Consider the following 59,989-nt stretch of genomic DNA (forward strand, 5'->3'; position numbering starts at 1 on the left):
TGCCACCATAAAAGTAGATCGCATTGAATAGGGCGGGAGAGAAATAAAAAAAGCCACCTACTTTTGTTTATCAATAATAAATTTACGAGTAAATTCTAAAAATAGTCTTTTTTGTTTACCTCAAATTACATTTTAGTCATTTATGTTTGAAATGTTACGTTTTAGTCACTTGCGTTATCGTTTTGTTACGAAGTGGTCACTCTACCGCTAAACTCTGTTACCTCTCTAACGGCGGTCCTACGTGGCAGTCCAAATGAGTTTTAAATGCCAACTTGGATGTCCTATGTGGTAGTCCAAATTAAATTTATTTAATTAAAAACCTATTTTCATCCCAGTAACTAGTCATCCAAGTTGGCATTTAAAGCGTAAGTGACTAAAACGTAATCAGAGGCAAACAAAAGTGACTATTTTTTTGTAGTTTACCCTAAATTTAATTCAGCATATTTTAGCTTTAATTTTTTTACGAAAAAATTTATTGACATAATTTATTTAGCCCTTTAATTTTATAAAAAATTATTTTAGTCATTTATTAAAATTTTCATCTTTTTAGTCTTTGAACTTGTATTGTTTGTTTTAAATCACCCAAAATGAATGAAAAATCAACGTATGTTAATTTTGCTTGATGTGTCAATCCATGAGTATGTCACATTGATAATTAATTAATTTTACAAATTAAAATATTTTAAAATTATATTTTATATTTTAAAATGATTTTCATTTTAAATATATTTTATATTTTTTGAATTTTTAAAATTTTAAAAGTAATTACTTGTCCATGTGACAATCCACATCAACAAATTTAACAAACATGAACTTTTTGATCCATTTTGGGGTGATTTGATAAATAACGCAAGTTTAAAAGCTAAAATCGGTAAAATAATTAAATCGAGGGCTGAAATAATTTTTTTTGTAAAATTGGAAGGCCAAATAATTCATTATGCCAAACTAATTTGACTCTTAAAATTTTAATGACACTAACTACATGTAACTTATTAAAAAGCTAGAAAAATATATAATAATGTAAACAAATAAAAATTCATAAGTGTTTTTAAAAAATATCTACCTTAACAATAAAGTACATGTGAATTTGCAAATTGCTACATCAAAACCATTAAAATTTAAACAATCTAGCTCGTATTATGTAAAAAAAAAGACAATTTAATTAAAATTTAAATGTTGAGAAATAAAGTGATTAAAAATGGTAAAATAAATAAATATTTAATAAAATTAAAATGCACAAAAATAAATCAAAATGAAGCATTCACTACAATGGTAAAGTTGAGATGGGGTAGAGATTCAAATTATATTATTTACAATTTTTCAATGGTTTTATTTAATATGTAAAAAGACAAAATTACCCTTAAAAGAATATAAGTCATTTCAAATATGTGAGAGTAGATTAGTAATTTTCTCAATTAAGTTAGTGTCTAGTTGACTTTAAACACCAAATTTATCAAGGGTTTTATATAATAGTATAGACATACAAACAATGTAGGTGAAATTGCAACGTAAAAAAAAGTCAAAATAAAGCTTTAGTTGAAGTGGTAAAGAAAAGATTTTATAAATAATGGAGGAATGGATTTAAATCTCAACATTTGCAATTTTTATTATTTTTAAAATGAAAAGAAAAAAACTTATAATAATACAACTTATTTAAAATATTTAAGGTCATCTGAGTAATTTCATTAATTGAGTTGGTGTTGAGTTAACTCGTTACACCAACTCACTCACACATTTGAATAATAGTATAGATATACAAACAATATGTAATAACAATGTATAAAAAATTAGTATAATTCTTTTTGAAATGGTAAAGAAAGAATTTTATAATGTTGGTGGCATAGGTTTAAACCTCACCATATGTAATTTTTTACCGACTTTATTAAAAATATAAAAAGATAAAAGTACATTTACAATAATATAATTTATTTATACATGAAAGGTATTTTCATAATTTCCTTAAACGAGTTAGAAACCAGTTGAGGTAACACTAAATTAAGGGTTTAAATAATCATATGATATACTAGTTTTAAAATTATATGTTACCCGCGTGATATTATCAAATTACAATATGGTAATTTAATTCAATATTTTTATTACAATATATTAAAATAAAATTTTAAATTTAAATCCAAAATATAAATAAAACATAACATAAGATTTAAATCTTAATATCAATACAAGATTATAATTTTTTATATGTTAATGTTTTATCTTTAATTATACATAAATTATTTAAAACGTGAATATTATATTATTTTATTAATTAAATTTGGTATGAACAGAAATCGTTTTCATATTAAAACTGATTGATATTTATAATATATATTCTACTTAATTAATAAGTTATATAAATTGCTACAATTACAATTATAATTTTTTATTATCTTCTGTTATTGATTATTCAGTTTTATATTATATACCATTTACTATAGTTTTGTCTATAATACTTTTTACTCGTGTATTATAAATTACTTATTACTATTAGTATGAAGTGTTTGCCCAAATTGATTAAAAATTTTGTAATTTACTGCTATCTTAAACATCACATTCTATTAATTTATAATTACTTATCTTTAAAATTATTAGTGTTGAGACAAACGCCTTGATTTGATTGTTAAAGTGCCAACAGTAGTGGTCGCTACAACTAATAGTGCATCAGACTTTATTATTTGCCATGTTTAAAGATGGAAATTTTTGAAATAAAATCTTTGGAGTTTGATTAATGTTGATGTTGTGAAAGTATGCAAACCCGACTATGAAGTTCGATCCATTTAGAGAAACTTATCTTGAATATTGGATTGGATCAAGCAATCAGATCTCTTGGATTGTGGATTCTGGACCAGGATGATATTGAAGACACATCTCTAACAGTGCACTTTAAATTAGTCTTTATTATTATATTGTATCTTGTTATTCTAGTTGTTGTTTAATAAGGGAATTGATTGTAATTAATCTCTGGTATGCTAGTAAGTCTCGAAACTCTTATATCTTTAAGATACTTGTATAGGTTTTGTATAGAATATTGAAAGAAATTATCTATTAATTGTGGAACGTATTTTTGAGAGTGCAATTGAGAAAGTAAACACAATTTGTTTACTGTTTAAGTTCTTAGAGGAAGAACTTAAAGGTGAGTGATCTAGATCTTTTAAGTACAAAGAGATGCTGTTATAATGGGGTGTGATAAAACTTGAATCACTTGTTGTATTGAGTCAAAAGGTAATGAATTTAATCACTTCGAGTTAGGTTCTGCAGATGTAGAAAAACCGAACTATATAAATAATTTTGTATGCTTTATTTTTGTTGTGTTTATCGCAGTTCCATCTTCATTGGCAGCTGTAGCCATCACTTTCATTTAAGAAGTCTATTTTTCTTAGTAATTAACAACTGTCTATTTCAATAATTGATATCAAAGCCTCTCACTTGACATGAAAGGATCTTCAGTTGATTATCCACTATGTTGGAATGTTCTAACTAAGCTTATTAGAAAGCGAGAATGAAAGCTTTCATCAAGTCCCACTGATAAGAAGGCATGACACATTGTTTTCACTGGATCGCAACCATATATGGTTGAGATAGAAGTAGGGAAAACTCCAAAGTCTAAATTAGCTTGGTATGCTATCTTTTGTGGAGTAGATGCAGAAGAGTGTAAGAGGACTTTGAAGTGTATAATTGCTAAGGAGGCATGAGACATCCCTGAAAATGCTCATGAAGAAACCAACATAGCAAGTTAATCTAGGATGCAAATGTTAACCACTAAATTTGAGACCCTGAGAAAGTAGGATTCAAAAACTATTAGTGAATTATATGCAAAACTTTGTGATATGTTGAATTAGGTATTTTCTTTTGGAGAAGAATATTCCAACTCCAAGTTGGTCGGGAAGGTGTTGAGATTGTTCCCTGAGAGTTTTGCTATCAAAGTCATTGTCATCAATGAGACAAAATATCTAAGCAATCTAAGGATTGATGAATTAATTGGATCATTGCAAACCTTTGAAATGAACCTAGATAAAGCCAAACAAAACAAAGCCAAAGGAAAAAAAAAGGAGTATTTCTTTCAAGTAATGGATGTAGTGACTATTGTTGACTGCACTACAATTAAAGTGCTGGAAAAAATTTGGTTCAAAAATGATTTTCTTACATAGCGAAAAATAAAAATTTTGAAAACCGAGTTGGTTTGTGATATTTATAGCAATAAACCCTTTACTGAAATCACACCTATGTTTTCGATTGGATGGATCCTTATCATTCCTGGCTTTCAACTGAACGACCTTCTTTGCTATCCTCATTTCACAAACTACTTCAAGCATGGGCTCGAACGATTCGAATCAAGCATAGAATCAGAAATAGTTTTCTTTACTTTTAATGTGAAAGCAAAAATTCTCTTTTTAATAGAAACCAGTAGAATTGTTATTTCAGAAAATAAAATTTATATTTAGAGAATAAAACTCTCATTATTTTTGGGCAGAATAACAATATCTTAGGACTTCTGTATTTAGCCCTACCAGTACCATCTATTTATAGGGAAAAGAAGTGAACTTGTTGAATTGTAGAAGTTTATTTCAAATAGAAAAACGAACTCCTAGTTTAACTAGAAGTATATGGGGTGACAACCCTAGTTAAAACTAGGGTTTGTCGTCCCTCTCATTAAACATGAGGGCTTTTGGGCCTCTTCCATATGGAGTCCAATTACAAGTACTTATTAGACTTTTAACCCAATATTTTATAATTCGATCCAACCCAATATTAGTTTTCTATTTCCCAAAATAAACATCTCAAATTAATTTTCTAGTTAAATAATTTCCTCAACCCAATTCTAATTCCATTAAAATCATGATGACTTTACCATAAAAGAATCTATGAGAAAATATATTTAATATTTCTACATTCAACGGATTCACTATGACCAAATGATTTATTTCTATTTTCGAACTTCATTTAATTTGAAAACCATAAATTCATTTCTAGACAATTTCATTTTGGAGAAAACCACATTAATTTCCAAATGTTTCTTATTTATCCATTTTTAATACTTCTATCCATTTATGTTCATTTGATTCAAAATGCAATTCATTTTTTTGTTTAAACGAGCTAGCGGAGGGACCGATTGAACATAATTAACTTCCAGGTTTTCACCTATTAATTATAAACTCATTTAGTTATGAAATCATTCCATTGTAGTATCGTGACTGAGCTATCCCTAACGACATACCATTCACAAGCAACTCAATCAGTTTTCATCCAATGACTTTGTCATAAGTGTGTTACCCTCATAAGATATCATTAATCTCTTTGGGATAAATATGTTCTCCCAATATGATCCTATTTTATCTCATGGTAACCATTACATTTTCCTTCATGAAAACTCAATTACTATAAAGTAATAATCAAGTCATCCATCACAAAGAAAAACGACCGTGGCCACATTTACTTTTCATCAACCATGTAATGCCAATGAGAAGATATCATTGACCCATTTTTTTTGGGATATGGATTCCACTGTTGTGAATGGCGCTACATAATTCAAAAGTCGTATACCCAACACACCAATTTTTGGTTCCTTATCTATTTGAACTTAGGCTTTTACTTACATCAAAGTATATGCGTCATGCATACATAGTTTGTTATCCACTCAAGATTTAGGTATACCACACTATGAACATCATAAGTGAATAAATCCATAAAAGGATTCGGTATCTATTCTTTTTAGGTTCAGTCCGATATATTGTCAGTCTAGTCAGTCACATCTATGTCTCTCTCTTTTGGGAGTTATCCGCTTCGGTGCTTAAGACAAGACATCTCCTCAATTGGACTTGATAGACGACATATTAGTCTTCCAATCGGTTTGCTCATTTCCAATTAGACCAAGGACATGTTTAGGTCCGTCTACCAATATAAGTTGTCTTTCAGTATTACGATCCGACCACGTAATACTGCTTAGTATTAGTTTAAATATTAGACAACCAGTGAACCAATATTTGCTTCTATTTTACTTTACATGCAAAAACCACATGAGGACAATTATACAAGGTATGTTAATGTAATCCATGAATTGTTTTATTAGCTGATTTGTTCAAAAAATTATAAGTTTACAAACTAATATACTACACTCTGGGCATCAAATCTAATATAAAGACCTTCAAGAACAATTTGCTTTGCTTTGCTTTTATCTACATTGATCTAACATTAGAAGATGATAAAATTTAGACTTAAATTCATTTTCCATTATTGTGGTGTGCTTGGTCATATTAGACCATGATGTTTCAGATTGTTGGATGATCTAAGATGGAAAAGTGCAGTGACCACTTTACCTAGCACATTGCATGTGAAGAAGCGTAGTTTATTTGGAAAAGAATGATGTAATGTTCTTGCTGGTAGCACATCAATCCTTAAAATCTACAATGGATGATGTTTGGTATTTTGATAGTAGCTACTCTCACCCCATGATAGACAACTAATTATACTTGATTTTGAAGAACAATATCCTAGCCGAGTCACTTTCAATAATGAGAAGAAGGGTCATATTCTTGGAAAAGGAACTCTTAATGTTCCTAAAATGCTTTTTTCTTATTGATGGCCTGAAAGCTAATTTGGTAAGTATTAGCCACCTATGTGACCAAACATGTTTTTTAATTTTAACAAAGAAAAGTGCTTAGTTTCATCAAAATCAAATGAGAAGATCACGGAAGGGGCTCAAAATGTTGATAACTGTTATAAAGTAGTTCAATCCATCACTTTTAACAAGTGTCAGAATAGGAGTTGTGGCATGAAAAGCTCAGCCACATTCATTACAAAGCTTGTAGTGGATGATTAAAAGAGAAGTAACACAATGAGAGTCATCAACAATTGTCAAATATCCAAACCATTGCACCACTTGAGCTATTCCATATGGATCTTATTGGACCTATGCAAGTTGAGAGCATTGGTGGAAAACGTTATGTCTCTGTGTGTGTGTGTGTGTGTGTGTGTGTGTGTGTGTGTGTGTGTGTGTGTGTGTGTGTGTGTGTGTGTGTGCAGATGACTTCTCAAGGTACACATGGGTAAGGTTTCTCAAAGAAAAGTCAGATACATTTGAAGAATTCAAAAAACTATGTAGGAGATGTATAAATGAAAAGCACCAAATCATTGGGATGATTAGAAGAACCAAAAGTGATCATAGATACGAGTTCAAGAATGAAGGCTTGTCCAATTTCTACGATGAGGAAGGATTCAAACATGAGTTCTTTGTTGTCAAGACACCACAATAGATTAGAGTTGTAGAACACAAGAATCACACCATACAAGAGATGACGCAAGTGATGTTCAACAACGAAAAAGTTGCTCAAACGTTTTGAGCTAAGGCAGTGAACATGCAACCCATATGATCAACAGGGTTCTTATTATGAGATGCAGAAGGAGTGGAACCCAAATGTTAAGTATTTTCATGTCCTTGGAAGAACCTACTACATCTTGAAGGATCGAGAATATCAGGGCAAGTTTGATTCAAAGATTGATGAAGAAATCTTTCTAGGATATTCAAGTATTAGCAGGGCCTTTCGAGCGTATAATAAAAGTACTCAAAATGTTATGGAATCATTCAATGTGGTGGTGAATGATGATGGAACAGGAGAAGACAAAAAAGATGAAGTTGTTGAATTGTCACCTGCCTAGCTCGTTGAAGTGGTCGTTGCATCTAGCATTGAGAATGTTCTTGATAAGCATGTCGCTAAAACACATAAAGTTGAAATTGTGAATCTTGTAGATGATAGCAATGAAGATGTTGAGCTACCTCAACCTTCTTCTAGGGTTGAAAGAATCATTTAGTTGATGACATCATTAGGGCTATTAATGGTGGGTTTCGAACTAGAGGATGACCAAGGCAAAATTATTGAGATATGGTAAGATGTGCTTGCTATACCTCTCAAATTGAGCCTAAACGTGTTAAAGATGTCTTGAAGAGAATTACGATCATTAATATTTTTAGGTAATAAAATAGAGATCTTCAATGGCTCGAGATTATATCTAGAAGAGAAGGATTAGGAATGGTTGGAAGTTGACTTCAGAATGCTTTAATGCTAAAGTAAATGAAACATTAGAATCTATTGAAATTTGACCTTTGGAACTCGTTTTAATGTTGAAGTAAATGAAATATTAGAATCTATTGAAAATTTGACTTTTGGAACTCGTTTTAATGCTAAAGTTAATCTCCGAATGAGAAGAGAAAGTGTGTTGAATGCATACGCTTGGTCAACTCCAGTTGGAACTTTTTTACTTGTTTTGATAGTTGGCAAACTGCCTCATGGATGGTAAGATATAAAGGCAGTCTCACATGATGTTAAATGTTTAAAAATTCATATAATATATAAGAAAATTATTTGATGAGTAGATTGCTTTATTCATTTCCTCTCTGCATTTGCATGGATATTAAAAACATCCACGTCTATAAATGTCAGTTACATCTATAATTGTTGCACATGGTTTCACTTCACTTTATTACTAATTTTAAATTTAATATTATAAGAATATATACAAAGATGGGCCTGGGATTTCGAGACTTGCGTTAAAAACACCTCTTATCTTGTTTACATAATAATTATTTAAATTAAAATATAAAATTTAAATTTAAAAATCTTTTATTAAATAAAATTAAAATGAAAACAATGATATTATTTATTATATATTTTAATCTATAAATAAAAAGATAATATCTTTCAGTGTACTCAAACTCATATCTACTTATATTAACATCAACGCCCATAACAACCGAACTAAAACTCAATCAACTAATTTCCTTTATTTTTAATTACAAAATAATGAAAAATTCGTAACCTTAAAATATAATTGACTTAAGATTTAAGTATTTTCACGATTGATAAAACATTATTAAATTAAGCCAATAATGTATAAGCCAACAACTCAAAAAAGCAACCGATGGAAACTTACACTGAAACTTCAAGGTTCAAAGTTTCTTCTCTTCCTCCCAGTTGGCTACCCATGCCGTCATCAGCCAGCCTTTACCGCCAGATCTCATATTCTCCAACGAAGGTGGGCTTCTCCCCCTCTTTGTCTTCTTTCTCTCTCATCTATTTTCTCCTTCACCATCACCTCTTCAGCCAGCTACCTGCTGGTTACTGACCACAGGCTTTAGGGTGGTGGCAGCTTACTTGCCAGTTCCAAATGGTAACGGCAATTTCAGCACACCACGCAAATAAAAATGGATCTGATCTGGAACTAAAACTAACTACAAAAGCACACCAAGGCCATCCAAGTATGCTAAAGGAATAACGCAGTCACACACTGCATTGATTTTATTTTGCCCAATAATGGGTACCACTGATAATACGATCAATAACACCATATCATGGTATTTAACTATTGGTATCTAGTTCAGATGCTTTAGTTTGACGCATCATAACTGTACAATAAATCAGACACAACAGCTTTGCCCCAGTATTGAAAGAGAAGATAACATACATAACTTCACCTCCATCTTGCCAAGAAGGGCACGGAAGAATTGCGATGGTGCTACATTTGAACTACAAATTTTGTATGGCTATTTAAGCTTTGTCACGATCCGGTTTCCTTGTACAGGACTATATTTTAAATTTCAGGCCTCAACTTTCACCGCTGTGTCTATGGCATCCATGGAACTATTTTGCTGTGACCACAGCTGCGCATATCTTCCTGCCTTCCCCAAGAGAATGTCATGTGGTCCCTGTTCAACAACCTTGCCATTCTCCAGAACTATTATCTGAAAATAAAATAAAATAGAAACCCAGAAAAACTTGAGCACCATATAAACCTAGAAAATATATAACTGGCTTAGTTCAGGGATTAGTTTAAATGAGGATTAGGTTGGTTGAAAGTGATAATATTTGAGGAACCAAGTCAGATTGAGTAATTACAATGTTCAGTTCAACCCAAATATCTCACAGATTGTGACCAATTAACACAAAGCTTCATAATTCAGTGAAAAACCAATTTGTGTTTGTTTCTCTGCTGAAGAAAGCAACTTTATTGTTTTGAAATAAGTTAATACCAAAGCACCAAGAACAAGATGAATTTAGGGCTCAATAGGTATTATAATATAAATAAAGACAGTTTTCACAGATGCTGCCAAATTACTAATTTGGTAACTACCCTGGAAATTGCTGAAACTATTTCAATGGCTCGCTACAGTTTACCTATAATTTTATATAAATACATATATGTTTCTGAACTAATCAACATAGTTGCCACAGAATCTGTCTATTGGGCACGGATAAGAAGGCATGAGGAAACAATAGAAACACTGGTTTGACGGGCTAAAGTCTGAGAAATTTTAAATGTTTTAGCCCAAAGGATGTAAGCAAATGGTAAAAACACATCATTCATGCAAATAATAAAAACATCCATACCTCATCGCACTGCATTGCTGTTGTAAGCCTGTGAGCAATGAAGATTGAAGTTCTATTATTTGCTAGTGACTTCAATGCATTCAATATCTCTGCTTCAGTTGTACTGTCAAGGGCACTAGTAGCTTCATCACACAACCTGCGAAAAGAAATGAACAGAAAATAATGTTCTGTATATTACAGAAAAAGGAAATAGGCTTTCCAAATTTTTTCTTTTTTTGTTGGCCTATATCCCACATCACAAGTAGGTTCTTGGGAAAGGATTAAAAAAGATTATATCTTTCAACTAACTGAGAATGACAGGACATGATCTTTCTATCCAGTGCAACCTTAATTCTCTTTGTTGGGTCAAATCCATCCGCATATGTAACAAACTCAAAATATGGGAATCAAACATTGTAAACCAATTATTTATCTATAATATATATAAAAGCGCGAGTTTTAAAAAACTTTTTAACTGACCAATATAACCTTTGTTTTTTTGTTTAATTACTGATTGTCATTTTAAATATATATTATTATTTACAGAAGTAGAGTAGTCAAGATATGCGTGCATAATATGTTATATCAAGGAGGAATGCTTACAAAATGGCTGGAGCTTTCAGGAATGCACGAGCAAGAGCCACGCGTTGTTTCTCACCACCACTTAACTGGAAACGAAAATCATCTAATTAGATAGAATTTCCAGAGAGTACCAAAAGGCAATATATGGAAATGACTCTCTCCCATTAGAGTTCTTTGGAGAGGAATTTATCGTCAATATTGATTTATTGAATAGTGCATTTGATATAAAGATGGCAAAAAACCTGTACACAACAAGTTCCGACTCAATCCAATATTCAGGTTTCTTTTTTGAAATCGGCTTTGGGTTGGAACAGGCAAATTTTTAGTAATGGTCTGGAGCAGATTTAGGGAAAACTCGTCCTGCCCCAGGATAATTACAAAATTACCGTTACATATAATATACAAATATTCAATAAGGTTTTAACGTAAGTCTTCCTCTTTTCCTTTCTTATGCAGCCTCTGTCTCCTTCTCTCCCCAACCATAAGTTTCTTTACTTATTCCTTTTTAATTTATTTTCCTTTCTTAATTAACCCAGAGATTATGTGCATGTGGTGCTTGAGGATTTTGAAGCTAAGAATTCTTTCAAAAGTGTTTTATTTGATTTCCCAGTCTCCCCCAACAGAAGTTTAGTTTTTATTTCAGACTTTCATATTTTCCCTAATATTGCAGATTGATCTTGTGAGTTCCTCAAATGAGAACAATTCCAAAATTTGCTTTCAGTTTACAACTGACTTGTCATATTAGTTTGGTTATTGTTATAAATTTTAACATATTTGATATAAACTTGTATTTACAATAGCATACAGCACCAAAATTGTATAAAAATTTTGAAAATTGTCAAAAATTAATTGTATAAAAAAATTAAAAATTGTGTATGTCGGGTTGGAAGCACTTAATTTTTTGGATTGGGTATAGATGGTTAATTTTATTTTTTATGTTAGGGTCGGGTCAGGTTCAAGGCATGTGAGGACTACATCAGGTCGGGGCAGAGGCAGGCAAAAAACTTCCCCACCCCATTGCCATCTCTAGTCAAGTAAAATTCCAAGCATTACACCCAAGAAGCCCTAATTAGGCATAATACCACTATTATGTGTCAAAACAATCATTAAGAGAGCCTCTTACCTTAAGCCCTCGTTCCCCAACAACAGTTGAATATTTTTCAGGGAAGTTCATGATAGTCTCATGAATTGCAGCCCGTTTAGCAGCCTCGTAAACCTATATAGAAATGACTTTTAGACTGTAAACAGAAGAAAAGAACAATGCAGTGAAATATGAGATTAACCTCTTCTTTTTTCGCTGAAAGACGACCATAATGTATATTGTGAAATATTGTATCATTGAAGAGTACCTGCCCATAGAGTACAATGGTGTTCCACATTGGTTTGTGCATAAATTATCAAAGAAAAAAAAACACAAAAATTGCCAGTTGAACTAACAGTATCTTGTGGCACAACACCAATAGACTGTCGAAGACTATCTAGTGTTACATCTCGAATGTCTTGACCATCAATCCTGATCTGTACAGAGAACTAACCAGTGAGTCAAACTGGAAAAGGAAAATGCTAAATATCTTAGACCAAATAAATAATTTCAGGTCTTAAATGAAATGGCATGCAAGCTGTCACCAGCATGCAAAAAGAAAAGCTTTCCCAATGAGTAACAATTTGGAGTTTATATATGATTCAAATTTGTATACTCATTGTGAAGACTGTTAAGGTCATTAACTAATAATTCCCAAAACCGGAAAGACGCATTAGTAACTTATAATACAACTCAAAAAAAGTACTTGTTATTACACTTCCTGAATGAGCATCAAAGAACCTGAAGAGCAATCGCAGAATGGTTGACTTGCCTGAAAGTAAATTTAAAATTGATTAAATCAATGGTTAAACTATAATATAATACAAGAGCTTCAATAACAAAAGCATAATTAGCTAGAAGTCCCTTAGATATGGTTGCTGTAATTAGCGACTGATAATCAAAATTAAAGGCAAGTAGGAAAAAGACAAATGCTTTATATTGAAATTTCATGAACCACATAACCGACCAAATAATTGAAGCTCCGTACACTTTTCATACACCCGAAGTAGAAATAGTTTCCTCAAGTTATGCATGTATTGAGTCTTGGGAGTTTGAGCATTGAACAGATGATTGTTATGTTCCATATTGTTAATTTTAGATGGGTATCCAACTTAGAATCAATCAACAATAGGTTATGTGCCCAGGTTAGCCAATCTAATATAGGAAAGATTTCTTTTATCTCCACTCAGATTGGCATGAGTTAAAGGAAAAGGGTAACACCTGACCTAATACCATGCTAAAGGTAGAGAATTGAAGAAAAAGTTAAGTCTGGCAATATGGTAGTCTCCTATGTATTTATATAGAATCGAAGTGTCTTGCACAAAATGTATATATGTGTTTGTGTGTATACTGAAACATCAAGTACAAAGGACTTAATATACCCTTAACCCAAATACTTGACACACCAAAGCAAATACCAAGTGTGTGTTTCCATTTGAAGCCTTACCACTTCCACTAGTTCCAACAATAGCCACACTTTTCCCAGCTGGTACAATAAAAGATATCCCATCCAGAATCTTTCTTTCTGCCAGGTAACTGTTACAATTAGAAAAAAAAGGGGGGAGGGCAATTAAACACATCTAGTAAAAACCAACTCATGCTGAATGTTAAACTGAACTACTAAATGATGGAAAAGACTAAAAATTATGCAGAGAAACCAAGTGCGTATAGGTTAGTCAAACTTCAATGACCTTTCTTAACAGTTGAAGTTCATGATTTTTGTTTAGATTACCATAATGTATAAATATGAAATTGATTAATTTAACAAGTAATGATGAACTCAATCCTAATTATGATAATATATTACTTGCCAACATGTTAAGAAATCTAATAGGGTCACACATAATAGAACATAACTTGTGCAAGATTAAACTTAGCATAATTAAATTTGACTTAGGCCTTGTTTGATAAGGCATTGAAAAATTTCAGTGCATTTAAAATGAACTTATATTTCCAATGTGTTTGATAATGGATTTTAAAACGACTTATTTGAATTTTTCAACAAAAACAGCTGAAAAAGTTGAATAGATAATGACTTGCTTATCACTTAATGCAGAAAAATGAATAAATTTTTATTTTATTTTTGAACTACATTTTCCTAAAAAGTTATTTTTCAAAGTTGAAGATGACGGGCTCAAAAATGTTATAAAGGTAAAAATATGAAGTTTTGATATCCAACATTTATTATTATCAAACAATATTTTAAATTCAACACTTAATTTTCAGTAAAAATATCAAACAGTTTTTATAATTTATATTCAGTACTTATCAATTCCAGTATTAAAAGCTCAATACTTACTTTTTAAGACAAATAGTCAAAAGCACGAGTCATATTAAGAATTTAGTCTATCAAACAGTATCTTATTTAAAAAGTTTAAGACAAATAGTCAAAAGCACGAGTCATATTAAGAATAAGGCTAGGTCATATCCAATAAAAGGAAGGCTCTGGCACCCCTCTTTAATAAATTGACTCATCTTTTTATTTAAGCTCTACTTGGTATGAAGGATGGAAAGGAGTGAGATGGAAAATTTGTTAATCTAATGGTTAAACTATAAAGTAAGAAAGTAATTATGAATCTTAACCATTTGATTAACAAATTTTCCATTCTTACTCCTTTCCATCCTTCATACCAAACAAAGCTTTAATGTTTGAGAATTCTCTAAAGAGCAATTTGCATAACACTACTAGCATAGTGTTTTGACAAGCTTCCTCTCATCATCATTGAAGGTTCTTTTTTGTTGGTACGGGCACGATCACTAGAAGCTGGATACTTCAACAGCTGATCGTTCACTACAACCTAGCTTGGTGTTTCACGAACAAAGCAACCTGTTGCATTCTTTCATATATGCAATTAGCCTCGTATAATTGTATACCTTATCAATGTGACCTTTTATCTCTGATTATATTTATGAACAATTCCCGATGCAGTACTGAGTTGATTTTTCAGTTCTAGCCCACAAAATGTTGATAATAATTTTATCAATATAGGCAAAATAGTAAAACAACATAATGACAAATCTTTTCCTTTTCTCCTTTTATGTTAGAAATATATAGACAAAGGAAAGCTAACATCTCTCCATTCCCCTTATTTTCCTTTCCTAGCCCCTCTCTCATTCATACATAGGGTAACATCTAAACCACTAGATCCTAGCTCTAGTACAAGTACAACTACAGGCAGCTTGCCCAACATAATGCCTATCGACTAAACGCAAATGGTTACCTTTAGAACATGACTAACTGTAAAGATAACTGTTAATCACCTGAAATGCACATTGTCAAACAGAATGCTTCCCCCATTCAGCTTCAGAGGTTTTGCATCTTGCTTGTCACTAATCTCAGCCTTCTCCTGCAAAAGTTATCAAGTTGAATAATTTAGGTTAGGAGAGCAACATGATATGAGCCCTATATCATGTTGAATAAATTCTGAATTACTAAATTGAAATAATATGTGCTCTTGATATGGATCATGATCATAGGCACGATTACGGTTTATAAATAACCCAAACCCTCGGATTCTGATCTTACCCAATCCTATAGGGGTCCTTATTTTGAAAATTGGGTTGAAGGGCAAAGCTGTTATTTTATAAAAACTTTTGGGGTCAGGTTGAGACATTTTAGATAAAAATCCCCCCCACCCCAAGATAGTTGCTAAAATGCCTCTTTTAAATTTTCTATATACTAATTAGAATTTCTTAAGTATAAGATTTTATAACATGTATTTGGCTTAGTTTTGTAAAAATTAATATAATATAAAGCACTAGTAAAATTTTGAAGCGGGGCAATCAGAGTGGGAGGAAACTTTCCTCCTCAGGGTTAAGGTGGGGTTAAAATATTAAATAAAACTAGGTTCAGAGCAGGTTCAAATTTATACGTAAAAATAGGGTCAGGTTGCTTCAGCCCGCCTTGTTGCCATCTCTAGGCAAGATATCTAAAACAGAAAACAAAGCAAACAATTTTTTTTCCAGATTGTCTGCTTTTTAATTATTTTTTTAAAATGGTTTCATAAACTAAGATTTGTGATGTTGCTAAACTCAAGAATAGCACTCGAAAACCAAATGAAGTGACAAGCATCAAAGGCAATATATCAAGGAACTCTTAATCTGTAGGAACATCCTCAAGAAATACCTCAAGTAATTGAAACATGGATTTCATGTCAACAAGACTCTGTATGGTCTCACGATAAACACTACCAAGGAAATTGAGTGGGAGAGAGAGCTGGAAAAGTAGCCCATTCACCATAACCTGTATATTCATATTTAAAAACAGCACGCATCACATTATTCGACAACTTGACTAAATTCAATTTCTTTTGAAAATTTCAGAAAAGAAACTTATGGGACAAGCACGGGCCAACAAGACAATAAAAGGTTTTACCAAATCACCAACTGTCATTTGGCCATTCATAATTCCATGTGAGCACAACACCATAGCGGTAGATAAAGCTGAGCTAAATATCACATTTTGGCCAAAATTCAGAAAAGCAAGACTCCGTTGTGTTTTCAAGGCAGCATCTTCATACCCTAGAAAAAGAGTAAAAAAGAAACAAGAGTAATAGAAGCAATATCAGACAGTGTGAAGAATGAAAACATAAATAGACCAACTTCACTTCCATTTTGTCTAACCCTATTTGTAAAGTCACTTAAAGGTTCTCTAGTAAATGAATAAAAGAGTCCTGCAGAGCTTGAAGAACCACACTACAAAAATTTATTTCACATAATAGTTTAGATAATGCCAAAAGCAGCCATCCTCTCAGCCAGATTTTCCATTCTTAATATCAGGTTTTACAGGTTAATGGTTCTACTATTTCCAGTTTGAGAGGAACTTGCACTTAAAAGTATTACAGTCAGCCTAAAATACTTACTCTTTAAGAACTCATCATACTTTTCAGCTTCAAAAGCTTCATTGTTGAAATATTTAACTGTCTGAAAGATAGGGCCAAAGACAAACAAGAAAACAGGTATTAAGGAACAATAAAATTAAAATCTTCATAGACGAGAATAAAGCCTCACCTCATAATTGATAAGTGAATCAATGGCCCTTGTACTTGCATCATTATCAGCTTTATTCATAGCTTTCCTAAATTTGGTTCTCCACTGAAAATTGCAAGAGAAGCTTATGCAAGTAAAAAGTTTCAGTCCTCAAACTACATTAAGGATCCCGAAAAAGGTATTGGTAAGAATCACAGTACCTGAGTCACACTCAAAGTAAATGCAATATATGCAGCAACAGAGAGAGAAGTTATCCATGCAAAAGGTGCTCCAAATTTGTATGCCAGTATACCTGATACCATAGATATCTGGAAGGATATATGTTAACTCAGTTGTATTTGTTAAGAAACTGCATAAGATCTAATGTACTAACGTTTAATCCTAACACTCTGACAAAGATATTGAAAAATGTTTAATATAGTGAATGGCAGCAAAAGTTCAGGTATTCATGGTGGGTAGGAGCATGTGAAAGCAGAAATTAACATCGTTAAATAGTAGATAGCTTATCAGAAGTTGAACCAAAATCAAACCTCTAAAATGGTGGGAACAACATTGAACACCATAGATGAAAGAATAAAATTGATTGCGCGGCTACCACGATCAATTATTCTATTTAGAGCACCGGTTTCTCGACTGAAAATAAGGTGAACAAAAAGAATCAGAAGCAGGAGTACAAAATTAATCACATAAGGTAAACTACATTGTAGGAGAGACTGTTATAATGGAAGTGAGCATAGATAAACAAGCTATTTAGAAGGGCGAAAGGAAACAATGAAGTAAAGGTTAAAAGTCATTGTAGTGCATCTGAGATTGAAGGCAATACCTAAGATGGTACTGAAGATCAAGATCATGCAAATGTGAAAAGACCTGCAAAAAGAAAAAGAACATTCGCAAACTGTAATTGACTGAAACATGCAAAAGATGCAATCTTTTATAAGATGAGCAGTGTAATTACTAGAAATTCCACATACCTTCCTGGAAACAGAGCGGATTGTTCGTAATGCTACTTTTGAAAATACAGCAGTACGCAGTTCTGCCCAAATGTATAAAAAGAAAACAATGAAATAAAACACTCAACACTACAAGACAAAACAATAAAAATGACTTAATAGGAAAATCCTTTACATAAATAATGAACAAATGTATCACTGAACAAGATACCTTTTCTTAAGAGTTGCTTTTACAATGAAAGAATTGTGTCTTCAAAGGACAGCTTTTACAATGCAAGAGTTGTGTCTTCAACCTTTGAATTTTCTAGACAGTGTGAGATTTAGTTGGCCACCATTATTATGAACTAATAATCCTCTAGTAGTTTGTACTATACGTTAATAATTTATTAAGTAGCCTTTCATCTAAGCAACTAAAATTATTACAATAAGGTATTCTCTTGATTTGAATCATCAATTTGAACACCAACTCCTAGCATTAGTATTGAATATACTACTGTTTGATGTTCACTTTTAGCACTATTATGAGTATCTTATATTTTTTTTATCGAAACCAGGGTGTCCACCGCCAGTAGCAGTGACTAATCCCCTCGCCGAGAGTGCTCTCCAAAGAGGTAAACGGGCTAGCCATGAAATGTGCTCCATTCCCATGGACGGGGATCGAACCCCCAACCCCATAGTTAAGGAATGAGGTGAGCAACCACCACACCACACCTCATGGTTAGTATTACTTATCTTGTTCATTATAAACATTTGCAAGATGACCCCCAAAATTTTCTTGTTGAAATGACACCATTTCTTATATTTACATGGTAGAGTTTCTATAATGTCCACAGTACTTTTTGACATTTAACAACAATAAACACCATTAAGAGTATAAACCCATCCTCAGTATGCAATAGACCACACTAGTCTGCAAACAATTTCCTTTGGAAAGAGTTTTACCAGAACAATGTAAACACATAATATTAACTTATTTTTATTCATTGAACTTTCAAAGTTAGTGGTTGCTAAATCATTCTACCCGTCTCTAACATATATTATGATATGATTATGTAAAGTACAATCCTCCAAATTTATAGACAACTTTTATAATGTATAATTGTCTCTTTACAGACGAAGTTTTAAAATACAAAATTGTATCTTTACCCTTTAACTTTCCTAGACAAAGTAGGATTTAGTTAACCACCAACATTAAACTACTCTACAAGTTAAATATTAATAAATTATATAAGAAGAGAAAAGCAGATACCGTTGAAAGCAGAAGCTCCGGTACGGGCAATGCCATAACCAATTAATACTGCAATAGGGGTAACAAAAATAGCCGCAAGAGTAGAGTCGGCAAGAGCAGTGGCATTGGGGGCGGTCAACCAGTCAACAGCAAGCTTGAAGAGGAAGGGAACCTGAACATTCAAAAGCTTAGCCCCAACAAGGAATCCCAGGGCAGTCATCACCCTTAAACGGAACTCCAAATTACCCTTCATCCACAAATAGCCCGCTAGAGTGCGTAGAATTTGCACGTCTGCAGCTTTTCTTTTCTCGGTACCAGATGATGCTTTATTTTGGAATTTGTCGTCATCGTTACTTGAGGCTGAAGATGAGAATGATAAGCGCCCGTTTGGTATCGAATCCTGTCACCCGAAATTTGAAGACCAAAAGTGTTACTAAAATTTTTTTTTTTAATTAAGGGGGAAAAGAAGCTTAGATCGGGCTCAAAATTGACAAACCGGCTGCTGGTAGGGCGTGGACAGGGGGAAAAAGGAAGAATTGTTAACGCAGGCGTTAACATTAGTATATCTCTTGACGAGATTCCATGAGCATGCATTTCTAGGGTTGCAGGTGATGAGAGTGGGACTTTTCCCAAAAAAAGAGCTGCTACCGCCGCCTGTTGGGGTTGGAACACGGTTAAAATGCAAAGCGCCGGAAAAAAAGAGGGGATTATGGTCAAGTGCATCTTGCCGCAACGTTAGTTGCCCTCGTGCTCTCAAGCACCTCGATGCACTCAACACTTTCCAGCTCCTCATCATTCAACTACTCGATCAATCGATACTACTCAAATACGCGATATTCAATATCTCACCACCACTATTGGATATTGGTGGTGAAAGTTGAGCTTCTGCGCCTTGGAATCTAAAATCTATCTAAACCTACTATAAAATTTGTTCCTGTTCTGAAGTTGAAGCAAAGTGGATGTAGGCTAAACTAACCCTTAGCCAACACTTTAAGCCACATACACCCGAGTCTTAAAGCCCTTCCACAATGGTTACATTATGAGCGTCAACCGTAAAAAGGTTACAAAAATTAGAGGGAATAATAGCATGCATAAACTAGAGGGAATAGCAACAAGGTCACATAGCACCCTTTCTCGACTAAACTACAGCGAGTCAAAACAAAAAAATCCTTAACTTTAGGCGATAGGGAAGCAGTCCAAATTAACAGCCATTATCCTACAAGACTAAACTAACTTGAAAATTGTAGCAAACTAAAAGCAACCCGAGAAGCAAATTTAACAATGTATAGCCCCGATTTCTCAAAGTGCCAAAGTAACTTATCTGGAAATGGGTTAACCAACAAGCGTAAAATACACTAGCATCTATTGGAACAAGCAAACCCTTGATGAAATCCTTGTCCGAAGTCGTACCATTTGTATAAAGTATTCCACAAGCGCATAGGAACTCTATGTGTGGTAGAGGAGTGGACTCAATGAAAAAAGTAGTCATCGTCAAGCAATGGATCCATGTAGACACCAATAGAGCGACCATCCCAAACCTCCAATGAATACATCGCACCAACAAATCCTTGGCCACACAAATGCTATGCCATACAAATGAGAGATTAGTAGCCTCCTCGACATATAACAACTCATCTACACAAAGTATCTTGCTTTGAGAATATGATTAGGGGGAGAGTCCTTATTGGAGAGAATCCTCCAACATTGCTTGCCAACATTGCTTTTAGGCACCAAGAGCTCTCCTTCTGGCTTTAGAGGGATGGAGAAACCATCCATAATGATATCTCAAGCCGCAAGGTTGTTTGCCTGGTCGTTTGCTTGAATGAATAGCTTCATCCTAGTCTTCCAATATGAGTAGTTGGCTCTATTGAAGTATGGAGGCTTGGAGATAGAGTGAGATTCTCCAAAGAAAACTGACCCGAAAGTGGACGTCATTGTAGTAGAGAATGTTTGAGCTTCTTCATAGATTTTCTCTTGATTGTTAGACCATCTTTAGAAATTAGTTCTGATATTAATTGTTAGCTCGATCAATCAACCGAAATAGTCAAAATAGGGCTGAATTGGCCTTTTAAAAATTTTGTGGAAGCAAAAGAAAAGGTATAAAACATGAATACAATAATTTAGAGTGGTTCAACCCCAATTGCCTAATCCACTACCATAGCTTTCCACAATTAAGGATTTTTTCAAATTTACTAATTTGATAAACCTTACAACTCCATTTAAATTTCTACCCAAATCTTAAATACAAACCCTCTCAAAAAAAGCAAAAAAATAAGTTGTAACACCCCTCACCTATCCCCGTCACCGAATTAAGGTTACGAGATGCTACTATACAATACAGAACAGAATCATGCTATATCATATTAAAACATTTCCATACATTGGTTAAATTATTAAACACAAAATCAAAATCTTGTTAATCATATCCTTATAGTGTTAAATTTAGCATACTGAAGCTATAAAACAATTTAAAAATAATTTAGGGACTTATTTGAAACATTTGAGAAAAGTGAAATAAAAATATTAAATAGGGGTCACATGGCCGTGTGACAGCCTGATGTCATTTGAAGCCATTACACATGGCCGTGTTGACTAACCGTGTGTAGGGATTAAAGCCGTGTGGGAGGAGGTACACGGTTGTCTCTCTAGATCGTGTAACTAACTAATGTTGTGTGTGCCAACTAAAACTTAAATCACACAGACCACACGGTCGTGCCATAAACCTATGTATGGCACATGGCCGTGTGTCAGGCCATGTATCAGCCCATGTGTACCTAATTGTCCATTTTTCCAACAAGTCACCTAAACCAATTTCACTTAGGCCACAAGCAACATTATATCAACATTCAAACCAGTTCAAAACTCATTCAAACCAGTTCAAAACTCATCAAAACATACCAAAACCAACACATATTCATACATCCTAAGTGTCTAACCAGTATGCCACAATTGACACCGCAAATCAAGCATAAACAATTTCACATTCATCAAACACCAATCCATAAAGCATATGCGTATTATTTTAACCCTTGCATCTTATCACGTACCAAAATTAATCTTACAAAACATGATCAAAACCATTCATATATATATGTACATACTTGTTTACCAAAAGTACCAACTAAGCAAAATACACAACAATACCTACATAGCCAAAACACATCACAACTTGAATATACACATATGAAATTAAAATACCTACTACATGTCACTTATAACCTATACCAAAATGACCAAAATTCTACCGAGTCATTGAACGAATAGTATGAGCTCCAACTTTAACTTCCAACCGACCAAAACTTCCAATAATCTACAAGAAACAAACTCAACAGATGTAAGAAAATCGTTGTTTAGTAAGTTCATATGAAAAATAGCTCAAATTATTGATTATAATGTAACTTAAACATGGTACAATTAATTACACAATCAAAAACACAATTTCATTAATTGCCTATACACATCACAAATATCATAAAGTTAGTGAATTAACATATGAAACATATCACTTAATCATTCTCATAAAACATATACAAATAATCACACTTGATAATATACTTCAACCATCACATGTCCATTAGCATTTCATATTTATATTTCATGTGATCAATTCATATACTCCTTTTGTATATCCATTTCATATATCCTTTCTCACCATATGAACCATGGTGAAATAACATTGGATACACGGGAACAATGCTCCCACGGGCTGTAACGGTAAATGCTCACACGAGCTGTGAAATGTGCCTACTCACACGAGTTGTGAAGAATCTGCAATGAATGCGGGATCTTAGCCATCGGTAGGACATCCAAGACCAACACCTAAAACGGTAAAAACCCTAATGACATGTCATTTGTATCTTAGGTATTCACAAGGTTCATACGGGCCTTGATTCATTTCCATAACATTTAACTACTTATGCATTACTTTATCACATGAATTCAATTATATAATTTTTCATTTTCAATCAACCCTCAATTATAATATCATTACAAATTGATCCGTTCCACAACTTAATATTTACTATGCAAATAAATCCAATCACAAGCATACATAAATATTTATTAATTCACAAAAATAGAAACTAAATCAATTTTATTCACCATACGAACTTACCTAAAATGAATCTGCAACAAACACAATACCGAAGACTACTCAGCAATTTTTCCTTTTTCGCGTTAGTCTATCAATTGATCCGTTTCTTGATATGCACACCTAGAAGCTTGGCCAAACCTTAAACATGCTTAAAAATTGTGTAAAAGTGGTGGAAAAGAATGAAGAAGAAGATGACAATCTTTTTCTTTTGTTTATGTTAACATATTTACGTATTTACTAATTTACTAATTTACCCTTAAAATTAACCTTAAATTTAAACCAAATCATAACTTTAACCGTCCATTATAATGACTAGTGGTATAATTAACTAATAAGGCCATTCAATCATGTTTCTTTATCCATTCAACACATTTAAACTTTTTCAGCCTTTTATGATTTAGACCTTTTTTTTACCTAATTAACCAACCAAACATCAAAATTACTGAACCAAATTTAATATGACACTACAGTAGACTTGTAAATATTAAATAAATAATACTTATTGACTCACTAATCGAAATTGTGGTCTTGAAACTATCGTTTCTAACACCACTGAAAAACGAGTTGTTACATAAGCAAACAAAAAAACAATCTTTACAAGATTAAAATGCTTGTCAATTAAACACTAATACAAATAAAATACTTGAGCTAATAGAAAACAATAAATGCTCACCAATGTATACAAGTAAAATATAAAGATTTGAAATACAAAGGTTGATAGGATAGCTTTTTAATCTTTTAGCACTCTCTTTTTGTTTTTGAACATTTGAAAGTTGGTATTTACACTCCCAAATTGATTTCCAACCGTTGTGGTTGTTGCAGAATTGAATAGAGTCATTGGGGTGTAAAAATCAGTGCATTGATGTCACATGTAACAATAGGTATCAATACCTTTTGATGGGTATCGATACTTAAAGCATTTAATATTCAATTTAATGATCGTTGGCCCTTTTTCATTTTAATACTTGAAGAATTTTACCGATACTTGATTAAAGGTATCGATACTTTTTTATAGGTATCGATATTCGAACAATTTTTTATTTAATTTTTAAAGCATTGAACCTTAAAATGATATTGATACCAGGGGAGGGTATCGATAAATTGTTCATAGGTATTGATACTTAATTGCAAGTATCAATACTTAACGCTTTTGCTCAATTTTCCCTCAAAGTTAGAATGCTAATTTCGTATCGATACCAAGAAAATGTATCAATAAAAATATGACGGTATAAGTATCAATACTTTTTACTTTTGCTCAAAATTCTAGAATGCTAATTTTGTATCGATACCATGCATGGGTATCGATAAAAATGTCTAGGTATCGATATTTAATGAAAAGTATCGATACTTTTTATTTTAAACAGTTCTTCACTTGTTTTAAGTGGTTTGAAAGGTTTTTGAACTTATCCAAAATATTTTCTAAGTGTTCAAAGTAATTTTTCAAAGTGTTTGAAGATGGATTAGAGTTTAAAAAGATTTGAAATAAATTTTTACTTTGAACTTCATTCAGTTTTTGTTCAAAAACAATTTTTATTCAAAAGATTTTATCTTTGTTATATCAAAACATTTTATCAAATAAACTTAGTTTAACATAAAGTCTTACGGTGAAGTCATAGCACTAAAGAGGCTACTTAAGAGCCAGAAGAGATGATGAGATTGCAATATCTCGACCTCTTTTCAGGGATGAAATTTCTTAAATGAGGGGAAAATTGTAATGACCCGACTTTAGCTAGTGTCAAAAAATGTGGTTTTGGAACCCAATTCAATGAATCGAGTCTGTGGGATTATATTAGGAGGATTTTCAAAGTTAGTATGAAAATATATTAAAGAACGATTAAGTAATTAAATCCAGAAAATCATTACTTAAAGTTCATGGACTAAATTGTAAAAGTTCAATCGTTATTAAATTTTAAATTGAAAATAACTTGAGGGTCCAATCAATAATTAACCAAAGGACCAAATGGTTATTCAACCATTATTGTGAAATGATTTAGTGGATTTTGATGACATCCACTTGATTTTAATTAATTAAGTTAATTAGTTAAGTAAGAATAATTAAAGCTTAAAATTTAGATTAATTAAGCTAATTAAGGCCTTAATCATAGTATATATATTGAGTGAGTGGAGAGAAAGATCTTCACCTTTCTCATTGTGTTTGTTTGTCCAAAGCTAAGAAGAAGGAAAAACTTTTTTGTTGCCTTTTCCATTTTGATCCAAAATTAATCAAGTAATTAAGTTCTTTCCTTAAGATTTTTATGAATTTGAATCATGGGAGCTTGATGTAGCTAACACATGTATTAAATTCTTCAATTGTTAAATGTTTAGAAAGTTATCATTAAATTATAATTGATGAATTTAATCTTGAAATTGAAGAGATTGCTAGTTAGTAAGCTTGGATTATGGTAATGATTAAGTTAGAAGTTAAGTTAAGCTTTCTAGATAATTTTATGACATTAGGGACCAAATTGAATAAAAAATTATTATGGGATTAAGATTAAAAGTACAAGGTACTTAATGAAAGATATGAAATTAAATTTTGATTCGATGTTAGATACCGGAAAATATGAGTATTTTAGATATACGGGCTAAAATTAATAAAATGCAAACTATGTTTGATTATGTGATTTTCGTGTGAATAGGTGAAAACTAATATCGTTTCTATATGTGAATTATCGTACGTAGCTAAAGAAGACATTGGACCATCCCGAGAGAAAGGAAAAACGAGAGTTGTAGATGAGTAGCTAATATGGTTTGTACTTTCATTATTTGAATTCAATGTGTGTGTGTGTTTTGGTACAAATTAGCTTACTTGATGTATGAATCCTACTTGTCTCATTATTCATTTTTGTATATGATGATATGGTATGTTGTGAATTAAATTGATATGATTATGGTATAAATGAGTATTATATGAAACTATGATATTTGTTTGGAACATTGATTACCCTATTAACTGTCTTGGGCAGAGTCGGGTATAGTTGCATGCCATAGGATTAGTATACGGGATTATACTTCGGTTTATACCGATGAGGCACGGAGTGCATACTATATTTAGGACGTCCCCATGAGGTGCAGAGCACACTTTACTTCTATTTATACCGATGGGATGTGAAGCGCAAATTATACTTCAGGCGTACCGATAAGGCACTAGGTGTAAGGTATATTGGTGTGATGGTTGGGTGATCCGTGTATCCATCTTGAGCTCATTTCTGGTTAATAGAGATTATAAAACATATATCGTGTTATATGATATTTGATATGAAATACCAATATTGAATGGTTTACCTTGTATGTTAATATTAAAGTAACAAAAGATGACATGTGAAAGATCATATGAACCGGATAAAACGAGCTTTGAAGGCCAAGAAGGATATAAAAAGAATCTATTGATTTGATATAGAAATGTGAAATGAATGGATTTTTAGTATGCTATGTCATATATGAAATTGAGATATGATGATAAAAGAAATTATGTGTTCATGAATGAAACGTCAAATGAAATTTGGTATTAGACTATGCACTTGAGATATGAAAATGAACATTGATTTAGCCGATAGATGAATAATATATTTATTGTATTGATATCTTGTTTTTATTGATTATTGATTTAAATCATGAAAGTACTATTGGCCCCTATTGTTTAGCGTACGATTTGCATATTTTTGTGCTAAGTTTCGTAAATCTCGAAGTCACAAAATGACCAGTAGATCCGGATATTATGTTATGTTAATTGCAAGTGGTATGTACTTAACCTTTGAGTTGGTCCTTAGGTTCAAGTTTTCATATTGGTATATATGATGGAAATGTTTATATTCTGAGCATGTCCACATGTGGTTCATGTTAAGCATATGTATATCTCTAGTGAGTTAATGCTTACTTACCAATTTGACCTTGTTATACTTGTGATGGAGTTGTTTCATGCTTGCCAAGTAAATGAATGTATTATATACTTATGATCACATATTGAAAGGTACTTGTTGGGTCAAGTGAGGTAGTTTAGCTTTTGAATTAATGTCTAAATTGTATTGTGTTGCATTTTGGGGTCATTTTGACCATTTAGTATTTGTATTTAATAGATTTAAGATGAATGAAGTAAAATTTGGGAAAAATTGCCTTCAAGGTCACAACACTCCTTTATTGGTGTCGTGACATCGAGCTTCTGTTTCCACAGTTGTGGTTCTCCCCTGCTGAGGTCGCGAAATTGAATCACCCTACCCTCAAGGTCGCGACATTCCCTTACTGAAGTCACAACATCAATTTCTTGTCTTCAAGGTCACAACTCACCTCGGTTGAAGTCTCAACATCATACTTCTACACTTAGTGTCACGATATAAGTCCTTCAATGTCACGAGATTACTCATTAATTTTATAATTTTTACATTTTAATCTCTCATTCACCATTGGATTAGTATGAGAGCTTTTGTAAGCTTACTCATGATGCAAATTTGATTAGATAATGTTTTTAGAAGAAATAATATTTAATTGTTTGTACAATTTGTCTCATGGAATATTGAAATGATATCGTAATTGCTTTGGCAACGAGTGTGACATCTCATGTCCTGGATCTTGAGATCGGATCGAGAGTGGGGTGTTACATAGCCATTACTCCCATGTTTAATGATGCTAGATGTGGGAGTTATAGTGCACCTGTGGATAACAACCTTCGCGCCTTGCAAAATTGTCAGGTATCTCATGATGTCCTTACTCAAGTTGGGATTAATGATAATTTATTGTTTATTGATGTAGTAAGTTGCATCGACTAGCTTGAATGCGATGAGGATGCTTGATACAGAGGCATTCGCAAGTTTACTAGTCTTAATATGGCATATATGGAACGTGCACAACAATGTGGTCTTGAAAGGTATACAAACCCCACCCATGTGGCCTTGTGTTATGCGTGAGGACTTCATAGACTTGTGCCATTGTCCAGCAATTTCATGTTCTTTCACCATGCACTGAATTACTTTATAAAAACAATAACATAGCTTGCATCAATTTTTTAGAGACGATTCTTTTTACTAAAGAAAAAGACATTAAACAGCAATAACAATGAGAAGGGTGATGCTGTCTTTCTGAAAATAACCTTACTAGGAAATCTATACATACAAGTGCTAACACCATTTCCCTAAATCAAATAAACAAGAAAATATGTTAAAAAAAGTTAAAGTTTTCTCTTACCACGTCTTCCAGTATCTAAATCAACCAGCCTTGATGATGATGGGACTGGCATTGGTGTTGATAAGCCAACTGATTCTGGGATGTCAAGATTGACTCTCATAGATTCGCCTGCCATTGTACGCTTCATATCAATCTCATGAAATTGCTGAACTTGAAGTTTTACTTTGTCAATCTGCTTAGAAAAATACACACAAAATAAAATGGTAAGTGGCAGCAAATTAAGACCTTTTGCCAATTACACAAACTGCGTTCCACTACAAAACCAGATATATTGAGTAAAATCGCAGTAATTACAAGTTCAATATGATAAATGGATGAACGTGCATCAGCAAGTCTCGATTGCAATTCATCGAACTTTTTTCTTCTGTACTCATCATTCTCCATTTGATTTCCCCTCTCACCTAATTGTTGAAAAAGACCTGCATGAAGAATATTCATAATTGAAGTACTTTGAGAATACAGTCAAACCATAAGTGAAACCTGCGAAGCAAGGTATAATACCTGTCAAAACAGACAGAACCCATATCTGAGTTGGGATATCACCAAGCTTCTTCGCTAAAGTTAGTGAGGATCTTAGGATCTCTCTGGCTTGTCCAGTGTCATGAAGAGCAAGTGCCAAATTCCCAAGAATGGTCAAATACTGAGAAACAAGTTGGAGGTTTCCCATTTGAACATGAGCAATCTGCAAACCCTTGGCCAGCCGGTTTCTGCATCAAAGTTGTAATTTTACACAAACCGATTAAGAGAGATAGCAGTCCTACCAAACCCTAAACCATAAAATTAATTCTAGCATTCTATAATAAACAAGAGTAAGTCTTCTTCTCTTAGGTGATTATATTTTCTTCCTTCAAAAATATATTAATGATATCAGTAGTAGAAGTACAAAAATCTTTCTTTTTTTTTTTTGCATTAGTATATAAAAATCGCGTACATCCAAACATGTTCTCTTTTTACCCAAACTACTGATAAAATAGGAAATACACTGCCCTTTTGAGCATGTTGCTTATCTTTTCACCACTTCTAATGACCATCATTTACCACTAATGGTACCTTCAATCCAACACTCTGAAGCATAGATAAAATGAATTTCCCTATTCTAGAGGAAACTGTTCATTTGCATCGGATTTAAAGCATACGTCAGTGCTGTGAGATAGGACAAGGGAGGACTGAACTGAAGAAGTAGCATTGGAAGAAGGAATAGGTCTTTTCAAATATACAATCAGTTTTTGACTCACTGATGTGGTTTAGCGAAGAAACAGTGGTAACTGAAAGAATTAAGGCTGTAAAACGAGTTAAAAATGAAAATGAAAACCATGGAAAACTTAAGGTTATAGAAAACCTCTAGGTTAATTTATTAATTCAAACATAATAATCAGAAAAGTTGCTGTTGTAAATCTGTTACAGCATATATAATAGATTTTCTTGCAAATAAAGTTTTATAATTTGTAGTAGACTTAAATAAAATTAACTAAATATAAAATAAACTGAAATTGTTGGAATAAGGATAGAAATCTGATGGTATTGGAATCCCTATAATTAAGGATAGAAATCTGTTATAATCCCTTGTAAATAGAAACTAATCTCAATTACTGATTCTTAGGAAATTAGGATATCAATTACTGATTCTTAGGAATTAGGATTTATTTCCTTTAAAATGATTATTTCTCTCTATATAAATCTGTAAACTAAAGCAGTAGAAAAATAACAGAATTTTTTTTTCCTCTGAGTGTTTTTCATGGCATCGGGCTTTAGGATTCATTCGATCCTAATTTTTTCTCTAATTTCCTTCCTAAAAATTCCTTGGTTTAGTCCTCCAATGGGTGATATCAATGAAATTTTCTCTAAACCGAGACATCACAAATAACTCGAATATCAATCGGGGAATCACTCAAGGTGAAATTAATTCCTCCACTACTGCTGATGATGTTTTTGATGTTCGCTTAACCAAAACACAGCTTGAGACTCTCCATAAGATACTTGGTACTCCCACCACTCATGGATCTCTAGCCATTCAAGGTACTACCCTCAACATTGCTTTTGAATCTAATAATCAATCTCCTTGGATACTCGATTCGGGCGCCTCCGATCACATGACAGGTAACTCCACGTTGTTTCACACCTACACTCCTTGTCATAACAAATCTCGAATCCGCATAGCTGATGGTTCTTACTCACCTGTGGCTGGAATAGAAGAAGTACAAATGACAGAGAGTTTTCTCTCGATAAAGTCCTACATGTCCCAAACTTGTCCTGTAATTTACTTTCAATTAGTAAACTTACTAAGGATGAAAATGTTCTTGTTGAATTTTCTGCAATTGGTTGTGTGATACAGGAACAGAAATCGGGGAGGATGATTGGCACTGCTAAAGTTGATGATGGACTATATATTTGGAATAAAAACAGTATACAAGGGGGATTGGCTCTATCCACTTCAAAAGAGGACACTATTATGTTATGGCACCGTAGGTTAGGACATCCAAACTTTGTGTATTTGAAAAAACATCTTCCGCTGTTATTTCAAAATAAAAGTATTAATTCCTTGAAGTGTGAAATTTGCCAATTATCTAAACATACCCGTGTGCCATACCCATTAAAACCACATATTCAGTCCCAACCTTTTTCGTTAATCCATAGTGACCTATGGGGAGCCAGCCGAGTGAAAAATATTACAGGGGCTAGATGGTTTATAACATTCATTGATGATCATACTAGGGTCTGTTGGATCTATCTACTCAAAGAAAAATCAGAAACACCCAAAGTATTCCAAAATTTTCACTCAATGGTTCGAACCCAATTCAACTCTACCATACACACCATCCGTACTGACAATGGGAGAGAATACTTCAACTCTGTCTTAAGTCCATACCTTTCTGACCAAGGCATTATACACCAAAGCTCTTGTCTTGACACTCCTCAACAAAACGGGATCTCTGAGAGAAAAAATCGTCATCTCCTTAATGTGGCTCGAGCCATAATGTTCACTATGAATGTTCCAAAATACTTGTGGGGAGAAGCTGTCCTCACTGCCTGTTATCTTATAAACCGAATGCCATCAAAGATCCTCAATTTTCAAACACCTCTAAATACTCTTTTAAAGGCCTTCCCTCTATTTCATGTGCCTAATCTTCCAGCCAAAATATTCTACAAAAGCTTTTGTCCATAACCATCAACCAAATCAATCCAAACTTGATCCTCGAGCCCACACCTGCATCTTCATTGGATATTCCCCTACACAAAAAGGCTATAAGTGTTACTCACCAACATTGCGCCGAATGTTTGTCTCTCGGGATGTTACCTTCTTTGAAAATGAACCATACTTCGCAACATCTCATCTTCAGGAGGAGATTTTTAATGAAGATGAGACCCTTAATACTCTCCTCATTATACCGCCTGATCCTACTACTATTATCACAAACAAACCTATCCCAGATTTAGTTGTTTCCCCTATGCAGCAAGAATTTAACACCGTCCTTCCCAATGACAATACCTCCACCGAAGTACAACAGCCACTTGATCAAGGAAAACAACAAATACAGGTTTACTCCCGACGAAATCGTTCTCCTGAAACTGATACAGCAGTGCCAATTACATCTCCAACCGAGGATTGTTCTGAAACAGAAGTCCCACCTCCGTCACCATCCATCTATCTTCCAATTGCAGTTCGAAAGGGTACAAGGAGCTGCACTCAACATCCTATTTCTCGATTTGTATCCTATGGAAATTTATCTAAGTCTTACAAAGCTTTTGTGACTAATGTTGATTCTGTAAAAATTCCAAAAAATATAGAAGAGGCTCTTGAATCAGCTGAGTGGAGACAAGCTGTGATGGAAGAAATGAAGGCTCTCAAAAACAATGAAACATGGGAAGTCTCGGATCTGCCTAAAGGAAAAAAAACCGTCGGGTGCAAATGGATTTTCACTACGAAATTTAAACCCGATGGTAGTATTGACCGATACAAAGCTCGACTTGTGGCTAAGGATTCACCCAAACTTATGGTCTCGACTACAACGAGACGTTTGCACCGCCCAAGCTAAACACCGTTCGGTCCTGCTATCTCTTGCTGCCAACCTTGATTGGCACTTGACTCAATTGGATGTAAAAAATGCTTTTCTCAACGGGGAATTAAATGAGGAGGTGTACATGGATTTCCCACCCGGGTTTGAAGAAAACAAGGATCAAGTGTGTAAGTTGAAGAAGTCCTTGTATGGGCTGAAACAATCTCCACGAGCGTGGTTAAGCCGATTTGCAAAAGCTATGACTAGTAGAAATTACATTCAAGGACAGGCAGACCACACAATGTTCTACAAGCACTCGGAAGAGGGTAAATGCTGCATCCTTATCGTTTATGTTGACGATATAATATTAACAGGAAATGACTCGAGCGAAATTTTGAGATTGAAAGAATTCCTTAGTACAGAGTTTGAACTTAAAGACTTGGGGAGTCTCAAATATTTTCTTGGTATGGAGGTAGCAAGGTCGAAAAAAGGTATCTTCATTTCCCAAAGGAAATATGTTCTTGATCTACTGTCGGAAGGTAGTTTGATGGGCAGCAAACCAGCCGAAACTCCTATGGAGTTTAACCTCAAATTGGGAACTAATGAAGATGGAGAAGAAATCGACAGGGGGAGATATCGTCTAGTAGGAAGGCTCATCTACCTATCTCACACCTGCTCTAGACATAGCCTTGATGTAAGTGTTATTAGCCAAGATATGCATGCCCAGAGGAGAAGCACACGAAGTCGCATATAGAATACTAAGATATCTAAAAGGAACTCTTGGTAAAGGCACATACTTCAAGAAGGCATCAGCAACCAAGCGTGAAAGTCTACACTCGATGCGCATCAAGGTGTTACATTAATGATAGGCGCTACAAGCGGCTATTGTAGTTATGTTTGGGGTAATCTCGTCACGTGGAGGAGCAAAAACAATCTGTGGTAGCACGCATGGCGGCAGAGGCGAGTATTGAGCGGATCTCATGGTATATGCGAAGGAGTTTGGATACAAAGACTTATGGGAGAACTAAAAGTGCCTTATACCGGACCTATGAAGATGTCTTGTGACAACCAGTCATTGTCGACATAGCACATAATCCTGCATCATGATCGGACCAAACATGTGGAAATAGATCGTCACTTTATAAAAGAAAAAGTATACTCGGAGAAGTATGCATCACCTACCTACCTACTAGACAACAAGTTGCAAACATGTTAACTAAAAGTTTGAACAAAAACATGTTTGAAGAACTTAGTGGCAAGTCGGGTTTGATTAACATCTACACTCCGACTTGAGGGGAGTGTTGGAATAAGGATAGAAATCGATGGTATTGGAATCCCTATAATTAAGGATAGAAATCATTATAATCCATTGTAAATAGAAACTAATCTCAATTCTTGATTCTTAGGAAATTAGGATATCAATTCTTGATTCTTAGGAATTAGGATTTATTTCCTTTAAAATGATTATTTCTCTCTATATAAATCAGTAAACTAAAGCGGTAGAAAAATAAGAGAATTTTTTTTTCCTCTGAGTGTTTTTTCAGAAATAATAAAAGAAAATATCTACATTATTCCTCAGCTTGGGAAACTTGATTCCTGCGAGAAAACTTTCACCACTACAACCACTTCAGCATAAATTTTTGGATCAACACTTTGCAGCTCTTCTTCTACAATCCAAGTACTTTCACTAACTGTTTTGCCTAATCATTTCACCAAAAATCTCCTATATTTATTATCGCTTCTAGACCTCGCTTCTTTAAAATCCAAGACATCTTCGATAACCTCAATTTTTAGACTTAAAAAGTTGCAACACCTGCTCAGAAATTTCAGCAAAATCCCCATCGAAACCCTCAAAAGAATACAAGTAAGAAACATTAAAATGACATGCAAATCTGTAGGCAACTCAATCACATAAGCATCAGAGCTTATTTTCCTCAACACCTTACATGCCCCGAACTTCTTTGACTTCCAACATGTAATCAGTACCCTTTGAAAACCTTTTTTGCCTCAAGTGTACGAGATCTAAGTCTCCATCTTCAAACTCCTTAATTCGACAATGTAGATTAGCTTTAGTAACATAAAGCTCATTGCTTGCTTTTAAGGCAACCATCACCTCTAGAGAACTTGCCATATATGATTAGCAAAAGCTTTCTCATCAGCACTCACCCTATTTCCAAGTGGTCAAGGAACTTAAATCAAGTGTATGTTGGGGTTCAAGCCCATAGGCAGTTTCAAAAGGAGTCTCATTAATTGTTCTATTAACAAAGTTGTATGCGAACCCAACTTGAGGAATAACCAAATTCCATCTCTTCACATGATTCCTAACAAGATACCTAAGCATATTTCCTAAACTTCAATTAACATCCTCTGTTTGTCCATCCGTTTGCGGATAACAACTACTGAAAAATTCAACTGGGTTCCTATTTTCTACCACAAAGTCCTCCAAAAATGTCCTAATTTGACATCCCTATCAAAAACTATAGATGTAGGAACACCATGTAATCTTACTACCCTGAAAAAAAAGAACTCAACAATATGTAGCATAAGAAGTTTTAAAACAAGGAATGAAATGCACCATCATCAAAAAGCGATCCACCACAATAAAGCAAGATGGTTTGTGGAGGTATGTGGCCAATCGTGCAATTACTACAGCCAAATTATGAATTAGTAATAATTATGTTTCTTGGCCTGTTTCTATTGAATTGTGATTTATGGATACAAGGATCATTTAGAAAAGGATGCTAGTAAAGTTGATGAAAAAATAGAGATGCTTGGGCCAAAATTGATGCACAACTATGTTGTTTATTATGGCACTTGCTTAAAGCAAAGTTACTATGTTTAGTCTTGCAAAACCTGTTACAAAGTTTGGTCTAAGGCAAAGACTTTATACACCAAGCATTTATGAAGTTGTCGTAGATCTTGTTCATCTATAACAAAATCAACAGGACATGACTAACTATTTAGGTTAAGTTGAAACTTTAAAGGATGAATCCAATGTTATTATGCCTCTTTTTGAAAATGTCATTGATCAAGAGCAAGAGACATTTTTATTGTACTTGCCTTGACAGTGTGAGCAAATCTAGCCTCAGTTTGAGATCATATTCTTCTCAGCCCAATTATTCCTATTCTTGAAAATGCATTTCTTCATGGAGAATTGACTAAAAAAGTTTATATGCAGTAACTGTCAGGTTTTGTTGCCCAAGGGGAGTCTAAGTATGTCTACTGCAGAAATCTCTTTATAGCTTAAAACAATCTCTGAGGGTCTGGTTTGAACCTAGCATTGTTATCCAAGCATTTGAGATGAAAAGGAGTGAAGCAGATCACTTAGTCTTTTACCGTGATACCAATCATGGCCAGTGCATCTATCTAGTGCTGTATGTGAATGATATTGCTATAACAGGTGATGTTCATGAAGGCATTGAGCTATCGAATGTTGAATTGTAAACCTCTGGAGACACCTATAGATCTTAATGCTAAACTTATTCCAGGACAAAAGGGAGCCACTAAAGGATCCTAGTCAATCTCAAAGATTGATTGGGAAACTTAATTATCTCACTATCACAAGTCTAAATACTTTCTTTTCTTTGCAATTAATGTGGTTAGTTAAATTCTCCAAACTCCACGTGATAGCCACTGGAATACAATAATACGCATCCTTAAATACATCAAAGGTGCCCCTAAGCGAGGCTTTTTGTATGAAGATAAGGGAAACACACAGGTTTTCAGATACTCATGTTGATCAGGTAAAATCTCCCTCAAATAGACGGTCCACTTCAGGATATTATGTCTTCATAGGAGGGAATCTATTATCATCGAAAAGTAAAAAATAAGATGTTGTAGTAAGATCAAGTGCAAAAGCAGATAATCAAGCCATGGCCTTAGTCACTTGTAAACTTGGTTAAAATAACTACTTCAAGAATTGAGGTGAAACAATTAGTCCAATGAAGTTGACGTGTGATAATCAAGCAGCATTGCATATTGTTTCAAATTTAATGTTTCATGGAATGACCAAACACATAAAGATAGATTATCACTTTGTTAGACAAAAAATAGAGTCCAGATGCATTGCCACTAGTTTGTTAATTCCAATGATCAGTTAGCAGTTATTCTCACTAAAGTCCTCAAGAAACCTCAAATCAAGTATATACATAACAAGCTAGGAACATATGATATATATGCTCCAGTTTGTGGAGTATTATGATAGAGATTATAAGCTATAACTTGTACGGATTATAGACTCAATTACAACAATTGAAATTTCATTGTTTCTTTGTCTTGTTTTGTACATTTCCTATAGCATAAATACCCATCTACCTTGAGGGAATAATCAAGCTGAAAATTAAGACTTCACTCTATATTTCTTCTCTTTATTTTTCTAATTTTACACTTCCCAATCCAAATAATCTTCCACGTACATGTTATCATGAAAATCAGCAACTTTGATCTTAATTCCACCCTATCTAATTCAAAGGCATACACAATTGTGGGCACCTTCCAGAATCTCCATCTGGACTCCCGCCGGTTCTTGTCGCAATGTAGCATAAATTGCAGTCAATATTGTCTCTTGACCTTGACTTCCGCTTCCTTAATATCTACTATGTCCAACCATGGCTTAATAGCAACCGTAGGATCTAATTAAGTTCTAATGCCAAAATTGATATGGTTTAGGGAAGAAAACAACCATAATTGAAAGAATTAAGGCTGTAAAACGAATAAGAAAAGAATTTGAAACTCTAGAAAACTTGAGAGTTATAGAAAGTCTCCAGGCCTCTTTATTAATTCAAAGATAATAATCAGAAAAGTTGTAAATATGTTACAACATATATAAAATGGACTTTTGCAAATAAAATTTTATTATTAACCCTCAACTTAACCCTCAAGAAACTAATAATCCTAGCTGTCCAAAATAAGATATTTAATACTTTAAACTAAATAATATAAAATAAACTGAAATAACAAAATAAAATATTATAAAATTAAGCTCTTGCGTCACATAGTAACATAGATGTTATAGCTATTACTTAACATGGATTCTAGAAATGCTTTGAAAAAGGAAATTGAGTTCTTTCAAATGCCACTTAAGATATGATAGACCAAATTACCTAAACCAAACAGTCAATGATCTTTCAGTTTAAATGAGACTAATCAAATTAGAAGCTCACCGTGCTTCTTGTAGATCTTGCTGCTTCATCAATAGAAGGCCATAAGCAAAAAGGATGCTTGCTTCCTCACGAACTCCAACAAAGGAATCCTTCATTCTGTAAACTGGTCCAATTAAATCAAGCGCCTACATGCAACATAAATATCAATAAACACAACATAGACACTAGAAAGAAAAAACACAACATAAACTAAATTATAATTTTTAGCAACAAAGAATTTTGTAACCAGCAACTACTTGACCTGTGAAGACGATTCAGCATCACCAATGCAGAAGTATGAAATGGCTGCATAAGCTTGGCACATGATTTGCATTGATTTGCTCTCAGTTATCTGAACATGTGAAACGAAATACACACTTTAAATTTCACAGATATTCTTCTAGAGAACAGGACAGAAGCATAGTACATTAGATGACACCAGCTAAACAGAATGAACTTGCTTATATTAATTGGTATTAGCTTTTAACTATCCACCTCTATTTCAAAAGCCATAATGGGATAGCTAAACAAAATATTGCCAAGTTAAACAACATACCTTTGCAGCTTCTACATAGTGAAAAGCTGCTTCATTATAACAGCCAACAGAATGGGAATATTGCCCCCTAAGCATTTCGATGATGCTCTCACAAGCTTGTAAAATTGTTGGAAAGCGAATGAACCAGTTCTTCATTTGCACCAATGCCTGTGGGATTGAGACGCTATCTTAGTAATTCAAATTCAAGAATTACCGATACAGGTTTTTGGCTGGAGAAAATTAAGGAGCATTCTGCCAATCTAGAAGTTTATAATTGTACAGCATGAAGCATTTATGTGTCTGATGAAAAATAAGATGTAAAATGATAATCTTGCTAAAGAAAAAGTCAGAGAAAGTCACCCTGCATGTTTCTGTGCATAAAATACAAATAGGGGGGAGGGGGCAAAATAAGCATGCAAGGGATATTCGAAATCATTGGAAGGAAGTCACTACCTGGTTGCTAAAGACAATCAGATTAAGTTATTCTACATTTGTACTCGTACAATATACAACCATAATATTCAACAACCCTAACGCTAACTAACGTTAGTCAATGTAACACAGCTTAGAAAAGAGAGAATCAAAACTAAAAAGTCAAGAATCCTTCTTTTCTTCTCTCTCTCATTTTTATTTGTCATGATAATCAAAATCAAGGATCCTTCAAACCTTTATAAATACTAAAAATATAAAATAAACCACATATACATGCATGCATAGACTTTTTGATAACTTATCAATTTGTTCGTTAAGGTGCTGCATAAAAAAAGGTAGGGAAATAAAAACACCACTAGCTGACTTGAACAAATAAATCCAAAGATTTTAAAGCTCAAGTTTTAAGAGAGAAGACAGTTCATTGGCAGTAATTGGAACCATAAAACCTACCTCCTGAGCTTCAAGAAATTCAGACCGTGTAAGCTCCACAGCCACTTTATTCTCAAGGAACTGCATCAACAGCATTAAATATACACCAGCCATCCAGATCGCGGAGTGCTGCAAGTCCACTTCTACTCAAGAAAAATTAAGTTCAACAGTAAGAAATGTAAAATTACTTCAGGACGAAAAATACAAGATGTAAAAATAACAAAAGCAAACTAACCTCTCACATCATCAGTTATACCAAGCCTGATGAGTTCCTCTGCAAGAAACATCAATGCTTAGATCCTAAGCATCCATCAATCATATAGTCTAAGGGGCTACATAGAACTTATAAACCCTTCTACTCCACTTTTATCTTATCCTCAATCATAGAAAGGTGGTAAAAGAAATGAAATCCCAAAAATAAAGCAATCCTGTCTTAGTTTAAAGAACAAACCTTTGATGATATGTATTCCAGACTGAATTCGTTTATCACACTCTTTGAAATTTCCTTTTGGACGGCCAAAAATGATGACCATAAGATCAACAAGGGCATAGACAGCACTTTTTGGCAGCCATTCCCCATTAATGGGAGGTGGTGCGAGGAAAAGCTTATCTTGCAATGCCCGTTTGGCATTTCCAAAATATGTGGGTTCAAGAGAATCATTTCCAGCTGAAGTGGTTGTGGTAGTAGTAAAACGGGTAAGCTGTCCCCGAGACTTGGAATCTTGCTTCATAGCAGCATCCAATTTGTCCACGTGTTTGATAGCATTCTTGTAATCAGAGACACGAAGTCGATAGAAGATGTGGAGAAGCTCATTGTAAAAGAGTAAACCCATGCAGTGGGCTCTCTTTGATAGGAAAAAGGAATTAGTACCATATTGTATATAAATCACAGATTAACAAGTAGACAAAAAAGGAAAGAGAAGAGATGGTAGAGCTCAACTGACCCTATCAGAGGGCATAGTCTCCCAGACCTGATTGCATCTCTGAAGAGCTCGCTCAACCTCATTCGCAGTTTGATCATCCCATTGCATAAGGAGGCGGACATGCAGGATAGAAGCCACAAAGAACATCTGAAGCTCCGGATAGCAAATTTGAGTAGCGGATACATAACCTGATTCTAAAGTGGAGATTGAGTTCTGGTAGTCTCCTTCAATAATCAGAGCGTTTGCCAGCTGAGAATTGAAGTTGCAACACCATAACTTGGCCGAAACACTGCAAATTCAAGGAGTGTTTAACACTAGTAATTTACTCTATCAGATTAAGTACTAGTACAGTAATTAGGGTAAAAGAAAAAAAAATTATATAGTCAGAAGTAGAATATCTTTAATAGGAAAAGCTTAAGTGCAAGCATACTCGGGAGCCGCCGCAGAAGTAAGGTGAAGAGCCTTGTACAAGATCTGCTTCTGAGGAGGGATAGCCCCAACGAGATGGTAGCACTGACTGAGCAGTGAGTAAGTTCGGCACTTCAAGTCGAAGCATGAAGGTATGGAATTAAGGAGCAATTGTGAGCGTTCGAGGTGGGACTTAGCATGGTTCACGTTGTGAGAGTGGCGCAGCAGAAGAGTGGCTATGCGGAGTCGAGTCTTCACCTCAACGATGGGAAGGAAGGAAGCGTGAGACTGGCAGATTGCCTCCAAGCACTTCACCGCCTTCCCTATCTCTCCCTTCTTCTCAAACTCATCCGCCAGTCCCCACAGCCCTTCTGCCACAGCTTCCATTCCCCAATTTTCACCAACCCACAAACTGTATGCTCTACTTCTTCTTCAAGGCAGAGTTAGCAGAGAGAGAAAATAGAAATGAATGGATCGCCATAAAAATCATACTGCATCTCCCAACTAATCCCAAATCCCCCAACTCCTGTTTCCAAGTCAAGTCAAGTCAAGAACGCAACTACCAAGCCAAGTGGGCTTATTATTAACCTTTTTACATAAAAATGGACGGCCTATTGTTGGATGGGCCAACATAGTCTGGTATCCTGGATTGACAAATATGGATCATGGGTTAACCGCTTAAAGGTATGGCGTCCAGCTGGATATCTTTTTCTGTTCGATTACTTTGTCCAATGTTCAACTTGGATAATATTTACCTAGATATGAAGATGTTGATAATGAGAATCTTCCGGGAAGCAGACATCATCGAATGACAGAGGTTATATTATATTTAAATGTGGGTGATGTATTAAATATATTTATAAAAAATTAAAATGATTAATAAATGTTTAAGTTCAAATTGTATTTATATTTTTATTATTTATATGAAATGACAAAAATACCTTCAAATAATATAAAGAGTTTAATATTAGTAGGGATACAAATGAATGCATGCTGTGATGTTATCCGAAGGCACACATATACATATTAGGGGTTGTTTTCCACTCAACAAGAGTTATTATGATGCTTATACGAGATTTCAAGATCTTCAGCATAGGCAATTCTTGAGTCTTGAACTATTGACCTTTATCTCTCAAGAAAAAGGGAGAATCAAATCAAGAGAATTCTACACATAGAGGTCTACACGCTAGAGTTAAGATATTAGCTTAGCAGTTGTAACATCCGAGATTAAAATTTTCAACTTGTCTCTAGGAAGCACCAACTCATGCAAAATGGACACCCACATTAATTAATCTTTCATCTGTTATAGTAATGGTTCCAACTAAACAAAAAAACGATAGCCAAAAATGCTGTACTTCAAACTTTAACTCCAGTTGGCAAGAAGGGATCCCACCATCCAAATTCATATTTTGGGTAGGGAGCCACCCAGTTTTCTGGCTTCTCAAACTCCAGAGTGGTAGGATTTGAAGCTAAAGCTTCTTCAAGATTGTCAGCTTCATAGCTATCAGATAAAACTCTGTCCAACCTCAACTTCATAAACCTGATAAGCAAATTGAATTAGGAGCAAAAAGATGCAAGTTAAAAATGACATATATAACAAAATGCGAGTAGGAATCTTTGCTTCCCTGCTATACTAATATCTTAAAACTATGGCTAATTCCCACTAATAAAAGGTTCAGAAATAGTTTGGGATGTAATTCCATTTGTGTTGCCTACAACCATGAGGATGGGTGTTTTCAAGCCATTCTTAAACTAAGATGCACTTTTTCCTGCATTATCACCACCACAGTCAGATATGGTTCTTTCTCTTGCCTTTTGCATTTTAAATATGATCTGTCACGCAAGAGTATGATTCATGTATCACCAGACAAATTCACAAAGGATTCAATTGCACGTGAATTTAGGGTATTTTGTACTTGCTCCATTTGAGGTTTAACATCTCCTAGATGAAGTCCTAACCAAGGTGGCAGGTAATTGAGCCCAGCAAATGACACTAGCTTAAATACTAGTCTTTTAATATTCAGATTTTATCAGTAGGCACATAGGAAGTAGGAAGAAAGAGATGAAAAGGATGCTAAAACTAAAAGAAACTTTTTGGTTTCAAGCCTTACGTGATCCAAGGGCCGTTAGTTGAAACCAGAGCAACAGCAGGCCTGCGCAACCTCTTTGTGATGTCAGGGAAATTTTCCAAGAACTTGGGTTCAATTACAAGCCAGAAGTCCTGCTCTTTATTGCGTTCTCCGTAGTAACGAAGCCTCTCAAACAAAAGTTCTTTGAAGTGCTCCTCTTCATCAAGCATGAACTTTGCATTCGCAACAACAAAATAGTATTTTTTGGATTGTTGCTGGAAAATAAGAATAATTTCAGAACCACAAAGTAATTCATACCACCAGAAAAGCCTATTTACTAATATCACTCTGAACAGAAAATCAGCATGGCCTCTTGGCACTGTTTCTATTATTATTATTTAAATTTTACAGCACCATGAAACCTTTAAATAGAGGATGATTCTCAAGAAGATCTTCATCATCAAAATGAAAGAAAAAGCATCTCAGAAATCGACACATTTCGACCTTCTTTCCTGCTATTGATTTTATTTATGAAGGATTACATGCTTTAGGAAACTGATGGAGTTAAATGATACCCTGAGGCAATTAGAAGGGGAAATATTTGAATTGTTTACCACTTTGTTGCTTCTCAAATCTCAACAATAAAATGCAACGGCTTTGTTCAATCAAAGTATCAATGTGACAGTCAAACAGGTCTTTCTTGTTGAATTATGTACATATTAACACACTCACATGGTAGTTTTTAAAGAAAGAGAAGTTTTTAAGGGTGTGGAAATTTTTTTTATAAAAATAAAACATGTTTAATATTTCAATGACATAATTATTTTTATGTACATAACTATTTGTTCTAATACGAGGCTTTTTTGTCAACTCAATGACAGTTGGTATCACTTAATTCGTGACACGAAAGTCAATCAAACACTTTATATTAGTGTATAAATAACCATTTATTTTATAAAATACTAAATTATAGTACAATCACGATATTATGTAACAAATATATTTATAAAAAATGATTTAATTAATAAATAAAGCTTTAGTTGAAATATTAAAGTGAAGATGTTAAAAATCATAGTCTTTTAATTTCAAAGCCCACTATGACTATATTTTTCTATTTTTTATATAAAAGATATAAAAAGCCAAAACATCCTCAAAATAATATAGTTTGTAACAATGGTAATTTAATCCTTTTGTCACCAACTCAATTGGGGGCTTAGTATATAGTATAGATAGATGAGGCTCTTTGTCAATTCAATGACCACGTTGGAGTCACTGAACTCATGATAGAAACTCAATCAATATCAGTTTTGATATAAGCATATGTAATAGCACCTTCCTACTAGATCGTATATCAATGAAAGCTAGCTATTTAGCACAATAAGGAAGAAGGCAATGAGAAGGAATACATGGGTGCATAAATTAGACTAGAAATTGGTTTGGCATGAAATCAAATGGTATAACTAACAAATAAGGCAAACGAGTGATAGCCGTCCTACCTGATTAAAAGCAGTTAAATATATCTACACAGTGGGTAATGCACAGAAGATTGCAGTGTATCAAGATTCAAATACCTATTAATGCAACTATTTGATATTCGATAGACGATGGTAAAGAAATAATAGATACAAAAGGAGTACCATGTCGGGACTGAGCTGGTCGGAGTCCACTGCAGCAACGGCTGTCCTAAAGGATGGTGGAGTCCTGGAAGTGGAAGTGAATGAGCTCTTAACCAACAATTGGGCGCGGTTGCTGCTGTTGCTGCTACTAGGAAACGCTAAGGCTTTGGCAGCGCCACCATTGCCGCATTGGGCGGTGAATGCTGCTGGCGCACCAGCCAGACCAAGTGTTAAACTTGCAGCACTAAGCGCACCTAACATTTCCTTTTCTTGATCCGGACCAGAGTAGCAGCAGCGATCAGATTTTTAAAACAAAGGGGTTTTTACTTTGCGGAGGGCAGAAGAAGATTTTCTGATTTTGGATTTGGCTTTACCAATTAGTAGCCATCTTGCAAGACAACCTTATCTTGTTATCTTGCAACTTGTACAAAGTCCCACGAAATCAGTAATAATCTTTTATTATTATTATTATTATTATTATTATTATTATTAAAAAACTCTTTTTTTTACTATGTAAATGTTATCCATTCTCATTTTTTTCATTTATTCATCTTTCTTTTTCAAATTAATTTTTAAATATGTAACTTTTAATATTAGATCTCCGCCCTTCAAAAATTCTATAAAGAATTTTACATAAACTAGATTTATGACACATGTAAAAAATTATATAACAAATATATTTAATAGAAAGTCACATAAAAGTTAATTAATGCATGGTTGCTATGAAAAGTTAATTGTTTATTATGTATTGAATTTCAGGTTTAAATTTTATTATAATTAATTTTTATCAATTTATTATATTTGTTGAGTACCAAGTAGTGTTTGGCACTACTTAACTCATAAACTTACCATATTTTGGGTTGACAAATTTATATAAAAAAATTTTGTTATAATTTTATTGATACTTGGACGTATGCAAGTTCATCTATGATATCTAAACACTATTTTGGGAACTAGTCTTTAAGATGGTTTGGATTAAGGAAATTGACTTTCCTTTTTAAGGAATTAGATTGGATCGAGTAATTTGGTAACATATCTTGAAGATTTAAAGATTTATCCTGGTCATGTTGAAGATATTATCCATTATGATTATCATGCTATTTTGATGGGATTGATGTTAATTGATTTCTATCTTTATAAGCCCTTATATACTGAAAGGTTTGTATAGGTAAAAGGGTGTGGAGATCTTAGCACGTACTATGTTATTTAGAATTTATTTTCAAGGGTGTGGAGAATTTGTGCTTAGGGGACAACTTGGAGGAAAGTGATTTAGATCTTAGTTGCAAAAGTGAAGTTGCTAATATGGTAAGTGTTAAAGCTTGTAATCACTTGTTGTATAAGGTGTTAAGGTAACATATTATCTTTTTGGGCAATGCCCTGCAGACATAGAGAAACCGAATTGTGTAAATATATTGTGTGTTCTTCTTTGTTTTTCACTGGTGTCTGAAGTAGTTGGCACTGCTCAATTTTCTTGCAAATCCCAAAACTACAGGTTCCAACAATATGAAAAAGACAAAAATATCATTATAAAAATATAAGTTAATTTGTATATGCTAGGGTAATTTAGTAATTCCAAAACTAAGTTGATGCTAAAACACCAACTTAGTGAAAGACTTAATATAAGTATAGATATTACATTAGTCTCATCACTAATGGATACGGAGATTAATTTTAGATTTTGTATACCTTATTTCCTCCCATACTAAAGGTTCGGTTATAATCCTAAATCCTTTCAACTAAATTTAGAACCCTTACAAATCTACTCGAAATTTTACAAATTAAAACCCTTTCATTTTAATTTTACTCCTTAAAATTATATTTTTAGGTAAAGTACATTGTTGGTTACTTAATTATGTGTAAGTTTTGTTTTTGGTTACTTAACTTTTAAAAGTTATAGATAGGTCTCCCAATTATTAAAGATTGTGTTTTTTTATCACCCAACCATTAAGTAACTAATAGAAGGATAATGTGACCATTTTAAATGACATAATAACAAATTTAGCCCTAAAAATTATAGATTTTGTCAATTTGGCCCCATAAAAAATTAGTCCTTAACGTTTACACATTGTGTTAATTTGGTCTTGATTCTAAAAGTTAAAAAACTATAAAATGAAAATACATAATTTAAAAAAAGATATATAGAAATTTTCAAATGTTTTTTTTAACTTCTATGTAATTTTCTTGAAACTTTTACATAACTTTTATATATTTTCATTTTTAGAATCAAGACCAAATTGACATATTGTGTTAATGTTGAGGGTTTTTTTTTAATTAGGGTCATATTGATAAAATATATAAACATTAAGGGTTAAATTTGTTATTATGTCAATTAGAAAGGATCATGCCATCCTTCCGTTAGCCATTTAATGGATGAATAGCCAAAAAACACAATCATGAATAACTGGATGACCCCAATTGCAACTTTTTGAAGTTGTGTGACTGTAATGCCCCTTACCTGAGCTCAAACCTACACCTAAGCAAGGAATGCTACCTTTCAAGTTACACAGTGCACTCAAGTACCAAGCATATTTTTTTCCACTCATCTTTCAGACTTATTTATAGTCTTTTATCACTTGTAGAATCATTACTAACTTGCTCTATTATTCAGTTGTGTCGTGGCCCTTCCGAAGTCAAAACAAGGCATTTAGAAGTAAATGTATCAATAACTTGGTCTATTTACTGTTGATTTTTTCATTCTAGGTAGCCATGTATCGATACTTAAGTTTAGGTATCATAACCTAGGTGCAGGGAAACCAAAATCAAGCTTGAAACCACCTTAAAACATGCCAAAACACTTCTTAAGCATTCCCAATCATCCTTAACTATTTTTAGGCCTTTAAATTATTCAAGATATCACTCAAAACATCATATGTTCATCCAAGTTCAATCACTAGAAATTAATCTTAACATTTTCAAAACTTTCCACTTGATCACAACTTGTACCACTTTAGTAACTATCATTTTGAATTTGTATTAGCATGTTTCTCCTCCTTAATAGTCCATTGAGCCTTTGGCTTGACTACTCTGCCATTGTTAGTACCCATTTTGAGAGATTCCCAACCAGTTAAAATCGCACACCAAGCTTTCTCATCAACCATTTTTATATAGGCATTCATATGTGCTTTCTAATATGCATAATTGCCAACTTCAATCATCAGGGGTCTAGATGTGAATGAACCTTCCATAGCTTGTTTTTGGCAACACTTTGGATCTCCACTAGCTACTTTAAGTGGTAGGCTTTTATACTAACTAAAACAACTAAAACATTTCTAAGAACCAATCCGCTGAAGTAAAGTGGTGCCTAAGGTAATAGGCACTCCTTCAACCACAAAATGAAAACAATAAAGAAACATAACACAAGAAGGTTGTTTACACAATTCAGTTTCTCTACGCCCGCGAAGCTTAGCTCAGTGAGAAATATGGACTCTCTTCAACAATTACAAGTGAACCTACCCAATCCATACCCTATGATTCTTTTCCTCACCCTTATACTTTAAAGATACAATACTCTTACCATTGTAATCACCCATTGTGAATACAAGTAAAACCACAATACAAGGTTCTACTATCAAAATAACATTCCTACAAATTTATTCTCATAAGAACAAATTAAGTGTCTAACTCTCTATATATTCACCTAGGCAAGTCTCTCAAATATATAGACTTCAATTTCGAGACTTGCTTACAAATGAAGATTTAATTCAATCCCAATAAAATAATAATACAATATGAATAATACATTATAATAACAACACATAATGTAAATATGGACTCTTGGTAACTCATCTAATAGAATCACGATCCAATCTAAAGTCCATATCCAAGTGATTACTTTGAGAAATTTCGACATGATCCAATCTCCAATATAAATTCTCAAAGTAATATGATCTTCCATAATGGGCTAGATATCAATAAAATAATCATCACAGCCTAAATAAATAGTTCAATAAATTTCTGATACCTTAAATATGGAAACTGTCTCCATACAGATTTTGCGGGCAAGGGATAACACCAAATTGCTAGTTTCATATTTTTTTCAATAGTTTAAATTATATTTGATCAATGTCTTTTTCACTTTAAGTAAAGTATACTGAATTAATTTATAAATAAATTAATATTATAAATAAGTTAAAATATTAGCAATTGGATTCTATTTCGACAGTTCATTTTAGCTATTGGTGTATTTGTATTAATAAGACCTTTTACTAATGGTCTAAATTGTTCCTAGGGATACTATTGAAATCTCACTTATAAGAACCTTTATCAATGGTTTAAATTGATGTTATAAGTTTAGGGATGTAATAAGATTTACACTAATACAACTTTATACTGACAGAGCAATCTGTCGGTACAGATATTAGTGAATCAACTAATGCAAATGTATCTATAATGTCAGTTACTACATGAGTGATGCTAGGACCATCGGTTTAGGTCCTTGCACTTATTTCGACGGTCATGTTTTCCATCAATAAAAGTCTATATCAGCGTTATATGTACCAATGATTTTTTTTTGTCAGAATAACTAATGGGTGTTGAATATGTAACACCCTATACCCAGCTCGGTCGTCGAGCCCGAGTATCAGGATGCCACACCACTGTCACACATCACATGCAATCCAAATGGTCTCATTATTAAGTAAACATATTTCATTTTAGCTTTCATAATATTTACAAGTCATACAAATTCCAGTCATCGTTAACACATGCTAAACATTCATCAAGACAGACTTAGAACACGCATTAAACATGCATCAGAACCACATAGCAAAATTTTGAAACAAATCACGTAGGTATCGATATTGTATCAAAGGTACCAAAGCACCATTTTGTTTCTTGTTTAAAATTAAAACCCAAAAAATTATTGGTACCTTTCATAAAGTATCGATTGTTTTACCCCTAGTATCGATACTCGTGGTAAGGTATCAATTCCAATTTACCATACTGGCTTCCTGCACATCGAAATATCACAAAAGGTATCATTTTTATAACCTGAATATCGATACCTCTGCTCCAGACCACAACAATTCAGCAGTTTAAGGTATATAATTCATTCAAAATAATACTACTCAATATGAAACTTTTACCTTATCAAGTAATAACCAAAACGACCACAATAACGGTTCAATCATCGAAAACATGTGTGAGTAAGCGAACGATATAACAAGAACAATATCCATAAATCCTAAGAACAAATAAGCTATCAAAGTAATTCAAACATTATGGCAAAGTTCATGCAATAATTCTACCACATTATTTAACATCCATTGACCATACATACAGTTCATGACACTTCAACATAGCAAATATTTAAACCAAAACAATACCAATGAAATAATTATAACATCTATCAAAAGTGCTAGGAAACTAAGCCCATAAAATATCATAAGAACCACAATAATAATCAATCAAAGTCTAACCACATTGCCTTATCCATATAGTTCAAAAATAATATTAATACCACCTACAGAAAAACTAAAGCCTAACTTGGATCACTTCCTTGGTATCCCCACACCGCTCACACGCAACCGCTAAATATCTGCAATAGTTAGAGAGAGTGGGTGAGCTTAAACAAGCTTAGTGAATGTTGGAGTAACCACAATGTATACACAACATCAAAGGTTAAACAAGAGCATGCTATAATACATTCACAACCATATTCTAACCAAGTCACTATAATATATTCACGCTTCATTAAATCATAAAACTAGCATATACTCTTACATATAACTACACTCAACTTATATTAAAATAATTTATTTTACAATAATTTGTCAAGACTAACAACATATACGTGTTTTAATAACTCACAAGTCTAGCTTATATATTCACATGTGTTCACAAGTTAAATGAAAACGATCCAAACCACAATTACATATGCAATTTACTAAGAGAGCATACTAACATTTTCATGAAACTTAAATCAACTCATTTAGCATATTATTCACATGTTTCTGCATTTATTTAAAACTTGAGATTTAACTGCTAAAAACTCAAATTAAAGGATCAAATAACATCAAATAACTAATAAGGAATCGAATCATTACCTTAGTTGACGAAAAACCGAACGCTTGATCGAAAACCCAAAAAACCCAAAAATTCAACAATAGAGAAATCTACGGTGTTCTTGGATTTTTTCTTGAAATACTATGGAGATTTATGGCTTGGGGAATGATAGAAATCTAAGGAATTAAGTTGGAGAATCAAAATTGAATGAGAGGAGCTTTGGAATGCAATGGACGGCAAAACAAAAATATGGAGAAGAGACTAGTGAGTTTTATAAAGGTTAAAGGGGAAAATTAGGGTGAAATTTTGGTTTAATTGCCTTTCAAAAACTCATAATTTAGACCCTTTTACAAATAAGTTATTATTTCAAAATTGAAAGTCTTTTGAACATTATTTTCAAAAATTGATTTAATTTTCAAAAAGCCATAGACAAAAACAATTTCGGGTTATCCCAATTCAAAATTTCCAAACGCATTTCGAGCCAAAATTCTTAATTTACTCTCAAACTTCTAGGCCCAATTTTGGGGTGTGACAGAATCCACCAAAAATAATATTCATACGATATTCATTTGCCTAAATAGTAAATAAATAGCAGTCGGTACATCCAGACTTGGTAAAAGAGAAAACCCAAAATTAGTTAGCACTAGTCCTTGACAACGACACCACAGTTTGATGAGTGTCGAATCCACCAAAAATAATATTCCTACACCTAAATGGTAGGGTCGATCCCACAGAGACTGGGATATCTAAAATTGTCATTTCGATTTAACCAGGTTGCACATCTAGGCAACTGTCCTACCCACAATGTGTGATGGACTGTGCAAAAATAAAAAAAAAAAGATTTAAATCTAATAAAAGAATAGAAGTAATTGAAATCAAAATAACAGTGAATATAGGTAGAAACAAAATTAAATTAAATAAATTGATATGATGAAAATTCAACTTCAAGCTCGATTTTGCTCCAATTTGAAACCGATCCTTGATAACAAATTTTCTCCTTCATCTAATAAGTTAGTTATAGTGATCGAGGACCCCTCAAACCATCAACCCTTCTGTGTGTAAATTGATTGCAGGAACGCCCAACAACTAATCCTTATCGAACGAATAACCACGAAACACACGTCCACGATTTAGCTCTTCGGTAGCCTTGTGAACTAAAAGGGCTTTGCTCGAACCAACAGCCTCAACTACACGGGTCGTTTAAATCCGATTGTTATTTCCCTTATTAGAATCCAACTAACTACTTAATTTGACACACCAATGTGTTTTTTGACAAACCGAATACAATAGACAATCGACTCGGTACTTTCAACTGTACACCTATTAATACCAAATCAACGAGCTCTTTTTGACTTGTTGCCAATGCAACTTTGTGAGATGATCTCCTAAATAGAAAAAACAACAAATACCCAAAATTAAAAATTTTAAGTGTAGGTTCAAATCTCACAGCTTTTTACTAGATTGTTTATCAGCCTAAAGCTAAATGAGAAATTTAATTACTCAAAATAAATATATTTAATAGAGATTTTAACAAGGACTAATTATATAAAAAATAAAGATAATGCGCATTATTGCGCAGGCAAGAAAGAAACAGAATTCAACAACAAAGCAATAATAATAATAATAATAATAATAATAATAATAATAATAATAATAAACAGAATGAAGGAAGCGTCCGCCCCCCTCATATGTATATATAAAATATGTATTTTAAAAATAAAAGTCGAACCCTACTTAGACTTTTTAATTTATTCAATTTAGCCATCTTATGGATTTGTTTATTTATTTTATCTAGTCTCCAGATGTATTTATTGATTTTTACAATTAAGTCCCTTGATATAATTTTTGATCTATTAAATTAACTCCTTGGACGTGTACCATAAACAAGGGTGAGCATTCGATCGAGTCGAGTTGAATCGAGTCAAAAAATTTCGAGTTAGTCGAGTTGAGTTAACAAATCTTATTATTTATACTCAATATTGAGTTTACATAGACCGATTATTTAACTAGTAGACGAAATACAAGATTGTTTAATTATTTAAGCAATATAATAGTTTAGCCTTTTAACTTAATGGTTAAACATTTATAAAAATAACGTAGTTTTGCCTTTTTTTATTCGGATTTTCGATGACTCGATTTATGTAATTCATATTCGAGTTAAACCGAAAATTTTGATTTTTATTCAATTAATTCAAATAACTAGATTAACTCGAATAAATCGAACTATTTAACTCAAAATTTGAATTTTTATCAAATTTTTGAATCGAATCGATTTTACTCACCTCTAACCATAAATGTGTTTTTCTACAATTAAGTCCTTGAATGCATTTTTTATTTCATCACTTTATTCCTCGGATGTGCTTTCTAATTTATTCAATGAGTCCCTAGATGCATTTTATTTGTTAATGATTTGATTTTTTAATCTTTTGATTATATTTATTTGCTATTTCGCAAGATGTTTGTTTTAATTTTGTAAATGCATGATTAGTTAAGGTGGTGGTTTTTGTTTATGATATTTAATACTTATTTAAGCATGGTTTGAGTTGTATATTTAATTTTATCATTGAATTGTTAGGTTGGTAGGTTAAAATATAGAAGTGTAGAATAAATATTAGATTTATACAATAAACTTAGAATCCTAAATTACAGGATTAAAAATGCTACTATCTTAATATACGTGTCTGGTTGTTAATCATTTCCTAATGATAAATCAAATTTAAATTTAGTGTTTTAGGATTCCTTAATTTTTTTCAAATAAACACATTCATTCATGTATTGATTGAATAAACAAAGCACCACAATATCAACAATAAAGAAAAAACCCTAATGAATCAATAGAAAAATAAAAGCCTAACAAAGTTAAAAGAGCAGACATAAAATCAACTCTACCAATATTGTTAGGCCAAATCCAACATTAGGCAACAGGCAGAGCTGGCAAACCATCATTGTCCAAGATAAACACCAAGGATGATGGTGAGTGATGAATCCAACCCTCCAAACGCATCTCTACTTTAGAATGCTTAGCGACCCTTTTGATCCTTTAGATTAAAAAGTTATTCACCTGATTTTTTTTAAAAAAATATCAAACCTTTTCAGAATCGGTTTCAGCTTCCACCTCTCAGAATCCCTTTTCTTAGTTTCCGAAAAACCAATAAAAGAATTAGTTTGCATAAGCACATTCTCCCATCTATTTTTATCAGAAAGGTCGACCCCTTTAGTGACCACCATAGCTTCTACAACCTCAACCTCATCCGCTGTCTTCTTCTCAGCTGCTCCATCAAGAACCATTCCTCTACCGTCTCTACAAATGACACCTACACTAGCTTTACCATATTTAACATCGAAAGCCCCATCGCAGTTAATCTTAACCCATCCTTCTGGTGGTCTCCCCCAAACTTCTTCAAGAGTACCCTCCTGCTTAAAATCCCTCTCAGTCGAGCATTCATTCCTAACTGCTATATATTCTTGAGTAGCAGATTTTATTATACAGATGACCCCATTAATAACTACCTACTTACCACCAAGAAGGACCTCACACCTCATCTTCCAAATAAACCAGCATACAAAAATGATTCTAGTGGTAAGACCCTTAACCCCCCCCCCCCAACATTTGACAAATTTTAAACATAAACATTTCTAACTAAAATAAATTTAATAGGTGGCTAATTACAATTATGACACTAGAGATGGTAGTAAACAATGTTGCAACATCGGATGGACTATAGTCGGTGATAGTACTCAATGAGGAATGCTACGACTCTAGTAGAATGAGTGTTGCAACGGTCAAGACTAGCAATACCCACATTCTTGAAGGCAGTGAATAACATCGTGATGTGGGATATCTTATTGTCACGATAGAAGAAAAAAAATTGAAGTATAAAATGTTTTAGACTAAACAGCATGTTGTGACTGTAAAGGTCGGGTGAGTGTAAAGAGTTAAAAGCACCATTTTCATTTGTCTTCTTCATTTTCCCTTTTCTCTTCTTGACTACTTCTTTGAGGACTTTATTTTGCTCATCATGATTCTCTCAAGAAGGCATTGTGGGTTTTTTGTGGTCAAGGTTAAATCTTTTCATATTTCTAGTTTCTTTCCCTCTCTCTCTCTATAATATAAGTTTGTGGTAGTTTAAAGTTCTTTACGTGTATGCAAATTTGGGTTTTTGATATAAATTAGAAGATTGCATGCTTAGAAACGAAAGATGACTCAATGCAATACTCAATCATATTTTGACCAAAGGAAAACATAAAATCAGTAAGAAACTGGTCCCAAAGTGCGAATTCGATTATACAACACAATATTTTTATGATCCTAGTTTGAAATTAGTACATTAGCTCTGATAGAGTACTTTGTGTAAGCAATCGAGGGTCAATGTTGTGGTTCCTTTAGTTTGGGAGATTTATGAAAATCTGTGAAAAGGATATACCAATTTCTCATCGGGATGTTAATAGTTTCCTCAAAATGCCTATTTTGGTGAATGATGATTTTAGCCAATTAGATGAAGAAACCATTAATTATGAAGCAATAATTGATTGCCTTATGAAAGGTAGAAAGAAATGGACTACCTCGGACCAAGGTAAACCCCTTTATTTTAGATAATTGAGCATGACTGTGTCAACTAAAATGTGGATGTATTTCCTCTCTGCAAGGTTGTTACCTTCGATACATGTGATGGAGAGTACCCAAGTTAGGGCAATTTTGTTATATTTTGTGGGAAAGAAGATCGATGTAAGGGGCTTTACTTTAATTCAAAAGGACGTGTGTGCAAGAGGAAAGAATAAAGTACTATGGTTTTCACATTTGATAATGGAGATGTGTTTAAAGATTGAAGTAGAAGTCTGGAACAATGAAGAACGTCTACAACCGAAGGGAATTGTCAATGACAACATTTATTTCTAATTTGTAGACATGCATAAAGAGATAATTCGAAAACAAAACCAGCAAACAGTATACTGAGACAATGTCTAGAGAGATAAAGAGGTTAAAGGGACAACCTATAATGGTTGACACGGAGCAAGATAACCAGTGTCTCAACTGATGACGTTGTCCCAAGATGAGAAAATAGATCGCATACTTGATTGTTAGCTTCGATGCCTAAACTTTTGATATATAAATTTTATTTTATTATCTCTTAATTTATTTTGTGAAAATATGGTTGAAATTTTATCAAGCATTTTTAAAGTATTTTCAAAGACTTGCAATATACTAAAAAATATATTTTAATTTTTTTTTAATTTATCCAAATGTTTTTTAGTCAATAACAATGTGTTCTAAGGTGTTTAAGATATTTTTAAAGCACTTTGGTAGTCAAGTCTTGAGACATAAGACTCTAAGTCTTGAGACAAGCAAGTTCAAAAACCAAACTTTGCTCTAGAGGTGCAAAGTCTCGAGACATAGACTAAATGTCTCAAGCCATGATCTGTATGTCTTGAGACATAGCCTCCAAAAATCTATATAATAACTATTTTTTAGCGTGGTCTCAAGACATCTGGACAAGTCTTGAGACATATGTTATAGGAACATTTTTTTATGCTCAAATTAATGCTTGCAATGACTAGAATTCAGCCTTAACAATCATAAACGTTCACAGACTTGTTCATTAGTAAAACTCTCTTTCAAGAACACTTCAAAATTTAAGAGGCACACATCCAAGAATCAATGTTAAGATAAAAACTTCAAATTCTTAATTTATTAAGTTTCTCTTGTACATAGTCACAAAGTTCATATTGTAAATCTTTTATCATTCTTATTTCATTTCTTTAATGAGCCAAAATCTGTAAACACATGCCTTCCTAGAGGATTTTTGTTTACTTCATCTTTGTACCAATTGTAATCTGGAAGGTTACAAGTTGAGCCACAAAAAACTAGAGGGTTCTAGTTTCATAACATTTCAAAATTTTCAAATTGACATATGGCACTATTTTGGGGTAAAAAATCGTAAAATTTCGAGAAAATTTTGAAAATGAGTCGAACAGAGAATTTTTATGAAAGTAAAATTGATTTTGGAGATAGAAATCAATGAAAAGAATTATAGAAGTGAGCATGAGGCAAAAGACTAAATTGCAAATTTTAAAAGTATGAGGATTAAATTGAAAATTTAACTAAAATGAGAGTTGTAGGCTATTATTGATTATTTTGTATGAGAATAAGTGGAATATGTATTGGTGATGAAAAATCACTTTTGGACAAAGATAGAAATATTTGAAAGTACAGGACTAAACTATAAATTTTTATTTTTACCTAAAAGGGTAAAAGTGTAATTTCTACCATCCAAGGATTATTAGTAAGAGTTAAATATGATTTATGAGAATCGGTTGATAAATATCTTTTCGATGTAATGAAATTCGACAAACACGCAAAAGGGACAAAATGATAATTTTTTCATGAAAAGGCATTTTGATTATTTCCAAGTATTATATATTGGAAATATCATTTTGAAGCAATATTTGATATTTTGGATGAATGTGAGCCATTGAATGATTTGGCAAGAAAATGTATTGTGAACCACAAACTTGAAAAGGATTTTGACTTGCACTTTGACCAAATACTAGTTAAAAATAGGAATTTGTTTTTCTATTGAAATAAACTTCTACAATTCAACAAGGGTTCTATCTCTTCTCCCAATAAATAGATAACACCGGTAGGGCTAAAAAAGAAGAAGTTTTACACAACTTTGAGATATTATTATTTTCCCCGAAAATAGTGAGAGTTTATTCTCTAAGTATTAATTATATTTTCGGAATAACAATTCTATCAGTTTCTATTAAGAGAGAATTTATTTTCCCACTGAAAGTAAAGTAAATAATTTATGATTTTGTGTTTGATTCAAATTCGTTCGAGCCCATACTCGAAGTAGCTCGTGGTACGAGAATAGCGGATAAACTCATTCAGTTGAAAGCCATGAACGACAAGGATCCGTCAAGTCGAAAACACAGGTGCGATTTTGATAAAGGGTTAAATATCACAAATTGGCTTGATTTTCAAATTTTTATTTTTTGCTGTGCAAGAAAATCATTTTCGAACCAGATTTTATCTAACATATTCCCGAAGAGTGTGGATGTATACAATGAAAATAAAGGATGAAGTGTTAAGAGTTTTCCTTAAGTAGAAAAAAGATAATGGAAACTCAAAAGAGTAAAAGAATCAAACACCTTTGCAAGACAATGGTGTAGAGTATAGATGTGATCCATTTGCAAAAATTTATGAAGATGAGTGCATCATCAGACACTTTACCATAAAATCTACACTACAATAGAATGGGATGTCAAAATACATGAATAGAATGTTGCTAGAGAAAGTTCAGTGTGTTATCCAATGCTGGATTGGGTAGAAAGTTTTGGGCTGAGTCTATAACATATGCATGCCATCTTATTAATCTCTTACCATCTATTCCAATTGAAGGAAAAACATCATTAAATAAATAGAGTAGGAAGCCTAATATAGATTATGATTCTTTACATGTATTTGGTTTCGCTGCATACTATCATGTTAAGGAATCAAAGTTGGATCCAAAAGCAAAGAAAGCAATATTCTTAAGAATCACTTCTATCATAAAAGGTTTTCATTTATGGTAGAAAATTATCTTTAGCAAGGATGTTGATCTTTCGTGATTTGATATGTCAAATTAGGCTCTCAATTACACTTAAAAAGCTTATTCTTAAACAATTTAGGTGTCTTTTATATATATTTTTGTTGATTTTTAGTTTTTTTTAATAAATTGTTTTTATTAGTTTTGAGTCATTTTTTAGACCCAAATTGGCCAATTTTGTCATATGGAACCTAACAATGTGGTTGAGTGGTGTAGGGAATCGATGGTGGCCCGAATGTGAAGAAAACATCATCGAGAAGGGGGTATCGTGATATCGAAGCATGAAAGTCATGATACCCCTGACAATGTTAAAGTGAGGAAAATTGAGGCCATCTATAGTGGTATTGTAATACTAGACCATAGGTATCACGATACTGAGACCCCTAAGACTCTCAATCTCAAGACTGTTGTTGATATTTCGATACTGCTGCCTAACAAGTGAAAAAACTGCAAGGTCAATTTTATGTCCAACAAGCTTAAGTCTATTTTTCATTTAAAGGCATAATGGTCAATGTTAGGTTAAATGCTAGTAGGCTATAAATACAATTTTCCAAACATTTGTTTTCAGATTTTGGTGGTTGAACACTCTCCTTAGGTTTTTATAGTTTTAGGTTAGGGTTTTTCTTTTTAGAATAAATTTTCTTTTTGTTGTTTTCTTTCTTCTTTCTTGTTAAAGACTCTTGTAAATGAAGATGGATCAAGCTTTGGGGTGCTTTTGGTTCCCCATCTAAATGAGCATTTCTTACCCTTATCTTTATATCGTGCATATTAATTGTTCGATGAAATGTCTATTTAGGTGTTAAGCTTTATCATGTGTTAAATTTGTTGATGATTGGTTTATTGGTTATTTTTTAATTTAAGTTAATGTTTATACTTGATTAATTGGTTGTTCGATTATATCAAAATGCTTAATACGCTAGAATTGACGCCCCTAGTGGAAAGTCTAGATAAACAAGAATGAGAGGAGAGTTTATCCTTAGATATTTTGATATGATTGTACTAAATAGTGAGATTGAGAGAAGATTTATAAGCCTGGATGAGACCGAGAGGAGAGCTTAGGTGGTATCTTTTAGTCAAGGATGAGATCGAGAGGAGATTCCTAGCTAAGAGTAGCAATCAATATAATTGGTATAGGTCTATTAGCTTAGTTAGCGATTAACGAATCAACCGACCATTGTTTTATCATCTACATTGTCTAAAGCAATAGGGAAGAAATTTAGATTAGTTGGTTTAATTGATAATTTAAATTTAGTTTATAAACAATTTCTTTTGAAATTTGCACTAATAATTTTTTACTTTATTAGATTAGTAATTGCTTAACTTTTAATTAACTTGATAAATACATTTACCAACAATCCTTGGGTTCAATCCTTGGAATGCTCTAGTGTTCTATTTACACTACAAATATTACAATTGACATTGTACGCTTACAGTTAAAATCGCACCTTTAAAATTATTTTATAATTTTTTTTATTTTATGTACACTCACGCATGCGGTTAGATGTCACCTTTGATAAATCTACCATGTTTTCAAATGTGCAAAAGGAGCAGTCAGATGATACTCATAAGCATGTGGAGTTTGAGAAAGTGGTGATTCTAACAAATAAAGAAGTTAATGATTCTCTTATGGTAGAAGAAGATTCTAGTAGAAAGGATCCAGTGGAAGAAAGAGACTCCAGTTAAGAGAAGGTTTAGACCCTAGAACTTCCACAATAACTTTAACCAATTGCAACTAATAAGCCAAGGAGAATAATTAGAAAGCTTGCTCGCTTTGCTGATATGGTTGCTTATGCATTATCAGTTGTAGCTGATGACATTTATACCACTTTTAATGAAGCAATTTAGAGTTTAGAAGAAAAAAAGTGGAGGACTGTAATGAATCAAGAAATACAATCCCTTCATAAGAATCAAACTTGGAAGCTAGCTAGTTTACTGAAAGGAAAAAAGAAAATTGGGTGAAAGTGGGTGTTTGCAAAGAAAGAAGGATCTCTTGGCCAAGATAATGTTTGCTACAAAGCAATATTGGTGGCAAAATGCTATACTCAAAAAGAGGGAATTGATTACAATGAGATATTTTCTCCAATTGTAAAGCATTCCTCCATTACAATTTTATTGCCTTTGGTGGCACGGCTGGATTTGGAATTAGTTCAGTTTGATATAAAAATTATTTTTTTACATGGAAACTTGGAAAAGAAAATCTATATTACTCAACTAGAAGGATTCAAGGTTGCTAGAAAACAAAATTTAGTGTGTAAACTTGAAAAATCATTTTACATTTTAAAGCAATCTCTGAGGCAATGGTACAAGCGATTTGACAAGTTTATGACAGAACAAAAGTACACATTAAGTACACAAGTTTATTGATGATATGTTGATAGCTTCCAAAAGTCAAATAG

The 59,989-nt window shown here is 33.1% G+C and overlaps 3 protein-coding genes across 3 annotated transcripts; all 3 read right to left on the reverse strand.

Annotated features, from left to right (window-relative positions):
- Positions 1–9,248: 9,248 nt before the first annotated feature.
- Positions 9,249–20,206, reverse strand: LOC105789068 (ABC transporter B family member 25, mitochondrial). Its single transcript, XM_012616284.2, has 19 exons — positions 19,682–20,206; positions 19,207–19,585; positions 17,979–18,040; positions 17,831–17,874; positions 17,538–17,640; positions 17,208–17,315; positions 17,029–17,112; positions 16,881–16,941; positions 16,394–16,539; positions 16,145–16,261; positions 15,280–15,365; positions 13,466–13,554; positions 12,735–12,790; positions 12,375–12,455; positions 12,221–12,286; positions 12,061–12,153; positions 10,959–11,023; positions 10,377–10,512; positions 9,249–9,730 (listed from the first exon to the last, which is right to left on the reverse strand). The coding sequence occupies exons 1-19, from the start codon at positions 19,979–19,981 to the stop codon at positions 9,587–9,589; spliced, it is 2,220 nt and encodes a 739-aa protein (XP_012471738.1). The 5' UTR covers positions 19,982–20,206; the 3' UTR covers positions 9,249–9,586.
- Positions 20,207–28,264: 8,058 nt separating this feature from the next.
- On the reverse strand, positions 28,265–40,872 carry LOC105789720 (sister chromatid cohesion protein SCC4). Its single transcript, XM_052627618.1, has 11 exons — positions 40,342–40,872; positions 39,933–40,200; positions 39,440–39,833; positions 39,224–39,262; positions 39,010–39,131; positions 38,149–38,295; positions 37,855–37,944; positions 37,614–37,738; positions 28,958–29,163; positions 28,751–28,875; positions 28,265–28,628 (listed from the first exon to the last, which is right to left on the reverse strand). The coding sequence occupies exons 1-11, from the start codon at positions 40,704–40,706 to the stop codon at positions 28,440–28,442; spliced, it is 2,070 nt and encodes a 689-aa protein (XP_052483578.1). The 5' UTR covers positions 40,707–40,872; the 3' UTR covers positions 28,265–28,439.
- Positions 40,873–41,412: 540 nt separating this feature from the next.
- Positions 41,413–44,394, reverse strand: LOC128039257 (uncharacterized). The gene is made up of 3 exons (XM_052627619.1): positions 44,026–44,394; positions 42,431–42,663; positions 41,413–41,859 (listed from the first exon to the last, which is right to left on the reverse strand). The coding sequence occupies exons 1-3, from the start codon at positions 44,263–44,265 to the stop codon at positions 41,676–41,678; spliced, it is 657 nt and encodes a 218-aa protein (XP_052483579.1). The 5' UTR covers positions 44,266–44,394; the 3' UTR covers positions 41,413–41,675.
- Positions 44,395–59,989: the final 15,595 nt, after the last annotated feature.

Source organism: Gossypium raimondii, chromosome 2, assembly GCF_025698545.1.
Source record: "Gossypium raimondii isolate GPD5lz chromosome 2, ASM2569854v1, whole genome shotgun sequence".
NCBI classification, from domain to species: domain Eukaryota; kingdom Viridiplantae; phylum Streptophyta; class Magnoliopsida; order Malvales; family Malvaceae; genus Gossypium; species Gossypium raimondii.

Coding starts and splice junctions, on each gene's coding strand:
- LOC105789068 (XM_012616284.2), bottom strand. CDS start 19,981: ATGATGAGGAGCTGGAAAGTGTTGAGTGCATCGAGGTGCTTGAGAGCA. Junction 17,641..17,830: donor GATCTTCAGTACCATCTTAG/GTATTGCCTTCA, acceptor CCTTATTTTCAG/TCGAGAAACCGGTGCTCTAA. Junction 12,287..12,374: donor GTGTTGTGCCACAAGATACT/GTTAGTTCAACT, acceptor CTCTATGGGCAG/GTACTCTTCAATGATACAAT.
- LOC105789720 (XM_052627618.1), bottom strand. CDS start 40,706: ATGGAAGCTGTGGCAGAAGGGCTGTGGGGACTGGCGGATGAGTTTGAG. Junction 37,739..37,854: donor ATGCTGAATCGTCTTCACAG/GTCAAGTAGTTG, acceptor TGTTGCATGTAG/GCGCTTGATTTAATTGGACC. Junction 28,629..28,750: donor CCATTTATCATATTGAACTT/GTAATTACTGCG, acceptor TTTTCTAAGCAG/ATTGACAAAGTAAAACTTCA.
- LOC128039257 (XM_052627619.1), bottom strand. CDS start 44,265: ATGTTAGGTGCGCTTAGTGCTGCAAGTTTAACACTTGGTCTGGCTGGT. Junction 42,664..44,025: donor ACCAGCTCAGTCCCGACATG/GTACTCCTTTTG, acceptor CTTATTTTCCAG/CAACAATCCAAAAAATACTA. Junction 41,860..42,430: donor ACTAACGGCCCTTGGATCAC/GTAAGGCTTGAA, acceptor TTTGCTTATCAG/GTTTATGAAGTTGAGGTTGG.